This window comes from the organism of the source record quoted next, unplaced genomic scaffold (genome assembly GCF_019419815.1).
Source record: "Pyrus x bretschneideri cultivar Hongxiangsu unplaced genomic scaffold, Pyrus_bretschneideri_v1 Contig47, whole genome shotgun sequence".
Lineage (NCBI taxonomy): Eukaryota > Viridiplantae > Streptophyta > Magnoliopsida > Rosales > Rosaceae > Pyrus > Pyrus x bretschneideri.
Genome location: NW_025999784.1, coordinates 2,142,625 through 2,204,576, shown reverse-complemented (window position 1 = coordinate 2,204,576; position 61,952 = coordinate 2,142,625). Strand labels below are relative to the sequence as shown.

The 61,952-nt window shown below is 37.8% G+C and overlaps 5 protein-coding genes, 3 long non-coding RNA genes and 1 other non-coding gene across 14 annotated transcripts; 5 read left to right on the top strand and 4 right to left on the bottom strand.

Annotated features, from left to right (window-relative positions):
* Window positions 1-5,014: 5,014 nt before the first annotated feature.
* LOC125469920 lies at window positions 5,015-12,018 on the bottom strand. Of its 2 annotated transcripts, XR_007252216.1 has the most exons (3): window positions 11,877-12,018; window positions 11,418-11,495; window positions 5,015-5,989 (listed from the first exon to the last, which is right to left on the bottom strand). It is a non-coding gene; the product is annotated as an uncharacterized LOC125469920 (long non-coding RNA). The 2 variants fall into 2 exon arrangements; XR_007252215.1 differs by lacking the exon at window positions 5,015-5,989 and having other exon boundaries at window positions 11,264-11,495.
* LOC103955171 (DNA glycosylase/AP lyase ROS1) lies at window positions 9,873-20,510 on the top strand. The gene is made up of 20 exons (XM_009367047.3): window positions 9,873-10,257; window positions 10,361-10,857; window positions 11,917-13,566; window positions 13,645-14,052; window positions 14,310-14,400; window positions 14,488-15,835; window positions 15,937-16,016; window positions 16,199-16,283; window positions 16,357-16,448; window positions 16,528-16,596; window positions 16,728-16,764; window positions 16,847-16,929; window positions 17,335-17,856; window positions 18,184-18,220; window positions 18,334-18,397; window positions 18,742-18,881; window positions 19,009-19,074; window positions 19,171-19,285; window positions 19,371-19,409; window positions 20,039-20,510. Exons 2-20 carry the CDS (start codon window positions 10,494-10,496, stop codon window positions 20,152-20,154), a joined length of 5,406 nt encoding a protein of 1,801 aa, XP_009365322.1. The 5' UTR covers window positions 9,873-10,257; window positions 10,361-10,493; the 3' UTR covers window positions 20,155-20,510.
* LOC125469921 lies at window positions 17,762-22,286 on the bottom strand. Its single transcript, XR_007252217.1, has 3 exons — window positions 22,122-22,286; window positions 21,928-22,038; window positions 17,762-17,897 (listed from the first exon to the last, which is right to left on the bottom strand). It is a non-coding gene; the product is annotated as an uncharacterized LOC125469921 (long non-coding RNA).
* Window positions 22,287-25,377: 3,091 nt separating this feature from the next.
* On the top strand, window positions 25,378-33,176 carry LOC103955172 (serine/threonine-protein kinase CTR1). 3 transcript variants are annotated; one of them, XM_009367050.3, is made up of 17 exons: window positions 25,378-26,137; window positions 27,271-27,572; window positions 27,660-27,804; window positions 28,109-28,212; window positions 28,589-28,797; window positions 29,841-29,966; window positions 30,069-30,227; window positions 30,335-30,375; window positions 30,464-30,532; window positions 30,641-30,741; window positions 30,876-30,960; window positions 31,074-31,172; window positions 31,425-31,493; window positions 31,587-31,718; window positions 31,840-31,934; window positions 32,022-32,217; window positions 32,331-33,176. In XM_009367050.3, exons 1-16 carry the CDS (start codon window positions 25,553-25,555, stop codon window positions 32,128-32,130), a joined length of 2,430 nt encoding a protein of 809 aa, XP_009365325.1. In that variant the 5' UTR covers window positions 25,378-25,552; the 3' UTR covers window positions 32,131-32,217; window positions 32,331-33,176. The 3 variants fall into 3 exon arrangements, with proteins under 3 accessions (XP_009365325.1, XP_048423871.1, XP_009365324.1); XM_048567914.1 differs by having other exon boundaries at window positions 29,841-30,227; window positions 32,792-33,176; XM_009367049.3 differs by having other exon boundaries at window positions 29,841-30,227.
* Window positions 33,177-35,149: 1,973 nt separating this feature from the next.
* LOC103955174 (heat stress transcription factor A-3) lies at window positions 35,150-38,676 on the top strand. Of its 3 annotated transcripts, none has more exons than XM_048567911.1 (4): window positions 35,150-35,930; window positions 36,926-37,820; window positions 38,318-38,418; window positions 38,521-38,676. In XM_048567911.1, the coding sequence occupies exons 1-3, from the start codon at window positions 35,448-35,450 to the stop codon at window positions 38,413-38,415; spliced, it is 1,476 nt and encodes a 491-aa protein (XP_048423868.1). In that variant the 5' UTR covers window positions 35,150-35,447; the 3' UTR covers window positions 38,416-38,418; window positions 38,521-38,676. The 3 variants fall into 3 exon arrangements, with proteins under 3 accessions (XP_048423868.1, XP_048423870.1, XP_009365328.1); XM_048567913.1 differs by having other exon boundaries at window positions 38,318-38,431; XM_009367053.3 differs by lacking the exons at window positions 38,318-38,418; window positions 38,521-38,676 and having other exon boundaries at window positions 36,926-38,152.
* Window positions 38,677-38,814: 138 nt separating this feature from the next.
* Window positions 38,815-41,739, bottom strand: LOC103955175 (ribosome production factor 2 homolog). The gene is made up of 6 exons (XM_009367058.3): window positions 41,531-41,739; window positions 41,183-41,386; window positions 40,103-40,348; window positions 39,777-40,016; window positions 39,628-39,693; window positions 38,815-39,386 (listed from the first exon to the last, which is right to left on the bottom strand). The coding sequence occupies exons 1-6, from the start codon at window positions 41,654-41,656 to the stop codon at window positions 39,177-39,179; spliced, it is 1,092 nt and encodes a 363-aa protein (XP_009365333.1). The 5' UTR covers window positions 41,657-41,739; the 3' UTR covers window positions 38,815-39,176.
* A 670-nt stretch (window positions 41,740-42,409) lies between these two features.
* LOC103955176 (polyadenylation and cleavage factor homolog 4) lies at window positions 42,410-49,391 on the top strand. Its single transcript, XM_009367059.3, has 7 exons — window positions 42,410-43,229; window positions 44,892-44,993; window positions 45,316-45,573; window positions 46,009-46,137; window positions 46,224-46,631; window positions 46,976-48,889; window positions 49,013-49,391. The coding sequence occupies exons 1-7, from the start codon at window positions 42,870-42,872 to the stop codon at window positions 49,025-49,027; spliced, it is 3,186 nt and encodes a 1,061-aa protein (XP_009365334.2). The 5' UTR covers window positions 42,410-42,869; the 3' UTR covers window positions 49,028-49,391.
* Window positions 49,392-51,612: 2,221 nt separating this feature from the next.
* LOC103955179 lies at window positions 51,613-53,010 on the bottom strand. The gene is made up of 2 exons (XR_668329.3): window positions 52,045-53,010; window positions 51,613-51,913 (listed from the first exon to the last, which is right to left on the bottom strand). It is a non-coding gene; the product is annotated as an uncharacterized LOC103955179 (long non-coding RNA).
* Window positions 53,011-60,130: 7,120 nt separating this feature from the next.
* TRNAL-AAG lies at window positions 60,131-60,211 on the top strand. Its single transcript has one exon. It is a non-coding gene; the product is annotated as a tRNA-Leu (tRNA).
* The last annotated feature ends 1,741 nt before the right edge of the window (window positions 60,212-61,952 follow it).

Here is a 61,952-nt window from a genome sequence, read left to right as displayed (position 1 = left end):
GTCTGCAAACAACAGAACATCCTCCAAATAAAAGAAGGGAGAAGGAGGGATGCTTCTTTCTCTCAACCTCTTTTGGCTAACATTGTGCATTACAGAGGTGAAAGGGCTTGCATGTAAATTAGCAGCAAGAGGGGGATGATGAGGTAGGACTAAACGTTCAGGGTAATGCTAGGAATATTGAATTTGTGGATTAAATTTTTAAAATTAAAGGACATAAAAATCGATGATTGGTTTATTACTTTAATGTTAATAAACACGCTCATTTCTATTAATAACACATCATTTAGTTTGCAAATTTAGTTTTCCCAGTATTACCCAAACATTAAACAACCCGTGATGATGAAGGCATTTCATTCAAGAAGTGGTCCCCTTCAATAAAGCAAGGCAAAGACTCGGTCGATGCCTAATTATCCTTTCCTTCCAACCTACGCAAAGAGGAGGGAGAGAGAGAGAGAGAGAGAGAGAGAGAGAGAGAGAGAGAGTTGCTTACAGTTGTTGTTCATTAGTTTTTTGGAAAACTTGGAAATTGTAGATAAAAAGTCTGGGCATCTCTTCTCTAATCAACCCACATTTTGTAGCATGTTAATTAGCAACCGAGTGCAAGTAATTACGGTCTCGTTCGGAAGTGCTGTAATTTCTTCAAGAAAAATAACATGGGAGGTGTGTTATAAAATCATTAAAAAAAAACAGTTTAAGCGATTTTATATAAAAGCACATGAAGGTGCTTCTCTTCAGAAGTAATTATGACTCTTTCAAAATCACTTTCAAACGAGCCTTACATGACAACAATTCACCAAGCTACACTATTACAATATCTTGTACGAAAATTGTAGAATGAATTAATAATTATAGCATAGATTAATAAACTTATGAATGGTCAATGGGTACCTATTTAGTTTTGTGGAGGTCCATTTAAATGTAGATATGTGCTATTTGTGGTGGTGAGAGGCGATATTTGTGTTTGTGATGGTGATGATGGTGATATATGGGCACTTATTGACCATGCCTATGAATCATGATCCATAGTTGTTGATTCCTTACCTCAAAATTCACAAATCCTTATAATGAGCCGGTCCATACTATACAAACTCCATTCCTCTAACATAGGAAGCCAAAAAATCTTTTTATGTGGGTAGGTCCCACTCCACCTATTTTTTAGGTTGCCACTCCCACATTATGTCTTTCGTATTCAAGAATCTTTTATTAAAAGGAGAAATTCTTACGGCCGATCGTTAACCGTTAAAATACGAATCAACCTCAGAACAGATGGGCCCCTACTTGTAGTCCTCAATTTGGGCACACCTGCAGTGTGTTACCATATGTACAAACAATCGAATGCAAGAATTTCTCCTATTTCTATACGTCGAAAAGACGATTTGTGTTTCTCTTTCGACAATTACAACGACAAACCATGCATGATTAGGGTTTAGGGTTACCAATGTCTTTGACACAAAAGCAAGAAGGCATTCATATCATCATATTCAGAATGCATGATTCATCATCTGTAATTCCATAAAGGCTTTCCACCGATTCCACGCACATCACATGCAGATGACGATGCAGTTTGCAGAAGCAAGTAAACAAAACAAAACACTCACTTTTAGAAAGACGGACGTTTAAAGCATCTTCTTTTTATACAGTGCTCTTTCCAATTTGTATTTTGAAGGTTTGATCATCAAATTCGATGCAGATTAGTACCCTGATCTAATATTCAATACAAAATTAGTACCCAAATCAATCCAATTTGTTTTGGTTTTGAAGCTGGTAATTAAAAAAGTTCTTCACTGACAAGTGTACGTGCATGTGGACTTCTCGAATTTGCCTGGCTATATATTGATGTGCCACGAATCTTATTCTTTTTGTGAGTGAGACAGATCATATATATATATATATATATATGTTATTCTTAGCAGAGATTTCGTTCTAGTGTTCTTGGAGCGGGATGTCATAGTATCATCGTATTTTCCTTTCTGTTCCTCTTTGGCTCTACGATATAAGGCAACATATGGTCATTATACATGCAATGCAGAGATACTATATCAATCCCGCTCAATGAACAGTGGAGCGAAATCTCTCTTAAAACTTTAAAAGGAAAAGGAGAGAGAAAGGGAGAGGGCTGCTAAGCCAAAGGCAATGGTGATGAATCATGGTTAGGCAGGGGTACTTGTCAAACTTTTCGTTGCGTATGGTTAACTTGTTATTTGCCAACGCATATTCTTGTAAGCAATAAAGCCAGAAATTTTTCAATGCGCTGGAAATACGATTTCGTATATCAGTGTCATAATATAATTGGTTGAAATTTTTTTTTTTCAAATTATTAACTAATTATATTATTACACTTGATATACAAGTTATGTTACTGGCACATTAAAAAATCTCTCAAATAAAACAAGAGAGAAGCAGGTAGTTCCTTCACCATTCACAAACTTCTTTTATCTTTGTTTTCCTCGAGTTTGCATTCACTATTTTTCACCCTAATTTATTTGTAAATGGACGGTGGATGTGTTAACAATATCTAGAATAGGATCCTCTCTGAATCCTCTTTGTAAGAATCGAATGATCAATCAATCGTATCTGTTCATCGTACATCGTAGGACTTAAAATTATTTAAAATTAAATATAAATAATATATAATAAAAATTGACCATACAAAATTGATTGATCATCAGATTCCAAAAAAAATTCCAAAAAAAGAATCAGTGAAGACCCTTGTCCACAATATCTCACCAACCCAAAGCCAGGTGCACTGATGACCTAATAAATATGTGCAGAAATCGAGATAGGAAGAGAGAGAGAGAGAGAGGAGAAACATGAAAAGAAACGCAAATCGAGATGGAGAGTGGGAGGGACGCACCACTTAATTCACCTCGTCTTGCGGCGGTCAACGATGGCATTGAAATGAGTGGATGAATACTACTAAAGTCAAGGTATCGTTGGAATATTCTCCTACTCATTTCAAAGGCAAATTTCTAGTTGAGTGCCGCAACACGAGGTGAATAACCATAAAATGTTAAGAAGATTCTAAAATGTAGGAATTTCATGAATTATCTGTCACTTAAAATTTTTTATATAATATTTTATAATATTAGTAAAAAAATTAACGTTAAGCTATAAAATGATAAAAAATTTATAAAAAATCTCAATCTAAAAGAGTCGCACTCATGCATTGGAACATTTCATAAACACATAAAAGTACGAAGCCCAATGTACAATGCATACAAAAGTAGATAATCCTTGGGTACTCATTAGTGACTACTTACTTTCTTATTTTGTCCAATGATATTTTAATACATGTTTTAGTGTTTAAAAAAATAATGGACATGTTATTATTATTTTTTTCTTTAAAAAATAGAAAAGACGTGATGTTACTTTATTAAATCAAATTAGAAAATAAATATATAAGGCACTCACTAATGAATACCTAAATATTATCCTACAAAAGCTAAGCCATGAAAGTCTTAAATAAGTTCCCTATTTGTTTAAGAATTTGCTTTAGATAAAAAAAGCTGCATGATGGGCCATTCCAATGGGATCAACAATTTGCTTTAGGACAAAGTAAAGAAAAACTTCAAACACTCGTTGTCATACGAGTCAAATGTAAAATTTTTTACTTATAAACAAAATAAAAATACTAACAAACTGCAGTACTAATTAATAACTAAATTATAATTAAGCTGGGAATGATATTAATGTTGATTGGTAGAAAGCTTAACCATCTCCGATACTTGAGTCTTGACACAGTAACTTGGTCTTCCAAACATTTTCATTTCCTTAATAATATAATAGATAGAAAAAAAAAAGAAAAAAAAAGGACAAACATCTGAACTCAGAACAACCATATTTACAATCATTGTTTATTCAAAAACCTTAAATCACGTCACATCAAATTAAAGCACCTAAACATAATTTCAATAAAATTAGCGTACTAATTTGCCCTTTTAGTAGAAAAAGAGTATTCTTAATTCCAATGAAAAGATGAGAAATGTAAAAGAGTCTCTCACAAAAGTAGAACTCGTTGTAAATTCTTTATCAGCTCATACTTTTGATACAATAACAATATGACACAAAAATTAACGAAGTGACAAAAAATTCATTAGAAGTTCACTTTAACAAAATCATCTTAACATTCCTCAATAAATTTTCTCTAAGTATCCTCCCAACTGAAGGCCAACTAATGGATTTACTTTTGTCGGAATCTATATATTAGATAACAGATTAAATATCTCCACATTTTTTTTCAGTGCACTATACCTACCTATAGCATGTGTGAATTTACATGAAGGTGCATGCCTCGAAACTTTTACACTCAAATCATCATTTGACAGCCAAAAATACTTATAACTTTATATACGTTTAAATTTCCAGCGAATTTTTTTTCCAAAATGTTTAGATTTAGAGTTCACATCCCAAATGACTTCTTCCATGCTCTTTTAATTTTTTAATATTTTCTACACACCATTAACACTTGATAGAAATATATTAAAAAATTAAAAGGGTGAAATAATTTAGGGTGTGTGAATATAATCTCCCTAGATTTAAAGTTAAGAAACAAAACATATACAAAACTAAAATTGAACATAATAAAAATACAAAAATTCGTTATAATATAAATAAGTGTAGTAAATAAACATAAAAAATTAGAATATGTCATGACTTTTAGATTGAATTAAGTCTGGCAAAGAAAAAATTGGATCGAAAGTTTCCTCTGGGTACATCTAGATTTCCAGCCAATTTTCCCCTAATGTTTAGATTTTAGAACTTTTGAAATCGGGATATGATTTTTCAATTCAACTTGTACCCTAATTAGTCCCAAATATTTGGATGAGCATGTATGGTTTCACAAACATTTTAATATTGACAGAAAAACAGGTATAAAGTATAAATTTAAATAAAAAAGAAAATAATATCATTAGTATAAGATGTGTCTAATTATAAGTACGTGTACTATAAACAAACAATAATATTTTATGCTGCCACATATGTATCTAATGTGTTCTCATTGACGACAAAAGTTTTGACATAACGAGTGACGTAATTAGTAAAGTACGGAAAATTTTGTTTTACATAAAGATGAGTGTTGACTATACATATTTTAAATCGCGTTGACTATGATTATTTTTAAGATTTGTGTTGACAATGTATATTCAAACAATCATTGTAACTGTCATGTCAGAACGGCAGCGGTCTAAATCTAATGCCAGAAAGAAGGATTCCAAACCAATGAAATGTACACACATTTATTAAGTGTTAATCTTTTTGTGTAACACCATTTGAACTTCTATTCAAAATGGTTTTACGTAAAAAAAATAAGGGATGAAATTCTAACAGAGTTACTCAAACTATTTCTTGTTATGATTGAGAAGAAGAAAAAAAAAAAAAAAAAGAGGATTGGATTTTTACATAAAATTAAATAACTAGAATTTGAAGTTTTACAAAAGAGAGGAAAAGAAGAGGGGAATATAAAACATGAATCTTACTTTTCTGCAAAAATACATTGTGCAATACGACATTAGTAAATATGATACAAATAGTTTTATTTTTATTTAAAGATGTCCTACTTGCATGGATCCAATGTCAAATCCCGCATTGACGACAAATCTCTAATATCTTCGTACTGACAAAAATTCCAACACAATGAGTGACATGAACAATTTTATTTCATATAAAGGCGAATGTTGACGATACATATTTTCAATCAAGCTGACAATGATTATTTTAATAATTTATGTTGACAATGTATATTCAAACGATCATTGTAATCCATGTTAAAACGACCGCAGTCTAAATCTTGAGCCACCAAACAAAAAGAAGAACTCCAAACCAATGAAACAGTACAAACATTTATGTTGTATAACCCCACACCAATACTAGAAATTTAAGCACTAACCCTAGTAAAAAGTAGGGGAATCCTCCAAGGCTCCAACCAAGTTGCAGATTTTATTTTCTCTTTCTTGGGGCCTCTTCATTTTTGTTTGCTTCGCCCAATAACCTTACAATCATAATGAGCAACGTAATCAGTAAAGCAGAAACAGTTTTGTCCTATATAAAGACGAGTGTTGACGATACATATTTAAATTTTGCTGACAACGATTATGTTAATGATTCGTGTTGATGGTGTACATTCAAACAATTATTGTAATCGTCATGTTAAAACTATTGTGATCTTAATCTAGTGCCACCAAACAAAAAGAAGGATTTCTAACCAATAAAATGGTACACGTTTATGAAGTAACAATCTTTTTGTGCAACACCATTTGAACTTTTGCCCAAAATAGTTTCAAGTAAAAAATAAGGGACGAAAAGAAAATTGCAACAAAGTTACTCAAACTACTTCTTGTTATAATGGCGAAAAAAAAAAGGATTGGATTGTGTTTACATAACATTAAACATGTAGAAGTTGAAGTTTTACAAAAGAGAAAAAGGAGAAGGGAATACAAACCATGAATCTTACTTTGTGAAAAAAAAACAATTTACAATACGACATTAGTAAATATGATACAAATAGTTATGTTTTTATTTAAAGTTGTCCTACTTGCATGGACATCAATGTCAAATCCACATTGACGATAAAAGTTCCAACACAATTAGTGACGTAATCAATAAACTACAAACAATTTTGTTTTATGTAAAGGCGAGTGTTGGCGATACATATTTTCAATGAAGCCGACGACAATTAGTTTAGTAATTTATGTTAAGAGTATATACAAACAATCATTATAACCGTCATGTCAGAACGACCGCAGTCTAAAATCTTAAGCCACGAAACAAAAAGAATTCCAAACCAATGAAATGGTGCACACACTTAAATTGTCTAACCCCACACAAACACCAGATATTTAAGCACTAACCCTAGTATAAAGTAGGGGAATCCTCCAACCAAGTTGTAGATTTTATTTTCTCTTTTGGCCATGAGTGTTTGGATCGTTTTCTTGGGGGCCTCTTCATTTTTGTTTGCTTCCCCCAAAAACCTTACAAACACAAAGCACTAAAGCAACCACAAAGCACTAAAGCAACCAATGCATGCCACTTCTGCTGTTTTGTTCGGCCGGCATGGATGACACTTGCCCCTCAATGAAAAAAATAAAGAAACACCAAAACCCTAACCCTAACCCTAAGTTTCAGTTCCATATTTATCCTCGTCATTTTAGTACGTGGGCATTGCACTACAAATTAAAGTTGTCAACTACCAAGAATTAATATAACCAAACTCAGTGCGAAAAACGTAAATGACACTGGGAAAATACACATAAGCACAAATTGTTTGCGATGTTTAAAATTTCTTCAATATGGTTGATATTTTTGTGAAAGTATCGGACAAATCACATAAACATATGAAAAATGGATGAAGTTTAAATTTCACTCCATATCAGAAAAACTCTTAAATTTCATCTAAAGTCGATAAATTTCGTTGATATTTTCAACATATCAGTTAAATATCATAAAAACTCTTATATTTCGTAGCAGCGTATGACATTCCATAAAATTTCATTTTAAACTTTCATCAGTTTCATTAAAAAAAAAAAAAAACAATATCAATGTAATATTAATATATCCACCGATATTCTCACCTATATCGATATCTTAAAATCCTGACCGTCTGTAGCTGAATTGGTTACGACTAATCCATTATTACAGACCAATCTGGAGTTCGATTTCTCCATTCCCTCTAATCGCTTGAGTCAGAAAAATGAAGTGAACTGACCTGGCCGCCCTTAGACAGGTGTCACGAAATGAGGCATGTAGCAGGAACAGAAGGTGGTGCCATGGGTGAGCGTCGCAAGCGTTTTGCAACAGAAAACGTCAGAAGCAAACGGGAAAAGAGGGAGATAAGATTCTTTGAAATAGCTTTCGAGCCGTGAGTCACGAGCGGTGACCGACACATTTGCGTGTACGGTCAAGCAAAGCAAGGAGTGAGAAAGTAGAGCGAGAAACGGGCATGGGATCTGCTGGCGAAGAGCAAACCACCAAAATTATGTTCACACACCTCATCACTATTAAATATCGGTTTCGATAAAATTAAGGGTTTTTGGATCTTAGCTACCAAACCCTATCCCTTCCTCATCCAAACAAAAAGAAGTAAAAGAAATTCTTTTCCAATTAAATAAAAAAACCAACCAAAAATCTTTTGTTATTTTTAATATAATTGCCAAATCCAAAAATTTGTATTCCAGTTAACTACCACTTAAAAGTAGTTTCTAAAACAAATTGATACATGTCACTAACAGTAAGTTTAAAATTTAGCTCGTATATGTATTCTTCTTTACTAGTAAATAAAAAGTTTTAGATTTGAATCTAGTCAAATATTGAGTTGAATCATGTTACTGTAATCCATTATGAAACTTAACCCACTTTTCATCCCTTAGTATAAATAATATCATTTATTAAAATAATAATAATAATAATAATAATTTCAATACTTAATTATTATGAGATAATTATTGTGTGACTTAGATTCAAAAATTTTATAAACACAAACCACCTGATATATATATGTATGTGTATGTGTGCTTCTATGTGATGTGATAGTGCTAATGAAGATGTGTTCGGTTTGAAGATCCCAATAATATGTTGATAGTTAATGTAGTTGAAAGCAATTGACTTTTCATTTGTGTGAGTGAAAAAGCAGACACACTAAATAAAGTTAGTCTCTAAGAAAAGACGGCGTGCGTTCGCACGAAAGGATATAATAAATTTTTGAATAAAAGACGCATATGATTATTTAATTTGTTTATAATAGAAAAAAGAGCAGAACGGTCTTCCAATCATGAGACAGGTGAAATGAAAACAATACATATGTTTGACTTTTGTCTGGTAAAAAGTTGTTGAAATCTATCGATCATGTAGGACCCATTTAAGTTTCGATCGACCTTAAATTTCGCTACAACCTGTACGGCAAATCGTTACGAAAACAAACTCTGACACAACTACTTACAAAAAATGCATGAGCATGCAAATTCAAAATAGGGTAGCCCAATAGTATAGTAGGTTAACTAATACTTGATAAATCATGAATTATCGTCAATATTAAGCAGAAGAATTAGCACTAATCAAGATTATATATCACCACAAAATGACCCACCATGAAATGACCATCATGAATCAATGCCACATGCGCGCCAATTTCAATCAACACCTAAAACTTCCACCTAGAAAATTGTGCCCCATTTCCTTATCCACTGAGGGGACCACAAACGCCGTAACCGATGGCTCCGTTAGCTGGGATTTGCCGTGACGCTTAGGGGCGAAAAATAAACCAAAAGTACACCGCCTATTAGCATCGTAATAATCGCCCAATTTCTAACCGAACGACGCCGTATTCATGCTGAGCCGGACCCGTTATTGACTTTGGCCACGCCTGCACGTGCCAACCTCGCCCAGTAAAACCTCTATCGGTCAGGGCTTGAGCTTTACACGCCGTGGTCGTTGGCCTAAAACAAATTCACATATTTACCCCTGAGAGTATCCAGCAATTACACTACCCCCCATGTGTACGAATTACATTTTCCATTTCCTACCCTAAACTGTTACGCGTAAAGCAGAGGACTTGCAACTCAAGTAATATAAAGCATTTATAACTACACTCGCGGTCTTACGTTCAATCCCATGTTTTACTATCGCTTGTATTAAAAAAAAAACAATTAATATACAAAAAGCCTTTCAAGCTCAAGTTCGATTCATTTGAATAACGAAAATGATATATGTTTTTATAAAATAGTGTTTTTGTCTTTATTCAATCGGAAAATGTCTCAAATTTAACTTACCTAAAAAATAAAAACAATACATATTTTGAGTGAGTCTGATACTTAGTCGTGCATGCCATGAATGCATGGCTGTGTGAGTACATTATAAAGTTTTTGTTAATTAGTTTGCTATATAATATCAAATCGCTTACCGGGAAAGGGAGTCATCAGTTATATCTAACAGCTCTATGGGACTTTGTGTTGTTTGGCCTCTTTCTTTTCTGTTCAGATTTCTTTCACTCCCTTCCTGATTAACTTTTCACCATTTTTGATTCTTTCTGAGGGTTGAACGAGATCTGGGCAGTCACTCAAATTTTGGGTAGCTCTATAAATCCTCTCGGATTTTGCCAATATTTTTATCTCTCTGTGCAATAAATTCTACCAAACAGCTGAGAATAAAGTGGCATTATCCGTGGAGATTTCTGTTTTCCCCATCTTATTTAATTAAACTGAAAATTTTCGGTGATTGAGAGATCTGAATTTTATCAACCAGATGATGCTGGGTGTAATGTTTATGGTGAGCTGGGTAAACTCTCATGTTTTGTTGTGTTCTTAGCTCAAAGCTGGGTTTTTTTCAGCTGGAAATTCTCAAATTTTGCGGTTTTGTTTCTCTGTGGCAGGTGATTCAATAAAATGGGGAAGAGAAGGATCTCGAAATCGAAAATCCGCCTTGGAGGAACTGAATTGAGTGAGTGAGGAGAAATCTAAGAACTTAACAGGTGGGTGGATCCCTCTGAAGGCAGAGGGATCGGAATGGGTGAACAGGGAGGAGATCAAAGTTCTTGCTGTTGGATGCCACCAACTCCTTACAGGCCTATTCTCACCAGACCGGAGACCAAATTGCGGCCGGAAATTTCGACGTCCTCGAGACCATTGGGGGTAGAAGAAATTCAGGAGAATAGATTAGTTATAGACTTGGATCCGGATCCGGCGGAAGAGAGCGGATTTGTTTACCATGGAGATGGAGTTGGAGCCGGCAGCGGCGTTGAAACTTCAACGGACGCTTATTTCCGCCGCGTGGCACAGTGGAGAGATGTCCCTTGCAAAGAGCTCATGATCCTCGCGGTGGCCTCTGCAAATGATGGGAGCGGTAGTACTGTGCTGGGAGATACTCAGCGTAAGTGCAACCAATTGAGTTTTTAGTTATTTGTATCACATTTACTAAATCACAAAAATGCCAGCGCACGTGCGGACCCACGTGTATCTGACCCAGATCCACGTGGATCTGTGCGCTTGGACCCACGTGCGTCTGGCCTTCTAATCATTAAAAGAAGGTCGACGGCGGGACGCACGTGTTTTCATTTTTATTAGGAGAAATTCTTGCATACAAACTTCTGTATGCGGCACCACTCGCCGCAGCCTATAGGACGTCTATCTCTCTCCTTTTGTCTTGTCACGTGATGAGAGATAAAAACACATTGAAGTCGACCATAACTTTTCATGGAGTTGTTTAGTGACCAATAAATGGAGAGAGACTTACATGAATACTACTTTTTTTCTCTCACGTGAGGAGAGAATATGCATACGCAAAGGGTACTCGCCTGGTTGCAAGTTGAGTCCCATATATAGCTTTATACTTGATTTTTGCTATGAACTCTAATTTTTACTATCTTACACCACAAGCAAAGCATTTTAAACAAATTCATCAGTCTATTGAGAAGTGAAGAATATAGTTACCGTACAAGAAGTAAACTCGGCAGTCACCGAATTTAAGGGCTGGAGAGCCGCCTTAGTGTGGATAGTTTCGGTAAGTGTCTACAAACAGCATGAATGCGATAGTTGTCAGAACAAGTAAAAACATTCGAAATGAAAATACTGATAGCAGGCTACATAAGGGGTAGAGTGTTCAGGAATACGATATCTAGATGATAGTAATAACTGCTAAATACTTGCACTATGCATGATAGAACAAGTAATGAGACGGTTCTCACACACCTCATTTGTCATATATTCTGACTGCAATAATTGAGTTGTGTATTGATGTGTTGTATGAATTTCTGATTTTCGGTAAGAATTTTATCGTGGGGAGCAAATTCTCCTTGATTACTACTAGTTTTTTTACAAGATGTCGACTTATGTTAATTTTAAGTGCAACTCTACAAATCAACAACAAAGTTTGTAGTTTGTTTTTGTTACCTCTTTGATCAGTAGATGAACCAATATTTCTTCTATGCAGATGAATTTTCATTCCCTGACAACCATCCTTATGATCTGAATATTCCACCTCCGACTACAAATGGCCAATTTGCACCTATAACACCGGATAAGTCCATGAGAGTAGACAGTGAACAAATGTATCGAATTCCGAGCTCCAATGCTGACGATGGACAAGGCCAGGAGATAGAAGAGCAATGGGATGCTAATTCTGCGACAATTAATATCATTGATCTGGAAAACAATAAAGATATAGAAAAATCTGCTGTGGATTCCTCACAAGCTACTTTCTCCACGCAGCTCCAGGAACATTGCAGCCCTGACAAGGAGGTGAACATCAGTATCGACTTGAACAAGACACCACAACCGAAACAAAGAAGGAGAAAGCACAGGCCGAAGGTGATTATAGAAGGCAAGCCAAAAAGAAACACACAGCCTTCTGGTTCTATGGAAAATCCAAAACCCAAAAGAAAGTATGTGCGCAAGAGTACACTCGACAAAAGCACAACTGCTCCACTGCAGGAATCTACAGAGCATATTGATTCAAATAATCTGCAGCCTACGAAGAGATCTTGCAGAAAGGCTTTAAATTTTGACGCAGAAGAACCAAGAGATGGAAGTTCCTCAAGCAAGTCTTTACATGTGGGTTCACAATCACAGGAGATGAATGTTGGCACCAATGGAGTTCAAACAAATTCAACCGCACCACACAGAAATGAAGTTGAATTGGTGGCAGATAACACCCAAGCAGGCATAGCCCAAGATCTCATCCGTTCTACAAGCCGAATGCTGAAACATTACTTGTCATTGCCAGACCAACAACCTCCAAGCAAACCACAACAAACCAGAGGTTCTACTACATATGTTGAATCCCAAAAGGAGGCTGCAGAAGAAGTAGGACAAATGAGCACTGGTAGTGGATACACTGCACAAACCATGTTGGATCGGGACACTAGATCATCCCAACGAAGTGCAAATGATTCCACCCACAGCACAACTACGGTTCTGACAATAGAAGAACAAGCAAAAAGATCAAAGAGAAATTATTCGAGTGCTGTTGAGCAAGAAGATCCTAGGACCGGAAATTTATACGGGGCAAACTATAATAATTTGCCGGCATACTACAATGTGATGTCATGGGTGCATTTTCCATACATACACAAGAAGAAGAGGACTGATAAGGTGCAAAATTCTACCATACCAAGCACCTCGTATCATGTGAATATGGCAGAAAACATATGGAGACCATCGGCAGCTGGCTGCTTGACTCCTGGTCCTCAAGTAAATGCTGGTAATGTTTCAACTGCACTTGAAGTAGGAAATAACCCTCAGGATAGACCGCAAGGTGTTCACAGTTTCCTGCCCTTGTATCAGACAGAGAGGTCAACAAAGAGAAGATCTAGTTGCCCTACAAGGGTTCGCAACTTGGCTTCACTAACCAGAACACCAGAGCACATTCTGCACAGAACCTGTCTCGCCAATCAACCACCCACTGATGGCAATGGTCAAAGGGTGAATCAATTCGACAGATCTCAGACATGCATTAACGCCCTAGTCACAGATGTGGGTGCAACACTCGCAAAAAGGAAGAGGACAAAGAGAAATCCACTTTCCAGTTCACAACGAGGTCTTGTAATATATAAGAACCAGCCATATTTTGCCAAAGCATCAGGTATGTCAGTTTTCGTGTGCAGGTTGTTTCCAACTCCGCCAATCATCTTTGGTAATTTTACTTGATCTTCAATCGCAGGTGTTCCTCCACGAGTACCATTCGAACAACTGCTTTCTGCTATTACTGAGCACTTCAAATGTTTGGACATTAATAGAGAAAATAGCAGCAGATTTGCCTATCACGGGTATAATGTCATCTCATCTTACAAGGCAAAAGATCAAGAGCACAACGCACTGGTTCTTTATAGAAGAGATGGCACTGTTGTACCATTTGATGGTTCTTTTGATCCAATTAAGAAACGTAAAGCGCGACCTAAAGTTGACCTTGATCAAGAGACTGATAGAGTATGGAAGCTTCTGCTGGAAAATATAAACAGTGAAGGTATTAATGGCACAGACGAAGAGAAAGAAAAATGGTGGGAACAAGAGCGTAAAGTGTTCCGTGGACGTGCGGACAATTTTATTTCACGAATGCATCTTGTGCAAGGTACAAATTCTTCCATTTTCAGGGGAATTCATATTAAACAAGTCATTTCAAATCTTATGTCATGCAATACAGTTCTACATACTGCAAGCTACTCGAGGAAAAAGAATATACATTCTGTACGTTCATGTACTGACCATCATGCTAGTCTCAAGCACCTTGGGAACCCTTATGCATTTACATACAAATACAACGCTATTCTTCAATTTTAGATATAAGTTATAACTTCATATTCTAACAGTATAATATTACTTTAACAGGAGATAGACGCTTCTCTCCGTGGAAGGGATCAGTTGTGGACTCAGTGGTTGGAGTTTTCCTTACTCAAAATGTCTCAGACCACCTGTCTAGGTAAAGTACCGTTTCTATAAACAACTAGAGAATTTGACATTAGATAAATTACAAGTGAGAAATTCTCTAATATGTACCTCCTTACAGCTCTGCGTTCATGTCAATGGCTGCACATTTTCCCCTGAAGTCAAGGAGCAATGAAATATCATGCGATGAAGAAGTTGCGAGTTTGGTAGTAGATGAACCAGAAGTATGCATTAGTGAGAATTCAAACCAGCCAGGTTGTGACTGGAGTTCCCTAACGTTCCATGACGCTGAGCATAGTGAAGAAAAAGTTGTCAACGGACACGATAACTCTGGAAGCACTACTGAGGGTGTTATCTCAACAAATGAAGCACAATGCAAGCTTTCACATCCATCTGAACCTGGTCCAGGAATGTATCCTAACTCATTAATTAACAGGTCAACCACCAAGATCACAAGAACAGAATTGTACCTGCAGGAGGATATGAGAACGTACAATGGAGTTTCATCTCAAAATTCTGAGGATTCTTCAACTTCACAAACTGTGGAAAAGACAGGATCATGCGAGAGCAACTCGGAAACAGAGAATCCACCTAATAGATGTGAAAACAGCAGTTTAGATCACTCCACTTCGTTTGTGGAGCTTTTACAGAGGGCCGAATCAAGTATGCTGCATTACAGTCTCAGGAGCACCCGTATGTCCTCTCATGACGTATCAAACTGTGGAGGTTACCAACCTGCATGTGTGCAGCATAATGACCAAAGATGTGAGATAAACAGAGAAGCATCCCTTGAGCCTTCCAGTAACTGTTGTTTGAATCTAACCCCCAGCCCAGAATTACGGCAAGTTGAGTACTTTGATTTGTACGGAGAAGTAACCCAGTCTTCTTATGCATCCAAAAATAAATGTGAAGATAGTCCGAGTGAAAGAAGTGCACTAACAGCAGAATCTCCCAGTCAAGATACAATACATAATAAGCTGACAGCGAATGTTCAAGAAGCACCAAGATGTTCCGGAAATTCATGCAATAACATTCAGGTAGGCAATAATATGGCCCAGTCTCAACTCGGGTTGGCTGGGAGCTCAAATAATGTTGACTTACATTCCCAGAAGCAAAACAATAAGATACAGCAAAGTTGCTTGAACATTTCTGGAGGGACCACAGATGTTATGCAGAAGGCAGCAGAGTTGGGTTCAAATGAGCAGAGTAATTCAGTTAGCAAGGAGTTCAGTAGTACAAATGCTGCTACCTCCAAAACAAAAAACAGAAAAGCTGGAAAAGAGGAAAACGATCAGCAAGATTGGGACAAATTAAGGAAACAAGCAGAATTAAATGGAAAGAAAAGAGAAAAGACAGAAAATACAATGGATTCCTTGGACTGGGAAGCCGTAAGATGTGCAGATGTTAATGAGATTGCCCAAACCATCAAAGAGCGGGGGATGAATAATATGCTTGCAGAACGAATCAAGGTAAAAATAACATTAAATATAATTCTCAAATTTGTCAGTGTGCAAGCTAGACACAGAAAACCTTTTTAGATCAGCTAATGTTGATTGAGAAATTTGTGCAGGATTTCCTTAACCGACTGGTCAGAGAGCACGGTAGTGTTGATCTTGAATGGTTGAGGGACGTTCCACCTGACCAAGCAAAGTAAGCTTGCTGAACTATCCACCCCGTTTCTAATTATAAAAATTAAATTCCCAAAAACCAATCACTTGCCTCGCATGTCATATCAAAATGCTACGGCTGTGTTCTACTGTATACGAATATGATGTACTGAATATGAATATGCTTACGTGGTTTGCATTCCATAACTATGTGATATGTCACAGAGAGTATCTGCTGAGCTTTCGCGGATTGGGGTTGAAAAGCGTGGAATGTGTGCGGCTTTTGACACTGCACCATCTTGCTTTTCCAGTGAGTATATATTAAAAATATGACTGACCAGAATAGATGCAACACATCTCAATCTATAGTTGTATCTTTGAAGGTGGACACAAATGTTGGACGTATAGCTGTACGGCTTGGATGGGTACCCCTTCAGCCCCTGCCTGAGTCATTGCAGTTGCATCTTCTTGAACTGTGAGTTTTATGAGCCTCCATGTTACTTTTGCAAAGCATATCCAATCGGCATTGGAGCTGATCTTTCTGTCCTTTATAGGTACCCAGTGCTGGAATCCATACAAAAGTATTTGTGGCCACGACTGTGCAAGCTTGACCAAAGAACATTGTAAACACAAAATCAGATAAAATCTTCACATTAGTACACTATATTGTATTTATAAGCATGATTTTGGAAGAGTAGCTCTTCCATGAAACTGGATACTAATTGGACAAAAACATTTCAATATTTGTGAACAGGTACGAGCTGCATTACCAAATGATAACATTTGGAAAGGTATGTCATCTTATTATTTATGTGAAGTAATTTGTCTTCACATTCAGACTAAGAACGAATAAAATATCATCCTTTGACACAGGTCTTCTGCACGAAAAGCAAGCCGAATTGTAATGCATGCCCGCTGAGAACAGATTGTAGGCATTTTGCGAGTGCATTTGCGAGGTTTGCAGATCAATTGTTCCATCCTTTGCATCTAAAAGCCACAATCTCCATTATAGTTCCAATAAATAACATTCGTTTGTCCACCACCAATTAGATCCCTTTTGGATGTTAAGCCTGATAAGTAAAAGATATAGGCATAAGCAACTGTATAAATAAAAAATTCATTGTGACTCACTTGAGGCATAGTAACAGTTGTATTATCGATTTATCAACATAAGGAAACAATCTTAAGCATGCCTGTAGTTGGAACAACATGAAAGGTTTCATGAATCATATTATAATGTAATCAAAATTGTGAACAAGGAACATCAGATATCCTACTGCAAATCTGCCAATAACAATTCATAGAACGTACTTTACTGTAAGATTATCTGTTAAGTTACTTACAAAGAATGTTGGATGCAGTGCAAGGCTTGCCCTGCCGGGACCAGAGGAGCAAAGCATAGTGAGTGCAACTGAAGACAGAACTACCCATCCAAACCCTGCTGGTGTCAACAATATAATGCCCTTGCCCCTCCCTCAGGGAACATACCAGCAATTGGAAGCAAGCCAGAAATCAGAAGTAAAATCTACATTTGGTCATTGTGAACCTACAACATGCCAGCAATTGGAAGCAAGCCAGATATCTGAAGCAAAATCTGCAGTTGGTAATTGTGAACCTATTATTGAAGAACCAGCATCACCAGAGCCAGTGTGTACACAGATATCAGAAGACATTGAGGACTTCTGTGATGGTCCTGACGAAATTCCGACTATTAAACTTAACATTGAAGAGTTCACTCAGACTTTGCAAAATTATATGGAAAAAAACATGGAGCTTCAAGAAGGTGAAATGTCAAAAGCCTTAGTCTCTCTAACACCAGAAGCTGCATCATTACCAACTCCCAAGCTTAAGAATGTGAGCCGACTGCGAACTGAGCACCAAGTGTAAGTAGGAGCTTTCATCTCTCCAGTAATTCAAGAAATATCTAGCATGCAAGATTTTGGTATCACTAGGATAAAATGGATGTTTAAGTAAGCAATGGAAGATGAAAGATAAAAACATGGCCAGGTAAGGTACCCAATAAAAATCATGCATCGTGCTGTCAAAAATTATATTGATTGTGCATCCAAAAAACATATCATCTTCCGAAATGAAGGAAAACATTTGGAACAAAAGCCCTACAACTTTCAACATAATGATGATTTTCATATATATAATCACATAAAGCCAAACATCTTATATGCTACTGATTCTTGTTCTTCACAATGCAGCTATGAACTTCCTGACACGCACCCTCTTCTAGAAATGGTCAGTAATGTCTATGTATCTACCTAATAACAATGTTTAACAACCCCTTCTTTGGGTTTTTATGAGTCCAATAAGTACCTATCCCGAATTTAATATGTCTTTGCTTAATACAGTTGCATATGGATAAGCGAGAACCTGACGATCCATGCAATTACCTTCTGGCTATTTGGACTCCAGGTATGCAGATAACAATAAAAACCAACTAACAAAATAATTCTTAAATCTGGTTATCCAATTTTCCTCTTTCACCCCCAAGTTCTCAACCCTTTTTTGAGAGTTTAGTCTAGAACAATCTTCCAAAGTGGATGGCATAACCTTATGAAACTCAACAGTCCCCAATGTCACAGTGACTACTATTATCATTTGAACCACGAATAAAAACTGGTTTAAGATCAACACTAGAGACATGCATAGAGCATCTCTATGCTTCTTGGGTGGGGTACTGCCCACAGTTAATACATAGACTCTTTTTCTATATGTTTACTGGGCAATTCCACTAAATGCCTTGATGTTCATACCAGGTGAAACGCCAAATTCCATTCAACCACCAGAGAAAAGGTGTAGTTCTCAAGAACTTGGCAAATTGTGTGACGATATGGAATGTTTCTCATGCAACTGTGCACGGGAAGCAAATTCACAAACAGTCCGAGGGACTCTCTTGGTAAGAATATGCTAAACGACACTAGTATGAAAACCATGAATAACTGATAAAGCAAACTAAATGCTTGTCACACCAATAGAAGTAAAGACAACAATGATGAGTGGTTACTTGTTCTGATCATGAACAGATACCATGCCGAACAGCAATGAGAGGGAGCTTTCCACTTAACGGAACCTACTTTCAAGTTAATGAGGTGAGATACGGTTTCATTCAGCTCAAGGTCTTTCACATCCTTAAGGCATCTGTTTCACGTTCAGGTGATATTGATAACAAATACTGTCCAATGTAGGTATTTGCAGACCATGATTCGAGCATTAACCCAATTGATGTTCCAAGGGCTTGGTTGTGGAAGCTATACAGGAGAACCGTGTACTTCGGAACCTCAATACCAACAATATTTAAAGGCATAGATTGTGAAATATTATGCTTTGATCTGTTTTTAAATGTGTCTAAAAATAAAACTCAAAATACTCTTCTTCTTCTGGCCAGGGTTATCGACACCAGAAATTCAGCACTGCTTCTGGAGAGGTATGAGAAAATGTCATTTACGCATTCTATGTGATCCTAGCAGTCTTCAAATGGTTATATGTATGCACAAAGTGGCCATTAGGGTATTGTTGTTGAATTATACACCCATTCAAAACCTTATACTTGTAGGAAAGAAACATTAGGGCTACTTCCCTTCAACATTCCAACACCCATTGAAAACCTTATACTTGTAAGAAAGGGACATAAGATCTACTTCCCTTGGAATGTTGCTATTCTAACATCTTTACCCAAGGAGCTAAGGATATTGTAATATCTTCCTCCTGACAACTACCTAAGACACTTCATTAGCGTTCTGTTGGTTCGCACCAAGAATGTACTAGGACAAGCATGAACAGGATTATTTTGTACCTTACGTAAAACTAATTGCTTCTTAGTAGATTACACTTTCCTAACTTAAAATGACAAATGCTGAACTTGCCCAAGAAAGGGATCTACGGATACAAAGACTATGTTTACAACGAACTGGAACGTAAAGCATCTTATGGCTAAACTAATAGCAAAATCTGCTCCATTTCACTTTTCTATTTGACTTAATCTTGTGGCACTAACTGCCTCTAGGCAATTTCATAGCAATCTCTGTTTGTTCAAAAGTGCTGGTGTTTTTGCAGGATTTGTCTGCGTGAGGGGATTTGACCAAAAGACGCGGGCACCGCGTCCATTAATGGCACGACTGCACTTCCCAGCCAGCAAGTTGGTCAGAACAAAAGATAAGAGAGAGGAATAGCCATCCAGAAGTCTCAAAGCAAGTCTATAGAGCAGCACATAGCCCACATTGAGCCACCCAGAAGTTTCAAAGCAAGTCTATAGAACCGCACATACCCCGCATTGAGTGGCAAAGCATTCAAAAGTTGTAAATTGGCTCGTGTAGTAAAGAGTCGAGTTCTAGTTTAGTTGTTTGCTCAATTGACTCAGAGGGCATTTAGCCATTTGTGTAAGAACTGCCAGCATAACCAAACGATACCATGCGGCTTTATACACTAGCTAGTTTCTTGAGCAAATTTAGTTCAAGGTTGTGAGCTTAGTAGCCAAAGATAGATTAAAGATAGTTCAAGCTGGTGCAAAGTATTCCAATAGCTTTTATTCTTTGTGAGCAACAAAGTTTCGCTAAAATTGACACTCTGAACACACTAAACATACTAAAAAACGGAGGATAATATGTCCACTAAAATACCAAATCCAGCGAAGTAGCAAACATGACTAAACTGTTCAAACAACATAATCCAGCCCCCCAAATAAAAATATATAAAAAAAATGGAAACTCTTATAACTCTGTAGGGACAGAAGACCTAAATCTGATTTTATCTAACAGAACGTCCAACCCCTCCCCCTCATAACCAGCAAAAATCCTTCTATTTCTTTCCAATCACAGTACCCAAAACGTGACCAATACTCCACATCTCAATAGGACTTTCAACCTTTGCCCCGCCACCAATGCTTCTCAGCAAATACTACAGTACGGGAAAATAAAGAATAAAGGTGATGTGCACTTTCAGCTTCGCTCCTACGTATCATACACCAATGGCAAGAAAGAAAAACATTGGGTCCTGTTCTCTCAAGGAAATCACAAATATCCACCCAACGAGAGCAATATTTCATGAAAGAACGCGAAACCCAAACCGTGGGAGAAGCTTTAGCCTTCCAAACCACAAAATGGATGGGAAAAAAGGACTAGAGCTTTCAGCAGCTTCTATAGAAACCAGGTGTAATCAAAATGACATTTCCTAATGATGAAAGTGTACGAAGTTGAGGTTCCAATCATAAACCAATTAACATTGGAGAGATTCAACTCCTTATAAGCTCTTGCACGATTTCTTAACTTTCCGATGTAGGACAATTCTCGGCATCCTCACAGAAAGCTCTGATACTCAGCGAGAGTTCTACACAAGCCAAAACCTAAGCAATTTGGGCAAGAGTTTACTAATACTCACATTCCTCCCAAAACCTCTTTCTTTAGCCTTTTGTCTCCAAATGATTTTTTTTCTCTGAACACTACTAACTCCTCAAAATTTAATCCTAATTTTGCCTTCTTACTTCCCCCTTCTTCATTCAAACAGTTTTCTTCTTCTAACAAACTCATCCCCTCAATTCTCCTTCCACTCCATTTTCATCTTCTTACGTCAAAAACCTCATTCAAATCCCTGCCAACCTTGTTCTTCTCTATTTCCCCACCACTGGACAATTCCTGATACCTTGAAATTTCTCCTAGCTTAAAAAATGCATCAAATTTTCAATTCGAGAAGTTTCAGATCTATGAAACATTTCCTAAACTTCTGATGTTTAAAAATTACTCCTAGATTGAAATTTCCTCGAGTTTTAAAAGCTTCAAATCTATGATTTTTTTTCTCTCGAGATTATTCAGACAAACAGGCTACGCATTACTACCGGGCTCAAGTTCCAAATCTTCAACAGAGCGATCAAGATGCAGAGAAAGAAAAATGAAATCGAATGCAATTACAGAGAAAGAAAATTAACTACGATAAATCGAATCTAAGAGTACCTTTTGGATTTGAATCTACTTGCGAGCCGCGAGAGGTGGATCGTAGATTCGAAGACTGAATAGCTCTCTCTCTCTCTCTCTCTCTCTCTCTCTCTCTCTCTCTCTTTAACGCTGATTAAGATGCAGAACATATGAAATCGAATGTGATTGCAGAGAAAGGAAATCGACTTTGACAGTATCGAATCGAAGCATACCTTCGGATTTGTATCTGCTTGCGAACCGCGAAGAGATGGATCGTGGATTTGAAGACTGAAGAGCTTTCTCCCTCTCCCTCTTCAGTCGCAGACGCGAAGGGGTAGGGGATACGAAGGGGTGGGGGGAAGAGAAACGCTCATTTGCCGCCTTAGCGCCATTTTACTTTTCGGTTTCCCTCCCAAATTTCTCATCTTTCTTTCCTTTTGTGATTTTAAAGTGAGACGAGTTACGTGGCGAGCTGTGGTCTGCTGTGGATTTACTCCATTGAGATGTGTAAGGCTCGGGCACGCATATGTCGGATTATTTGATCTAGTAAATATTTATTAATTTTATTTTTTATTATAACATTATGTCTATATTTTTTAAACCTTGAAAGAAAATTGTTACATTAGAGAGAATTGAATTTTAAATTTGTTACATTTAATTCAGTATCACACTATTTTTTATATTTTTATAACATAAGTGAATTGGTAATATCACATTACGTTATGCACTAAAACAAAATATTTCGGATAATTTTTTAATTATATAGAGAATTTCATTTTCCTTCGGTTAGTTATCTTATTTTCTAATAATTATACAATAATTTCTCATAAACAATGCTTGCTTAGGCGAAGCCAAATTATTTAGAGCGTATTTATGTGTGTCTTCTATGTATTCAAGTTTAAATATTTACTCTTAATTTAAATTATTTTAAAGTAAAATGAGAAAAACTCCTAACTACTTTCAACTTATAACAAAGAGTTGTGAGTGTTAACTACGCTGTTGTGCATGGGATCATAAACGATGATTAATCCTAAAATGTTGATTTCAAATATAAATGGAATTATCAGAATTCAGTGAACGTCTATTCTTTAAAATAAAAATAAAATTAAAATTAAAAAAACTATTTAAGGATGATAATTAATGTGCGATCGATATTATCCCCAGTAAAACGTACTGACATGTTATTGATATACATTTCTTTTCTTTTCTCTTTTAAAAATGATACTACTGGTGGCGAACCATGGCCACGATCAACTTTGATGTTTCACCAAACTCTCATTCTCGTAAATTATTCGTGCCACTTCGAAAAAAAAATTCGTGAGCTTGTCAAGTATTTATATTATAACATTTAAATTAGCAACACCAATCACACAATATTACTATCACGACGGAGAATAAGAATGCTTAAATGCAATAAATGTAGTGAGTGATGAATTACACTAGTAATTAGGATATTCTTCTTCAACTCACTAAATCTTCAAGTTCAAACTCTCCTACCTCACTTTAGCATTGATTAGTGTATCAAAATATATATAATAAATATAAAAAGAATTGCATTAGATTGTGCAAATATTTTGACGTGAAAGTTGCAAGTGGCCATCGACATGATATATTTTTTTTAGTCACAATCGTCCCCGCAATCAAGTTGAGGCAAGTCAAACCACTATTTGATTTGCAATTGGTTGATCAACGTTTACCTTGGACGCAATACATGGTACAGGTTGTGCGATTCCAGGGTGTCCTTCGCTAGATTGAGCTTATGCAGGGTGGCAAGGGTTCACCACTCTCACATGAGTCACAATGTAACGTGTACTTATTTATTTATATTATACTCTAAGTTCATGAGATATTGATATTTTATTCACTCATTATACATTGGATTAGCAACACAAATTTTACGGTGTTATTATCACACTAAAGAATAAGAACGCTTTGAAGGGAAATAACGTAATGAGTTACATTAAATCATGCAAATATTTGGAGATAAAAAAGAAACGGCCGTATTGGTCTCGTAACTTACACTGCTGTCGTTTCTAGCAACCAAAGCGTTTATTTCAAGTATTTCTTTTCTAATATTTGTTGGGACGCTCACAATAATCTTGGACCCAATTCATTGGAATACTTAAGCACCGCTATTATCAGCTCTGCACTTGACTACTCAGCGTCTACTATAGACACAATACATAGTACCAATCTGTGCGGTTCCAGGCGTCGTCGTTCAATTGAGATATGCAAGGCTGCGAGGAATTCAACTGCCCTTTATCGAGTTTTAGCAAATTGAATCATTAAAAAAAAAAAAAACTAATTAGGCCATTAACAAATACTAAGCAAAGAATTGACTTAAACAATCCATAATAACAAGAGAAACTGCCAAAATAAAAAGAGGAAAGTGTTATTCTTATATTTATTTTTACTTCTCACATATCTTTGTTAATTTTTTGTTATTGATCTTCTTCAATTCATTCGATTCGAAGGTCAAAAGTTGAGAGAGATGTGTGAGAAGTAAAAATGGGCGCATGATAAATAAAAATGGATGTATAAATAACGCTACCCTATAAAAAATAAAAACACTTAAAAGGGAAATAATGTGAAGAATTATATTAAATCATGCAAAAATTTGGAGATAAAAAATAAATAGATAGCCACATAGGCCTAGTAACCTACGTTGTTGTCGTTTCTAGAAACCAACCCTTCACTATCACGTCTTTATTTTTCAAGATTTGTCGGGAAGCTCACAATGATAATGGACCCGATTCATTTGAATGCCTAAACACCACCACTATTTGCTCTGCACCTAGCTACTCAGCGTCTGCCGTAGGCACAATACTTATTACCAAATTATGCGGTTCCAAGTGTCATCGCTTGATTGAGATATGCAGTGTGGCGAGGACTTTGATCGCCTTTTATCGAGTTTTAACTAATTGAATCATAACCTAACTGGTTCATTAAGGAACACCAAGCAAAGATTTCTTTTTTTTAAAAAAAACCCATAATAACAAATGAAATTGTCAAAATAAAAGCAGGAAAGTGATATTCACACATGTATTTTTATTTCTCACACATTCTTATTAATTTTTATCATTAATATTTTTTAATTCATTTAATCAGACGATTGAAAAATAAGAAAAATGTGTGAGAAGTAAAACTAGATATATATATATATATATATGTAGCACTATCCTAAAAAGAAACAAGATGCAGTGAATTGAACCCCACCTTTCTAAATTATCATGTACCAAAATTAAAAAATAATGCATGTATCTCAACATAAAAAAGTTGATAAAATCACTAGATCCACTACCTAATTGTCCAAACTAAACCCAATAATTAATTACCCCAAAACCCAATTAAACAGTCTTAATCACGGACAGAAAGAAAGAGAAAAATTCTTCGAGCCCAGCGTGTGAAGGAAAACAAAACCTTTTAATTAAATTAAAAGAAAAAGAAAAGTTAAAAAATTAAATTAAAGAATAATTACGATTACACCACCGAATGAAACACCACCGCTTTCGCTTTTTCTCTCTCCGACAGTGGAAATTCTAGGGAGAGAAACTCAGACCTTCTCTGTGGAGTCCTCTGAGTCCTCAAACCTTCATTTTTTTCAAAGATGGCGGGTTTAAGAATTTCTAGGGTTTTGTGACGAACCGATTAGTCCCAAATCTCGATGGAAATGCCCGGTAGGAGATCCAACTACACGCTTCTGAGCCAAGTTCCCGACGACCAAGCGGCGGCGTTTCATGAGACGGAGAGCAAGAACAACAAGGGGAAAGTCGACAGAGGGTTCGATTGGGAAACCGGAGCCGATTTCCGGGCGAATCAGCAAGCGAATCGGGCCGGCAACCCGTACTCGTCTGCCGGGTTGCAGAGGCAGTCGAGCGGCAGCAGCTTTGCCGAGAGCTCGATTTCCGGCGAGTACTACCCTCCGACCCTATCCACCGCCGCGGTCAGTGAGATCGACGGGTTCGGGTACGTGCCGGACGATGTGTTCAAGGTTAGTGGTGGAGGGGGTGAATTTCGAATGAAAGGTGTGGATGGAGCTGTTACGGCCACTGGTGGCGGCGGTTGTTCTTCTTCAAGGAAGAGCTGGGCTCAGCAGACTGAGGAGAGTTATCAGCTGCAGCTGGCTTTGGCTCTTCGGCTTTCATCGGAGGCTACATGCGCCGATGATCCTAACTTCTTGGATCCAGTGCCGGATGAATCGGCTTCCAGGACGTCCGGCTCTGTTGATGCCGTTTCGCATCGGTTTTGGGTAAGGTTTATTCTGCTTTCTATGGCCAATCGATATTGTTGAGGTGCTATGTTTCATCAGTTGCATGGTTTGCTGCCTTGCTTTGTTAATTGAATCGGTCTATATATATATATATATATATATATGCTTATTTGAGCTGAGTTCTTAGCTTATTGTGTGGAAAATGTTGTAGACTGCTTAATTATCAACGGAATGGCTGGAGCGATTTTGGGTTTTTTGTGAAGACATTATGCATTGCTCAATGGCATTTGAATTCATAAGCTGCATTATCTCATTGGCCTTCCAAACACCGGGTTTGAATTTATGCACGCCATTTTTGTCCCCAATCCTATCTGAATCCTATTGAAGAACTAACCTTTATCTCAAATATCCAATTATTGCATTCTTTCACATGCTTCACACCAAACAAGAAAAGAATGTTTCCGATTGATTAGATTTTGTTTACAATATAACGTATTGGTTGAGCAAGCAATTGATAACTGAACTGTGTATGACCTCAGGTTAACCACGTGGGCAGTGCTTACATTGTATGATGTATTCTATTTCTAAAAAAAAAGTTGTTATGAAAACTGCTTGATCCTATGTCAGATTGCATCTCCGTTTATGAGAGAACATCACTAAAGCAAAACTGATCTACTAGAGTCACAAAACTGTTATGAAATAGAAGATAATTGGTAATGAATTTGGTAATATGCTGCATATTTTGGTCTGACCTTACAGTAACTAGGAAACTAATAAGTTCCTGTTGAGGCTGCCAATGAATCGGGATTCACACAGTAAAATCAGTTGTCATTGAAGTTAGGTTAATGTAATAGCTATAATTGTAGTATAGTAATATGTATACGTGTACATAGGTAGGGATGGAGGAGTTTTCTCTTGTAACTGTTGATTTTTCTTGAGAAGACTCTTGTAACTGTTGATTAAGGGAAATGATGTTATGAGAATATTACAATTTACATGTCAGATATCTAACAAGAGATAATTTATTCCATTTTCTTTCTTCCCAACCCAAAATTTTTCAGAAGGCTAATGGAGTTTAAGAATTGCTTTTAAACAACACTGTTCGTACAAATGGTTTGTGTTTTGTGGTGATAACTGTATTAATCCTTTCCTATTGATATGATGTGCAACAGGTGAATGGCTGTCTGTCATACTTTGACAAAGTGCCTGATGGATTTTACCTAATTCATGGGATAGATCAGTATGTATGGACTGTGTGCACTGATCTGCAAGAAAATGGTCGTATACCATCAATTGAATCATTAAGGTCTGTTGATCCTGGCATTGGTTCTAGCATTGAAGTGGTTTTAATTGATAAACGTAGTGATCCCAGTCTAAAGGAGCTTCAAAATAGGGTTTTAACCATTTCCTGTACTTGCATAAATACAAAAGAGATTGTAGATCAGCTGGCAAAGCTTGTGTGCAGTCGCATGGGGTAAGTCTTCTGAATCTTCTGTCCATTTCTTTCTAGGATATCTATGTCTTCCATTCATATGTAACTGAATTTTATTGCTATCACAAGGGGTTCCTCTTCCGTAGGAGAGGATGAAATTTTTTCCATATGGAGGGAGAGCAGCGATGATCTGAAAGATTGCTTAGGATCTGTAGTTGTTCCAATAGGCAGCCTTTCTGTTGGCTTATGTAGACATCGTGCCTTATTATTCAAAGTAAGGCTCCTATATAATTTGATGTATTTACTTTCCTTGAAAGAAGTGTATTTAGCTTGGTAATTGTTTATTTGATAATAAATAAACAAAATTTGTTGTATTTTCTTCTTGTTAGTAATATGAAGTATTCTGCTTCTGGTTTGAAGGCTTAGTTTGATAAAGAACACGGAAATTTAACCTTGACATATATACTAGTGGCAATCTTTGTCTGTTAACTACTGTTCTTCTGATCCATAAGTTAATATTATTCTTTGTTCATTTGAGAACAGTATTATACTAACAAGCTACATGTCTATCTTTGAAGGTTCTAGCTGACACAATTGATTTACCTTGTCGAATTGCCAAAGGCTGTCAATATTGTTCAAGGGATGATGCCTCCTCTTGTCTTGTCCGGTTTGGGTTGGACAGGTATGCTATTTTTTTATCTATTGTCTCTATCAATAGTTTGAATTAGCAACGCAGTTTACTTTTAGAACTGCCTGGTGCATAAGCAAAATTATTCAAGTTACGCTTCAGTAAAAAGTTATTCATCATATTTGTATCTGTTTGAATTTCTTTGTCTATGCCTTTAGTTTTCTGTCCTTCGTCAGCCGTTGCCACCTTCCTGAACAAGACCGAGCTTTTCCCCCTTTGTGTTCAAAAAATTATATAGGAAAACGAGCATGGTCAAATTAGAGTTAGAGAGAATATTTCTCTATTTGGAGAATCAAGTGTGTCCCAAATTTCATTTCCATGTTATCAAACTGGTGGAAACATCTGATATGGCGTATTTGTTTCACTTCAGGGAGTATTTAGTCGATTTGATTGGAATTCCAGGCTACTTGCACGACCCTGATTCCTTGCTCAATGGCCCATCATCCATCTCAATTTCTTCACCACTGCGCTTTCCAAGACTAAAACCAGTTGAACCTACCATTGATTTCAGGTTACTGGCTAAACAGTATTTCTCAGACTGTCAATCGCTTAATCTTGTGTTTGATGAAGCTCCTGCAGGTAATTCTTTGATTGTCAAAGCCATGATATATAGTATATATTTACAAAAAAAAAAAAAAAAAAACACAGAAATGCTGATAATGTATATAGAATTGGTGTTGTATGAACAATTTATTAATATGATCAATTGTTGATTTGTTTTATGACAATTTTTCTTGAATAAATACAATTAGATATAGACATAATTATAGGATGCAGGTACAGTATGGTGCAGAACTGAAGATACATTGATGCCTAAATCCTAAAAGAAAAGTTATGGTTGGATGCATTATTTATATTATGATTACAATTGGAGTACCTGTTATAAAATATGCAAATACACTTGTGTCCATCTCTATATCCATACACACATCCATTCACATTTTGAGACATACATTTAATAAATCTATGCTACAGGCTCTTACACAATAAATAATCTTATTTATTCTAAATTTTAGTTGCCTGAAAGTAATGCAAGGGCGCCTTCCCTAGAACTTGCTACATACAAGAACTTTGTATGACACCCTCTGCACTGAAGTAGTACATCAAAAGGATTAGTATGGTGGCTTCATTTAGTTTGACCTCTTTTAACTCTTTTTTACTGATTCTTTGGGGTTAGGATAGATGCATGTGAATGTCAGATAACTGCAGATGGTTTTGAGATTTTTAGAATGCAAAATTGAATGTTTATGATCTAGTAGCAAATTAAAGAGCTTTATTTTCTGTTATACCTTTGCACACGGTTCAAGTAATGGTTGTGCCGATTAGGCTTGCATTGGGGTCGTATAAATTGGCAGTTATCTATTAACGTGACTCCAAATTTCCTCGTCTGTTTACCCTTGGCATATAGAGTTCTAGCATTAACTATGTTGTGATTATGTTTACATTGAACTGTAAATAAGTATTCATCAACAGCTCTTTTGGACTTTCATTATCCCGTTAAGCCTGTAGCTATAATTCTAAGTTATAACTATTTTATGGTCTTGTCTATATTTTGTCATGTAAATTAGCATTCATCTGTCATGTTGATTGTAGTTCACCCATGGTGTTTTCTCTCATCACAGGAAGTGCTGTTGAAGAGGACAATATGTATCCTAAACACTTTGATAGGAAGAGTACAGAGGGGAAAAACCTAATTTCAAGTCTCAGTGGTGACACCTCTGCACATGCCAAAATTCCCCGGACAAGTGGTGATGATAGAAATCCCCAGTTGTTTAATCCTCTTCAAAATATTTTGCACACACCACCCGTGGTAAATGATCCAATCCCTCTAAAGTGTATGCCACATGTAGGGCATAGAGATGGTCCAAGGGTGGATACAATTACAGACTCAAGGTTTGTTGAGGGTGTTCAACTGGTTCCTAGTAAACCAAGTAGAGAGCTCGGGTTCGATATAGAGGATTTGGACATCCCATGGAGTGATCTCATTATAAAAGAGAGAATCGGTGCAGGTATAAGTAATATTATGAACATGAAGAGCTCATATGCCCTTGATGTACTTAATGCATTTCATAAAAGTTAGTTTGAGGCTGTAAAAAATAACATTGCACATTTGCAGGTTCTTTTGGAACTGTTCATCGCGCTGATTGGCATGGCTCTGTAAGTACCTAATCTATTTACACTCTGCCCTCATTACTTCTGAGATAACCATTTATTCATAATACTGATAAAACGTTGTACATTGAAGGATGTTGCTGTGAAGATTCTAATGGAACAAGATTTTCATGCCGAACGCTTTAAAGAATTTTTGAGTGAGGTACATGATGGCAGAACATTTGGACGCATTGAGATTTTTAAGTACATAATTTCCTTGTACTTTCTTTGTCTTGAATTTGAGATAAGCTTCACGTCTTTTGTCTGCTAGGTTACTATAATGAAGCGCCTGCGACATCCAAACATTGTTCTCTTTATGGGTGCAGTTACCAAACCTCCAAACTTGTCCATAGTCACAGAATATTTATCAAGGTTTTTGTAATGTCCTCTTTTTGCACCCCTGCCCACTCTGCCACCCCCACAAATAGGAACTTTCATATGTATTAGACATTTATACCATGTCAACAAATTGTTTAAAGATCTGAATTGTCGGCTGTTAATTGCAGAGGTAGCTTGTATAGGCTTTTGCATAAAGCTGGTGCAAAGGAGACATTGGATGAGAGGCGTCGCTTGAGTATGGCTTATGATGTGGTGAGTATATGAAGACTACCTGTTCTTCTGTCGCCTCTTATTCTTCTTTTTCAGTTTTTATATTTTAGTTTCTATTCATTGTGTTCTTGTACATGATCTGAAATTTTTCACAGGCAAAGGGAATGAATTATCTTCATAGACGCAAACCTCCCATTGTTCATCGTGATTTAAAATCTCCAAATCTGTTGGTGGACAAAAAATATACAGTGAAGGTGAGGATCCCCTACAGCATTTAGTTTGCTTATGCTTTGAGCGTTTGGAATGGACCATCAATTTTTATTTAATTGGTTTCTGAGCATGGTGAATGATCAAACTGCTGCATGATACAGGAGTTTAAGTTTTGCTGCCATGTGCTCGACTTTAAGCACTTTTATGCGTTTGAAAATGAACATGACTTAGTGCGCCAGCATTTGTTTACTTACTGCATCATTTATATCATTTTTCATGCCTGTTTTGTGGTTTAGGTTTGCGACTTTGGTCTTTCCCGTTTGAAGGCAAACACCTTCCTCTCCTCAAAATCAGCTGCCGGGACTGTAAGTTTTATTTTAAATTAGACAAACAACCTGGAAGTTACAATTTTATGGTGGCTTTGCTGGAAATTGAAAATTCTTCTCTATTTTCTTTAGCCTGAATGGATGGCACCAGAAGTCCTGCGTGATGAACCATCAAATGAGAAGTCAGATGTTTACAGTTTTGGTGTAATATTGTGGGAACTCGCAACAATGCAACAGCCATGGGGTAATTTAAACCCAGCACAGGTTTGTGTTATGGTGATTATGCTCTTGTGGGTTAGTAAAATGGAAATAGGGATTATCTTTAGACCTGACGACTGTGAAAATGTCATGATGATATATAGCCTTTCTATTCTATGTTGCGTAGGTTGTCGCAGCTGTTGGGTTTAAAAACAAAAGGCTTGAGATTCCACGTGATTTGAATCCTAATGTGGCAGCTATAATTGAGGCTTGTTGGGCCAAGTGAGTTTGAGACACTAATTCAATATTTTAAACTGAGTTCTGTATACAAATTTCCCCGTTTTCTCTAATAACAAATTCATGCTGCAGCGAACCCTGGAAACGGCCTTCATTTGCTAGTATCATGGATTCTTTGACGCCGTTGATCAAAGCTCCCGTCACTCAACCTAGTCGTGCGGATATGCCATTACTTACCTGAATGGGAACGAGTCTTATTCATGCACATAATACAGCATTCGTTAGAGAATTGATGTGTGGCGTGGATGCATGCTGTTCATAGTCTCGGGTATGGCCATTACCTTCAATATGTATTCTTAGTTTTGGTTTGTGGTCAATTTCCTGTACATTGAACTTGTATGCATAAATGTCTGATGCGTGTTCTATATCAACCGGTTGCAGAGCCATTGTACATTTCTTCTCTTATCGCCAATTAAGCATTTTGATTCGTTAACCTAATGAAGGAAACTATGAGTGCCAACAGTGTCTGCATTGCCGTCTCTTCTCTTCTCACAGAAGTCTACCAAAAACCGTTCTGTCTCCTCGTCTCGGGAAAGTTGTATAATTTCTATTTCGTAATTTTGTAAAAGAGCGTTACTAGAATCGACTACATCCTTCCCAGCATGGTTTGTCCTTGCCTTTACAAAATGTGAAAGCTAGTCATTCAGTTAGAAGCTGGTTTCTGCTGTTGCCCCACTAGTGAAATTGAAGAAAACGAAATTACAAAGTGCCCCAAGTGCACAAATCTGTTAGGAGGCACGCCTCTGTAGCGATCCAGTCGTCGACAAATTACTATCTTTTTTTCCCTCCTCTTCTCAATGTTTTAATGTTTCGGTCACCCTTGTGTTACATTTGGATTGCAGATCTTGTTCTTATGTCAAAGTTAACCGATAAGAGATGGGTATCGGAAAGCCGGCAAGTTTTAGAGAGATTTTCCGGTATGGTAATGCCGCCGATGATGACAAGCAGAGAAATCGGCAGCAAAGCTTTTCTTCTGTAATTTGCATTCCGAACCAATAAACATCATGCGATGCGTTTTTAATTCTTTTTTAGCTTTGATTAGACTTAAAGCAGACCAAAAAAGTCTGCAAATGGAATCCACTTGGTCAATTTATTAATTAAATGTAGGGTGTTACATTATTATGTTTAAGCTTCCTTTGCTTTTGCTTGTTGAATTATGTGATGTATTCGATGTACCTGACCAAAGTATTATTATGAAATTCGACCCCCCTTTTGTCTTTTTGTAAATTAAATTTTAGTCAATTGAATTTACCATTTTAACCAGCTTGTAAGTTTCAGCCTGAGCTGCCTTTGCATGTAGAGGTGACAAATTAAACCATTGAGTTGTATGGAGACATATTTAGCTTAATTTTACTTCTTACGTGGACCACAAAAAATTTTGTTTCTTCTTTTAAGAAATGGTGACTTATCTATTTAAACTCAATCTTATATCCAGGCCAGGCCCTACTTTTTAAATTGATCAAGTGTATTAGCATTTCTAAATAGTCATAATGTGTTGTATGATTATTACGGTTTAAGTGATATTTCTCTTTACTTATAAGTAGAAAATCTTTGGTTCGAATTTTGTAAATAACAAGTCTCATAATAATTATTATCTCTCATTCTTGTATTAGTAAAAAAAAGGTTTTATATCCTCACTCCCTTTACTATATAAAAAGAGGTGTTTTATGTAAAAAACAATATTAAGCAAAAAATATTTTGAAAGCTCTAGTTAGTTAACCACATGACTCCCAAACTCTTAACCAAAAAAAAAAAAAAAAAAGACTCCCAAACTAATTACATTAAAATAAGTAACTTACACCCATTTATTGGTCAAATACCTATGAGTGGTGCTATCTATACATCTCTCTCAATTTTTAAACGTTGGATTGAATTAAGGAATCAAAGGAAGGAAATTAACATAATTTGTTTCCTCTACAAGTCTTTTTTTTTTTTTTTTAATTTGTTTTCTTGGTCACTTAGTATTAGGGTTATTAATATTCCTCTTCACTTGTAACCGAGAAGTTGTTGTAGGTTGATTTTCGCTAAACGTGAATTTGAACTACATTATTATGATTATCACAGTATGAAGCTTAGGTCCCAAACCTTAGATAATATTGTTTGTTTAAAAAAAATTATTTGTTTTGTTTACAAACATGGTGACGAAGCATAAATAGTCTCCGTGTCTTTAAATCAATCAATAGGACGTCGAAACGCTATCACTCGTAGGGGTGGAAAAAATTCCCGAAAATCCCGAACCGAACCGAAAAAATCCCGATCCCAAACCAAAAATTTCCCAAACCGAAATTCCCGAAATTTTCGGGATGCTATCCCGAACCAATCCCAAAATTTTGGTATGGGATTTGGGATTGGCTTCTCGATATTTCGGGAATCCCATACCAAACCGAAAATATATAATATTAATTATTATATATATATTTATACATATATATATTATTCTTTTATAATTGATGCTAGTAGTTTCTAATTCATGCTCAGCAACCTAGAATGCCCTACACCTTGCATATTTTTCATGTTCTGTTTGATATTCATGTGGATTTTATTATTGCTGCTGCCATGGCTGATGATTTCAGAAGGCTTGATTCTTTTGTCTCTCAACAGATTGCAAAAAGAGTTTAATTAATTTGAATTTTGACTATGATAAAAAGAGTCAAGCATGCCAGTGTTCAATTAAATGGTAGTGTGAATGAAATGAAATTCCTAGTTCATAAATGTGTTCTTGAATTATATATTTGAAGAACAATTCATAATTTCATATTTCAATTTGGGATTCCCGATTTGTCCCAAAATCCCGAAAATATTTCGGGATTCCCGAAAATTTGGTTTGGGATTGGTCTTCAAATTCCCGTCCCGAAAAATTTCGGTTTGGGATTCGGGATACTAGTTTCGGTATGGTATCCCATACCGAACCACCCCTCACTCGTCTCGCAAATCTAACCCTGATCAAATCCCGCATCCTGATTGGTCCTCCCCGCTCCCTTCATCCCCAAGTATTACACAGCGACCCACCATATCATTTTCAAAAATATATACCAAACCCCACCAAAGATGCACGCACGCGGCACGCGGTCCGGACAAAATATCTCAAGCCCACTGGGCCCCCTCTGGAACAGAACGTCCATAACTGATTTTCAAAACAAGCGTTGCTCCCCGGAAACTTCCTCCCCCACCCCCCTTCCCTTTCTCTCCCCCTCTCTCTCTCACTAGGTCGGTGCTGAAACGCTCTCAAATTGCAGGGAGCCCCACATGGATCGGAGGTGGGATGACCGAGAAGATGACTGCGACAGTAAAAAAACCTCCACCGCCTTTGACCGCTCTCTCAGGAATTTTACCGAACACCTAGTCGGCGTAACTATTCGACCCCCTTATATGCCCACTCCCACGCTCCCCGAACCCCCCATTTTCACCCACTCACCAGAACCCACCTCTCTCTCTCTCTCTCTCTCTCTCTCTCTCACCCAGTTCACTGCCATTGACAAAGAGTGAGAATTTCGTTCCATGGACCCAAAAGACGAGAGCCACCCAAATTCTCCGCCAATTTCAGTTGGATTCGACCCGGAATCAATTGGGTTGTCGGCATTTCGATCGGAAATGCCGGAATCGTTAATGGGTTCTCAGTTGATTCCTTCGTCCACTTCTCCTCTGATGGAATTCGAAGCCTTCTGTTCTGTAAACCCATTGGGTGCTTTCGACTTCACTGAAAGTGTTTCAATTCCGACGTCGTCTATGGGCGGCGGCGATGCGGAGGACGTGGTTGCTCCGCCGCGGCCTCTGGAATGTCTGCAGGGCACTCCGGTGCCTCCGTTTCTGTCCAAGACTTTCGATTTGGTAGAGGACCCATCGCTCGACCCGATCATATCGTGGGGCTCCAGCGGCGGCAGCTTCGTGGTGTGGGACCCATTGGAGTTTTCCAGGCTCATCTTGCCGAGGAACTTCAAGCACAACAATTTCTCAAGTTTTGTGCGGCAGCTTAATACTTATGTGGGTATCTTGCAGTAGCACAACCTGTATTGGCTGCTATGATCTGTCTGTAAATTTTTTGTTTGTTTTTTGTTCTTTAATTCTTTTGTTTTTTTTTTCTCTGTGTTTAAATCTGTTGTTTGTTGTCTGAATTGGGTTTGATGAGGTTAATTTTGTATAGCTGTAACCGAGGCGATTAGTATTTGTATTAAGCTCGCGATGTAAGACTCTGTAGGAGTTGGTGTTGTATTCTTAACTCCCAATTTGTTGTATGTGTAGAGATTCTTATGTAATTTACCAAAATGAAATAATAAAAGGATTCATTCCATGGAATTCTTGACGATTTTATTATCGTTTTCCAATAGTTTACGCAGGTGAGTGAAAGAATGAATTACTGCTTTTATTGTTCTTGATGATGGTGATGATGGTTGATGATGATTGTTTATGATGATGATGATTATGATGATGGTTTAGGATAATGGTGATGATGTTGTTGTTGTTGATAATGATAATGGTTTCTGTGGTTCTACCTTAACCGGCATGTAATCATCTCTCGGGATAGTATAACATGCTTGTAAGGATTGTCTTTATCATGAAACTTAGTATAGTGAAGGTAATGGAAATGGTAGAGGTGTTTATGCTAGAGGGCGTTTTTTTATTGATTTTGTAGTTAGGATCGTCCTCCGAGAAAAACATCTTCCCCTCTGACTATGTACTGGAGAGGGGAGTTCATCTTCTGCAGGTAGACGTCAGGTTCCTTTTGAAACATGTTACTGCAAAAGATTTTAAGATCTCCATATGTTATCATCTCAACTGTTCCCCTTCCCCTACCACTGCTTGTTAATGCGGATTGTATTGCGAGGTTCAGCTGTTCATATGCATGAAAGTTGATGGCTTTCCATTTTCTTCTGTGATAATTTGTTTACTACTTAAATAATCATATCTGTCTTTTGAATTTGATTTCTGTACCGTTGCTTTCCCATTCATTCTTGAATTATTTTGGGTATTGTATTCAGGGGTTTCGCAAGGTTGACCCAGATAAGTGGGAGTTTGCGAACGAAGCTTTTCAGAGGGGCCAAAGACATTTGTTGAAGAGGATCCAGAGACGCAAGTCACCTCAGTCTCTCCAAATCGGGAGCTTTATCGGGCCTTCCGCGGAAGAAGGAAAATCTGGAGTGGAAGGTGAGATAGAGATGTTGCGGAAGGAGAGGAGTGTGTTAATGCAGGAGTTGGTTGAATTGCAGCAGCAGCACCGGGGCACAGTTGACCATATGAAGGTAGTGAATCAGAGGCTTCAGTCAGCAGAGAAGAGACAGAAGCAGATGTTTTCTTTCTTGGCCAAGATGCTTCAGAACCCGGCATTCGTAGCCCAACTTCAAATAAAAACGGGAAAGGAAGATATAGGCCCTTCAAGGGTAAGGCGGAAATTTGTTAAGCATCAGCAGCATGAACTCGGTAAATCAGATGCCGATATGGAAGGCCAGATTGTGAAGTACCAGCCTGCTTGGAGAAACCGAACCACATCCTCCACAGCCCTGGATTCGAATCCAGTTCCTTTTGAACAATCTCCTGATCATCTTTCACAAGTTATGACAGGAAAACTGGATTTAGGTTCAGTAAGCACGCCATTCCAATTTGCGGATCCTGCACTAGATGAATTAGCAGCAACACAAGGATTTCTCAAAACACCAGAGCAAGAGGGTGAAGGGGCATCAAGCATGGCAACTGAAGATCCTTTTTTCAAAGGGAAGAGTGTTCTGAGCCCACAACAAGAGGCTAATCCGGAGTGTTATGTCTCTTTCCAGGAGGATTTGGCGAATGAAAGGACTTTTCTGGAACTCTTTTCTCCAGGGATGGAGAGCATGATCAAACAAGAAGACATATGGAGCATGGGTTTTGGTGTCAGTGCTGGTATGTCAAGTTCTAGCCATGAGTTATGGGGTAATCCGGTCAACTATGATGTGCCAGAGATGGGAGTCACGGGCGGATTGTTAGATGTCTGGGATATCGGTCCCCTGCAAGAAGCAGGAGGCTCAGGCATTGATAAGTCTCCAGCCCATGATTCTGCATTTGATGAGCCCGAGAGTTCAGCTGGCCAGCCGAAAGAAGATGCATCTAAAACTACTGATCCATAGGGCTGCATTAGCTGCCCTTTCGGATCCTAGTCATTCTCAGTTGCAGGGGTCTATTATATGGACAATTATGAATGATTATATTAATTTGATATCAAAGTTTCATTCTTTCTTTATTATCCGCTTTTATTTCTTAATCTTCGATTTCCACTGTGACATTTGGTTGTTTTCGTAACTGTACTCGTTCATTTCATAAGTTGCATTCCTTCTAGTTCTACGCTACATTGATCTCGTAGTTCTGTCGCTAACAGATAACTTTGAGCCATGAAAATGCAGGTCTTTATCCTCTCGAAGCGCAGCTCACTTCTATCGGAACGTGGCATGAGTATCGGATTGCCCATTCGAGCTCGTGGAAGTCCAGAAAGAAGTTTTAACAGGTACAGAAATTAGGTCAGTCTCTTAAATTTATTCTTTTTGTTGGTCTGACAACTTTTAGCGGCACAAATTTGACTTCAATCTTTTCGACTTCATTTCTCCAGTTGGGGGTATGAATATAAGTACCGAAGAAGCATTGTGGTGTGCGTCAGTGAAGAGGTGCTTTGAACTGCTAGCCTTTCTGAACTTACCTTCTACCTTTCGTACACCGATTTGGAGCCAACCGATTTGGAGCCAACCGATTTGGAGCGCGCATGGCTCCGACTGCCGTTGTTTATTATTTCGAGGAAAGCCGACCGTTCAAACTTGAAGCCGGTGAAATGTGTTAAGATTAGTGTAGATCGAAGATTCGGATGTCCAATGTCACCATAACAAGTACATTATTTATGTGCTATCACTTGAACAACTGAATAATTCATATTTAGTTAAATGTAGAAAGCAAACATTCCTGAAATATAACTAGAAAGGGGAAATATTACATAACATAGTGCCAATCTAACATTGGAGGGTCGAATAACGCAATCTTTCGAGTCAAAAATGCTGTTGCAGTAACTAATTTAAACTCGCGGGATGGAAGCGACAATGGAAAGCAGAATGATTACAACAGATATAACTCCTGCTAGGCATGCAACTTATATAATTAGCTGAATCTATGAGATATGGGAAGAAGAAAAATCCCAAGCCCTTCGGATCCATTACACCTTCTGACTTTAATCCTTGCAAGCATTGGCCGAAAAGCTGTCTGCTTGTCCAAAGAGAATCACTCGGCATCCTCAGTAGCTGTAGGATCACGGCGCTCCCTTTTAAGTTTTTTTGTTTTCTTGGGCTCAAGCATGTCTTGAACCTTTGGTGCACGCTCATTACCTTCGTGTTTCATTCTAGCTTCACGGCGCTCCCTTTTAACTCCCTTTGTTTTGCTCGGCACAAATGTATCACCAACCTTTGTGTGATAATACACCGTATCTCCAATCTAAAAACAAGGAATTTGTCAAACAATTAACAAATGTCAGATATAAGTGCTCAAAAGTTAATGCCATGCAAGAATCAACCTATGTCTAGTTAAACATGCTTAAAATCAGCGTACTGGGGCAAAATGTATGGTAGAAAACGACGCAAAACAGAGAAGAAATGGTTCAGGTCACATAAACTAAAGCTCGCCCTCTAGACCACAAAACAACAGCTAAAGGAAATAATCAATTTTCTCCGTTTACCTTTTGATCCGGGATGTTGATTTTCCCAACCTTGCCCCGCAGTAGGTCTTGTTTAATATTCTTGTCCTGGAAGTAGTAAGAGGAATTGTGTTAGACATGTCACATGCAAAAGAAACACGAGAAATCAAGAGGAGATTTAATAATTCAACCTTCTTGGGCTGATTTTTGCCTTCTCTCATTGCTTCTTTCCTAAGGCTTTCATTAGGAAGACGATGCCGACGAACTACTAAATCCATGGAGGGGCCAACTTCAACTAGTTCCATCCGTGGAACTACTGTGCCAGATTTTTTCAGTCGCAATGCACACTGAGTAAGAACCACTTTCTTAGGAGATATAGCTGTACATATATATACACGGTCTAAACCAGCAAGATTTAATTTCTCTACAACCTGCACATATCATTTTTATGTATATATTAATATCCCTCTTAAATTCAAACACGAGTAATATCAACAAAATGGCAGCAGAGATAAACCTCTCCTCGCAACATATCAAGCAAAACTTCCTTCAAATGTTGCAGTTCTCCGGCGCTTTCAAATCCTTCTCCAATAAAGCAAACGAAAGGTTTCGTGCCCACGCGTGGTGCTAGTTTCTTGTCATATGTAAATGATTCCAATGGTTTATAGTTTTCAACCCCAACCTCTATGAGATCATATATATGGTGATCATAAGTTCTCCCTATGACAAGATTGTCAGGCCGCTTCTTTGAGTGAGAGCCAAACTGCAATAAAAGCAATTAAAAGCTTAAAAGTTACATTAAAGAAATCGGGAAAATAAACACAAGCATGAGATACAGTGCCTGATCGTACTTAGGCAACACAGGGTCTCAGCATTCTAAAGAGGGCGAGTCAAGAACTCGGTTCAGGAAATGGGAAAAACATCGACCACCATGCATATATTTTGAAAAATGAGTATATGTAGTTGGAACCCATAAAATTCAAGATATAGGCTGAAGCGTTCAAGGTAAAGTCCAAATCACAACTAAAACGGTAAAATGGAACTAACAAGTGGGTGACAAGCAATGGGATTCCAAAATCAAGGATGATAGGTAGAAATAGTATACAAATACAAATATTATCATTGATTGAGAGCCGCTTTTAGTTATACTGTATTACGAATTCAGCGTCTGCAATGTCCAAACATCTGCCTAAAAACAGTTTGTTCGCCTACCAGATCCATTGCAAATGTCACAAGAGGATCAATGAGGCAGGTCCATTGTAGAAACATAAACTGAAAAATCAACGATTTCCAGAACTCTGAAAGAATATTAACAAATAGAAACCAAAGATTTCTATCAGAAATGCATTCGTTTTAATGGGCAGCTCAAAGAAATAACAGAAAACAACCAAACATTCATCAATGCTAGCAATTAAACATGTAAAACTAAGCAAATACTGCAACACTATCGAAATCCAAATAACCTTTCAAACCCCAAACAGAAAACAATTGCATTATACAGGCGCGCGCACACACGCACACACATATGTACACATACCAAGCTCACATGAAATTAAATTACAGGAGGAGCAAAATGCTGAGGTAGTTTTGTACTTACGACGAAAATGCTGCAATCGGTTTTATGAGAGAAGAACTCAAGGGAAGTATCACCTCCACTTTCAAAAGGGCTAATATCTTCATTCCTGCGGCTGAATTTCACAGCACTGTCCTTCTTCAAATGGTAAAGGTCCGATAACACAGAATTAATCACACTGCTCGTCTTCCTACCGTGAAGAATCAACGTCTTCTTCCCGGTCTCAACCTTCAAAATTATACAAAACCCACTTGAAAATCAATACAAAAATCGAAAAAAACCAATACCAAGTTGAAAATATCTGAAATTTTGCTTTTGGACACGGGAAAATACGTAATTTTCCCGAGAAACAAACAGATGAGAGGAACTTACGATCTTGGGGGCACGTTTCTCTAGCTCTCTTCTGGCCTTTCCAGTCTTGGGAGTTCTCACTTGCAACAAGGTTGGCTGCAAACCCTCTGGCTCTCTTGTAGCCCTTCCTTTCTGGGGTTGCAACATGGTTGGCTGCAAAATGTAAAACCCTCTGAGAAATACAGTTGCAGGACTTCGGGGGGGGAAGCTAGGGTTTTATTCCAAAACGACGGTGACGACTATGGACTCTGATCTGATGACATTAGGGTTTTGTGGGCTCGTTAAGCTGCTTTGCTCGGCCTTCTTCGGCCCATCAATCTTTTCTTTTGTGACCCATCTTAAGCCCAATCTTTTTTTATTTCTTCGGCGCACCTAATGTTTAATATATTGATATCGATTTAAATAATAATAAACAAATACAGATAGATATAATGATATCGATACCAATAATAGTTATTTTTCTAAAAATTTGAAATAGAAAAAATTAAAAAGAAATTTAAAAAATATTATAGAACAATTTATCGACATTCTAAAAATATTAACAAAATTTGTTGATGTTAAACAAAATTTAAAAAGTTTGTCAAAGAAATTTCAAACAGCGCATGACTTATTTGGATGTACTTTTAAAAAACTGAAATTGCTTTGAAATAAAATGATTTTGGATTTCAAAAACACTTTAAGTGTTATCTACAAGAAACATCAATTATGTGCTTATTTTAAAAATCACTTTTAATGTTTTTCAAATATTTACTAACGTTTTTACTAAGAATTATTTTTAAAAATATTTTCATCAAAATTATTTTCAATTATTTTAAAATCATATTCAAACAAGCTTGAAGAAAGGAAATAAAAAAAAACCTTTTTTCCTTTCTCTATTCATGAAAGCTCCTGTTTTTCTCTCCAAAAAAAAAAAACAAAAAAAGAACTCCTTTTCCTTTTTCATCGTTTTAATTTTAATTCTTTATTTATTTTTGTTGTCTTAAGAGGACCTTCCCGGCTTCCCCCGATATGTATCTCCCTCACACGCAGATGCACTCTTCTTCTTCATCGCCTTGTTCTTAATCTAACCTAATTCCCAATTCCCCAATCGTCAATCTCGGCTCCGATTTTTCAATTTTGTTTTTGTTTTATTCAATTTAATTTGTATTCCTGTAAGAAGAATCAGTTCTTGTATTGATAATCATCCATGTACTTAGGGTTTTCTTATTAATTATCGTGTCGATAACTAGGCCTTTTGCTGTTAGCAGTATATTTTGAATTGATTTTTTTTTTGTTATTTTAATTGATGGCCTTTGGCTGAACTGTAATCGAAGATTAGGGATTTAGGGTTAGGGTTTTGATTTCTGAGACTGTGATGGAAATGGAGAGCTCGCGTAGGCCGTTTAGCAGATCGAATGAACCAGGCCTGAAGAAGCCCCGATTGGCCGAAAACCCGAATGGCCGAGCTTTTGGGCAGAGACCCGTTGGTGGAGCTAATCCAGTGCTGTCAAGGTTCAGAGTGAGTGATAGAAACGTGGGGAGCGATGATCCGAATCGCGGTGGTGGGGGCTATGTGCCGCAGCCACTGCAGCATCAGGAGCTTGTGAGCCAGTACAAGACGGCGTTGGCGGAGCTTACCTTCAATTCAAAGCCAATTATTACCAATTTGACGATAATTGCCGGCGAGAATGTCCACGCCGCGAAGTCGGTGGCGGCAACTGTATGCGGCAACATTATTGAGGTGAAACTAAGCTTTACATTGTGTATGTAGCTGTGTTTTTGTTTAATATTTGGTTATAATGCCAGTTGTTTTGGTTCGATTTGTAAAATGAAAAAGAAAGGGATGGAGTTGGCAAATGAGAATTAAAATGTGTTAGTGCTCATGTCTTGTCTTATGCCGATAATTTAGTGAACAAAGTTCTGTTCCGAAAGTTTGCCCCGTTAAATGTTTGTTTAATTTCTCAATGCAAATAACAAAGCTTTGTGCTGTGTGGTTGTCTAGTGTTGACTGTGAGTGGGAATGTTTGTATTCGCCAATGAGCCCGTCAAAGTAATAAACATTCAATCTTACATTTCCAGTATGATATTGAGTTGAGGCTTTGGCTGCAGTTAACATTGGTCGGGCTTTGTACGTGTAATCAATTATGTTTTCCTGATATTCTCCCAGGTTTAACAGGTTCCAGTCCATCGTTTTCTGGCAGCCTGTGTAGAATTTGTTTAATCCATTGCTCACAAATGAGGCTGTATATAATTACACGAGAGAATACTTTCGACATTCTGCGATTATACGGGTTTTGTGGAATGAGCTGTTGCAGGTTTCGAAACCAAATAAATAAATCTTATCCTTATGGCTATGGCTTTACACAGGAAATCTCTGCATATAGCCTTTTTTTTTCTTTTTACAACAACATTGCAGCATTTGAAAGGGGAGGAAAACCACTTTCATAGCCTAACAGATGCCGCTATGTTTAGAAAATCAGCATTATATGTTGTGGTTGCATATAAGAACCTTATTTTACTAGAGTTTTGGGGATTTTTTTTTTAGACCTGATGGTAATGCCCTGCAAGACTTCGATAGCTGACTCTCTGCAGGTGCATGATCTCATATGGTTTTACTCACCGTTATTTATCTTGCTGAGCACCAAAACAGAGAGTGCATACAAACCTCAGGTTTTGTTAGAGCACTAAAGTTATAGTGCCTATTTCATTGACATCCTTACATTTGAAAGATGGAGGGCATATTTGACCTAGTGTGATTACCACCAAAATATATGTTGTGCATTACATTTATATACACTTGTATACGTCTAATAGGTTTAGATGTTCAGTCCGTTATTTGTTCTTAGTCTTGAATTTCTCTCCTTTAGGCTTCTGATTCCTGTTCTAGCTGAGCGTATTTTCTGATTATCTGGTGCGTGGAGATTTTGTTTAGATGTTACATTATCTATGAGTGGCAGATTGCAGGATGTCTTGTTAGTTAGTTTTCAATGTTCTCGCAAGGCAGTGACTTGAATCCTTGTGAGACAGAAATTGGAATGAGAAAGCCAAGTCTTTTGAGGACGCATGAGAAAACAAGTCATAAAATGTGACCATAAAAATAAACAATGAAATAAATATTACTCGCATTATTTAGTTACTGTATTTCTCCTAACGGTCCTAAGTTTGCTGCCACTGGGATAGTTTAGAAGTGATAATTCGTGCAGTTGTGTTGCTTTTGATATCTTTTAAATGTGTTTGAAGAGTCTAAACTTTGAGGAGTCTAAACTGACACAAATTCTCCTTCCCCCTTCCACACTCCTGGAAAACATTGGTTCCAGGCCTTTGGTGTGTTAATCGCTTATTTGTCTAAATAATATTGGCTGCATCTAATGTATAGTACCTAATTCTAGATAGTAATTTGCAGGTTCCCAGTGAGCAGAAGTTACCATCACTTTATCTTTTGGACAGTATTGTAAAGAATATTGGAAGGGATTATATCAAATATTTTGCTGCCAGACTCCCTGAGGTTAGATTTCCTGCTTGATTCTCATCATGCTTTTTCTAGTTAGTGCAAAGCATTTGTTTTTTACTTTTGACATGTAAGAATGTGTTGATGAACATTCAATATGAAACTGTATTAAATTTGAGCAACAACTTGTTGCCATTAGGATACAACTGTCTTTGGTACCCCTGGTGTTCAATGCTAACCCATTACCTGGTATCTTTCAAATAAAAAAGATGTTTGTCTGCACACTAAGTCCTTGCTACCTGTATTTGTCAAAACCCACGGTAGACTTGACCCTTTATTTTTTACTTTGCCAATTCTTTGCCTTTTTTTGAACTTATAGGTGTTCTGCAAGGCATATAGGCAGGTTGAACCTCCTATACATCAAAGCATGCGGCATCTTTTTGGAACATGGAAAGGAGTGTTTCCTGCTCAGACGCTTCAGATGATTGAGAAAGAACTCGGATTTTCTTCTACAGCAAATGGTTCATCCTCTGGAGCAGCAACATCAAGACCAGATTCACAGTCACAACGACCAGCACATAGCATTCATGTGAATCCCAAATATTTGGAAAGGCAACGGCTTCAGCAGCCAGCAAGGGTAAGTAGTTCTGAAGTCCGTGGTCTATGTGGATTGTGTCCTGACCTCCTAGGATTGATGTTCCACGATTTGGTGGTGGATTGTTAAAGTTATGCACAAATAAATAATATCATCTGAAAACTATACTCTGATGAGCTTTTTTAACACTGGAGACTACAGCCAAATTTTAGAATTCTTATATCAGGTTGTAAAACTTCTATGTTGCTCTTTGTAGATGGTCAGAGAGTTCATTCGTAGAAATTGATCTTATAGTTTAGAATTTATTTTATATTTTCCAGCAGTATCTTATTTCTTTACCAGATGACTTAATATCTGAGAGTGTATATTTCTTTGCTTGACTCGTTTTCTTTGTACAACCTTGATTTTACCATCATGTTCATTATGAAAAGATAAGTGCTTTTACTTATTTCTTTTATGCCGGTTTTTGGTATGAAGGCAAAAGGAAATGCTAGCGACTTTTCTGGGGTTACGGCAAACTCAATTGATGATGATGCAGAGATGCCAGCCAGAGCAGCAAGTATCAGTGCTGGACGACCATGGGTTGATCCTGCTGTTAATTTGCATGTATGTAAAGTAAAATTTGATATTATGTGTGTATTATTGTCCCTTTTTTTCCTCAGTTTGATATGTAACATTTGCACAATTTGCAGCGTTCCAATACAGATGCACTAAGTGCTCGTGTTCATGAGGAGAACATTGGTGCCGAATATGGAGAATACGAATATGGTTCAGATCTTCACAGGAATTCAAACCCGGGAATGGGAAGAATTGGTGGGAAGATTACAGAAACACTGCCCACCCAAAGAAATGGTTTTAATATCAAGCATGGACTTACAAATTACTCGGCACCTAAATCTACTAATGCTGATCCTCGCTTAAAGACAGCACCAGGCATTGCAACTAGAAACAGTGGTGGCCTGTCTAGTAGCTGGAAGAATTCTGAGGAAGAGGAGTTCATGTGGGATGATATGAACTCAAGATTAACAGATCATGGCCCTCCAGATATTTCTAGTAACTCAAGAAAAGATCACTGGGCTTCTGATGATTCAGAGAAATTGGTAAGCTCCGATTATTTGTACTGATTGAAAATTGGGACCCTGAAGGTTGATTACCCTACTGGTTCATGTTAATTTCTCAGCCACAAAGTGTGGAGGCAGATACAGGAACCATTTTTTTTGTGCTTCAGTTTTTATAGATAGCTGGCTAATTCGCATAAGAGTTCACAGTTTACATGATACTGACATAGTTACTGTGCTGATCCCTGTTGGGACTGATACAATGCTTTTTACTTTCAACACTTAGTGTTACCCGTTATGATGCACAAACTCACACCGCCTGTTACATTACATTATTAAGGATACTTTTTTTTTTAAATCTTAATTGGAATTGCTCATATTCTCAGGGCTTTGGAGGTCAGTTGCGTAAACCAAAAGGTGTAAATGATTATGCATCAACAGCTGATCTGGATACCTCTGCTGATCCTACTGAACAGAAAGACCTATCTGCTCTTGGTCAGCGAATGTCATCACCTTGGACATTGCAGGACTCTATCGGTGTTGACAGGCTGACCCCTTCTGGTACTCCTGTCATTAGTTCGGTTCATTCAGAGCGTTATGCTTCAAGTTTAAGTGGGCTATCGACAAGTGGAGATTCTTCTGTGGCCAGGATCGGAAGTAGAGCACAAGTAGCGTCTTCTCGAATCGGAACGTCATGTCTAGGGTTTAATGCAGCAGCGGGGCCTACTGGAGCTTTAGGGAAACAACAGCTTCAGTCTGTGAGAGCTGCATCACCATCTGAACAGTCATCGATGCACCAATATTCTCCTTCACCTACATCTGCAGTACATCCCCGTCATCACTCGCAAAGTTTAGCTGACCAAGACTTTGCTGAGGACCCTTTGCCAATTCCGACTCCCAATGTTCGATTGGGCAGCAAAGCAAAAACACAGCCTCAAGATATATCTTCGTCAATTCCTGACATCCAATCAAGTCACAAATACCCCTTTCGACAACAACCAGACAGTATAGAGTCTGAATCCTTCGGTCGCATTAAGAAGCCTCATGTGCCACAGGTCTCTACTTTTTCAACTCCCTCAACTGTTGGAGATTCTATACCAGGTCTTTCAAATGTCCTTGCTGCAGAATCCTCAGGACAGTTGAGCACAAGTAGTTTGTTGGCTGCTGTTATGAAGACTGGAATACTCTCTGACAAATCAATTACTTGTAGCCTGCCCAATTTGAATCGTCGGGACATGGGACATATTCCATCAGAGTCTGGTGTTCAGCCTCCCTTGCAAAGTGGACCCTCCCCTACCCTTGCACTCCCAGGGCCCAAGGTTGCATCAGCACCTTCATCAGGTCACCTTTCTGGTGAGAACTCGCCAGCTTCCTCAAATGTATCACAGAAGAAGGTAGCACATCTGCCAATTCCACCTAGCCAACCTCCTTCCTCTCTTGATGGCAGTGCGTCAGAAAGTTCAACTGTGGTGAATAATGCCTCAGATCCAATTTCAAACCTTTTAAGCTCCTTAGTTGCAAAGGGTTTGATATCTGCATCAAAGTCGGAGTCACCCACTCCCGTGCCATCCCAAAAGCTGACTGAACCGCACAACAAGAGCCTAGGTGCACCTGCCTCCAAATCAGTGACAGTATCTCCAGTTTCAGTTTCAGTCTCTCCAAGTCGTCCTGTTACATCCCAAACTGATGATGCATCTCTCCCAGAGCCTGTAGCTAAAACATCTGCTGCCTTACCTCAATCTACCAAGACGGAAATAAGAAACCTCATAGGCGTTGCCTTTAAGCCAGATAAAATCCGAGAATTTCATCCAGCTGTGATAGATGAACTTTTTAATGACCTTCCACATACGTGTAGCATATGTGGCCTTAGGCTCAAACTTAAAGAACGACTTGAGAGACATTTGGAATGGCATGCTTCGAAAAATCCCGAAGGTAATGGTTCAGTTATGGCATCAAGGAAGTGGTATCCAGATTTAACCAGCTGGGTTGCTGGAAGGACAGGACCCCCTTTGGTACTGGAGGCCATCAATTCAATAGACGAGCCTAACGAGATGATGGATAGTGATGAGCCCATAGTTCCAGCAGATGAAAACCAATGTGTATGTGTTATATGTGGTGGTATTTTTGAAGATTTTTACTGTCAAGAGAGGGATGAATGGATGTTCAAAGGAGCTTCGTACATGAGTATTCCATCTGGGGCCGGTGAGATGGAAACCACAGAGGAGAGTGTTTTGAAAGGTCCCATTGTGCATGCAAATTGTACAGTGGAAAGTTCACTCTCTGATAGCCATGTTAAATTGGTATGCTGTTGTTAATTAGCATGTGGGAAAAATAATTGTCAATTTTTGGGCCCTTCTTTTATTAATCTTCTACCTTCAATTTTCGACTTTAGATGCTAAGATCTTACCTCTTACTTTTGGCAGGAACCGGATGCTTAGTGCTTGAAGCTCGAAGCTGAAGAGACAAACTCCATGCATTCCGAACTTATGAGGGAAATCCAGGTTTATATAAACGTGTTTTTAGATGTGAATCTTCAATGCCCTTTTTTCTTGTGCCACAAAATAGTGGTGAGAGCTTTCGACTAGCTTCTCCTCTACAATTTTCCTTTTGTTTAAGTCATAGTTTGAGAGAAGAAGAAATACATCCGTTTGCGAGATAGTTTCCATCTCAATGATCTTTCTTATGTGGTTGATGTTTTGCTATATTTGTTACGTTTTTTTACCTCTCTGAAGCGGTTTTGCGCTTGATAGATGCATTTGTGGAGATCTTTCATCATAATTTAGTGCCATTTTTTTTGGCTTCTGTAGTGTTTGTTTATGATCCGTCGTGGATTGAATTGGAATGGATAAACTACTAATTGAAGGAATCTCGAAGTACTAAAAAAATTGTTTCCAACTCGAAGGTTGAGGGCGGAACGCTTGTTAGGGAAAGCTTAATCTGTTGCAAAGCCCCCCCAAAGTGGGAGGGTTAGAAGGGATTAGTTTCTTTTATGTCTGATCCCGTTCTAATCCCTCTCAAAATGAAAAATTAGTATCATCTATTTGAAAGATTTCATCCATTACAATTCAATCTTAGACAGCAAACGAGGCTTAATTGTTCCGCGAAAGTATTATGTTTTGCAAGAATTTTGTTACGGTGGTTACATGGCATATGTGTGGAGCCTACATATCCAATCGTATGGTGCCACCAGATGCATGAATGATGAAAACATTTTTCTTATTTGCACAAGCCAATATTTCTTACAAGGATGCCCTTTCTTAGATCTCTCATCCCACTTTGAAAGATTACTCTCTCAAATCTTAGTCTTTCTTTCTTGCGCTCAATAATTCAGTATTATTCCCTGCTCAATTTAACTTCATGAATTCAACCTTTTTCTGAGAATATATTCTAAATCAATCATAAGAAAGGTTCAATGTCTAAGTGAAAGTTATAGGATGGTACTTGTCAAACTAGGGTGAATCGGTTCCAATTTAAAAATCCAATCCAATTTTCAATTTAATTTCCAGTTCTCAAATTAAATTCACATTCACATCACATATCAAACTATCATACTCATATGCAACTAAAACGATAAATAAAAAGTGCACAAGGATGTAGGATTTAACGAAGCAAAACCCACCACTGGGAAAATCCTCGGGCTCCTAAGCTAGGACAAACACTAAGAGAAATGAGTACAAAATGACTTACAAAACTCATCAACTAGACACGCATACTAGTAGGCAGTTTTGTCTCCGCGCTTTACTACTCGATCTCTCTTCAGCCTTTGAGTGGAAGTGGCACGACACCAAAGCGGCCGTCAATCACTGTGTCCACGAACTTTGCAAGATACTAACGTGATTATGCAAAATATATGAAATGAAATGATTTTTGGAAATCAATCAATTATGAAAATCACAAGGCACATTTTCATAATTGATTTTGATTAAAGCACAATGCAAAATTAGTGAACAAAACTAAATTTTTCTTTAAAAGAAAAAATACGTGAATACAAACTGATTTTTCTACCATAAACCTCACGGGAAAAATATGAATTTTCTTTTTAAAACACAGGTTGCTGACCGACATGGAAAACAAACTTTCTGCTGTTATATGAATGACGATGCTTTCAGTGCATGGTGCTGTGCATCAAATGCAAACTACAATACATACCTTCAGAGCATGCAGCAATATATAAGAATATATATGTATTCTAAAACATGCAGCAAGTAATGGATCTATACAATGCATGTAGTTGTTGTAGACTATCATATATTTATGACTTAAACAATGAAAGTGCAGCAGCAATCCAAGACTAAAAAAACTTATTCTCATATAGCAACAGCATCCTTTTCACCTTCACGAAAACGCAATGGCAGCAACCACAACTCCTTTTTAACACAGACCCCTATATCAATAACATGCGGCAACAGCAAAACGAAACCCTAATGTAATCCCATCTATATATAAGCTGCAGTAGGAGACTTCAAAATGACTTAAAACTCTAAATAGATGAGATAAAAATAAAAACAAAAACATTTGAAGGTGTTAAGTAATAAGGCATAAAACTAAATTATCAAGTGACTAATCCGGATGTATATGCTAAGGTTTTGTTCACACTTGAAAGTCATGGGCTTTGATTAAATCCTAGCTATCATGTAAATAAACCCAAGTATACTCTTTTCTCTCTAGACATATCACCGTAACAATAATCATGCCAAATTGATCTAATATATTGTATAGTTAATCCTAACTACATGAATGCATATGCATGACAAACTTACTTGAATGAATGTCTTTGAAACATTTGTTATTTTAGTGATCGAGAGCATGAGAGACAAATTTAGACTAAAATAATTATAACGGAACACATGTACTAATTTAAGATATTACAGACTTAAGCATTTTGTTTGGGAATAACCAATTTTACCCCTACACTAAGAATTTCTCCCAAAACAATGGCTTTTCGTTCGGATTATGACCCTCCAACGACATTTTCGCACTCTGTTTTCACCTTCTACGCTAAAAAAATAGGAAGAGATGCATGTAAGAAAAAGAAAGTGTGAAAATCACTTTCTGACACAAAAATTCATCTCAATAATGGAGGAGGAATCAGTAATCGGCAACGTTGATACTTGATACTATATTTTCTTACTTAATATGCTTTTGCTTGCACCAAAAAAGAAAAACAAACAATTATTTATTATTTCTTATACAACTTATATACGAAAATCCGAAGTCTATGGCTTATGGTTTTGGGTGTAAATATAATCCAAGTGAGCTTCAGCAATCATCCTTCTCTGCAGACACTCTTCATCTTTCTCATCGCATTCTTCTGATCCCATCAGCTGTGAAGAAAATTACCACAAAAACCCAACAAATAATTAATCGAAGAAGAACATTCAAATATAATAATTAATTGACGAACACGCACATAAGATAAATTAAAATGGAGGAGGGCGGGATATATATATCTTACATTTACGGGATCATTGCTTCCAGTTAGTGAAGCTTTGTTTTGCTGCTGAAGACGAGCACGAGCAGATGATGGGTTGGAGAGAAGAAGAAAAATAAAGATAGAAAATATGAGAAAGTTTTGGTAATTCTTCATCTGCTTCATTGTTTCTCTTCTCTATTAGCTTCTGGATTTTGGCTTGTGGGTGGTGAGTGTGTGTGTTCTGAATAAAAAACGGAAGGAGAAGCAAAGCAGTGTATAAATAAGATGAATATAACTAACAAGGGTTTCACTCATAAGGAAGGCCAAGCACACAGTCACAAGCGGTGCAGTTTGTGGGGTCTACTCACTTCCTTCTCTTTATTTGTTTATGCCAAGAAATATAATTTAGGAATCTTAATACTATGGGCAAGGGTGCCAGAGAAAGGTAATTAAAGTTATACTAACCCTCGTGAGGACAAGAGGGATTGAGAATGTAAGCAACTACTAACCTGTAATTCAGTTTAAGACATGCTTACTTATTTAGAACGAAAATTATCGTATTGAAATTATTAGATAATAGAGCATTTGTTATTATATTTTGCTACCGATCTCTCTTATCAGATGATTAGAGGAAGATAAATAAAGAAATTACATAAATTGTTTCATATAAGTGTTTCTCTTGCTATGATCAAAGTACTTAAATAAGATATTTAGATGTAGGCGTCTCATCTTCCTACTTCATAAACCAAATAATATATACTGTTTCATATAAGTGTTTCTTTTGCTCTGATCAACAAATTTATGAAAAAGAAAAAGAAAAAAGGCATTTAGATGTTAGGCGCCTTATCTCCCTACTTCCTAACCAAACAATATATACACACTGTATGGTAGGAGTGGGTGAGATAAAGAATTTCATGGTTTACTAGTTACATGTTTATCATTGTCATGGCCATTGAGGTCCCCAAAAAAAAACAGTAAGCAAAAACAAAATGATGCAGAAAAAGGAGATATAAAGAATCCCCACGACTCAATGTTGATGCTTCTCCTTTCTCTTTAGAGGCATAGAAAGAATTAAAGAAAGAAAGAAAATAGCATATGTCTTCCCACCAAAGACAAAGTCACCGTCAACCATGTCAACTTTTGGAATTCCATCCTTGACATGCACGTATGCCCTAGACAGCTGTTTTCCATTTGACAATTTTTTTTTTAAATTCCAGACACGTACTTGATCAAGTATTTTCTAATATTGGAAGATATTCGATTCTTAATATATACGACGTCGATAGTACTGCAGATGAGTGTTCTTTCTCATTAGCTCTGAAAAACTGATCAAATCAATAACTTTCAATATGTTGAATCATATCTTTACGTTTCACTCTAACGCGTCGTGTCTCTATATCTCATCTTAACCCGTCAAATCTTTTGTATTTTGTTTGTCTATGTAGAAAAAGGTATGTAGGCTAAAAAATATATTTGTTATTGATACGTGAATGTAGAAAAATGGAAGAGAAGTGAATGTGGAAAAATGGAGGAGAATGCTTTTTTTTTCATTATTTTTCTCTACAAGATTACAAAGATATATATACATGATACAAGTGTGTAGGTAGGACAAGGTAGCCGTCCTAGTGTGTAGGTAGGACAAGGTAGGACGGCTGTAGGACGACTTGACGGCTGTAGGACGGCTAGTGTGTAGGTAGGACAAGGTAGGACGGCTGTAGGACGACTTGACGGCTGTAGGACGGCTAGTGTGTAATATTATATACAATTACACAAGGACTCCAACCATATTCCTTATTTGTCTAACACTCCCCCTCAAGTTGGAGAGTGGATGTCAAGAACTCCCAACTTGCGTAACATACCCGAAAACTTTTCTTTCCCAAGAAGTTTGGTAAACAAGTTTGCCAACTGTTGTGCCGTACCCACATGCTTGGTCTCTATTGTGCCATCTACAATCTTATTTCGTATAAAGTGACAATCCATCTCAATGTGACGAGTTCGTTCATGAAAAACAGGATTGGCAGCTATATGTAACGCTGCTTGATTATCACAAAATAAAATGGAAGGACCATCCAAAGGAATGTTCAAATCCTTCAACAAAAAACGAAGCCAAACTATCTCGCAACAAGCACCTGCCATGGCCCTATATTCCGCCTTTGCTGAAGAGAGCGAAACGGTTTTCTGTCGTTTCGTCCGCCAAGAAATCAAAGAACCGCCCAAGAATACACAATACCCAGTAGTCGAACGGCGAGTGATAAGGCAACCTGCCCAATCAGAATCACAAAACGCAGTTAACTTGGTCTGGTTGTCAGAACGAAATAATAAACCTTGACCTGGAGTAGCCTTCAAATAACGAACAATACGAAGCGCAGCATCCATATGAGATATCTTTGGCTCGTGCATAAAACGGCTTAGAACATGCACAGAATAGGTGATATCCGGCCGAGTGATAGTGAGATATATTAACCGACCTACTAATCGTCGATACTTTTCAGGATCCTTGAGAAGTTCTCCTTTATCAGATAATTTTGTGTCATCCATAGGAAAGCAATGGGTCGTGCTCCCAAAAAACCATAGTCCTTGAGAATCTTTAATGCATACTTGCGTTGAGAAATATAAATCCCTTGTTTGGAACGAGAAACCTCAATACCCAAAAAATATTTTAAATCACCAAGGTCTTTTATCCGAAAATGATCACGGAGAAAAGACTTCAGAGAATTAATGGCACTAGCATCATTGCCTGTAATCACAATATCATCCACATAAATGAGCAAGGCTGTGAAAGAAATACCAGACTTTTTAGTGAACAATGAATAGTCAGCTTTGGATTGTTGAAAACCGGCAGAAATGATGGCACTAGTGAATTTGGCAAACCATTGGCGAGAAGCCTGCTTAAGACCATAAAGTGACTTGTGAAGGCGACACAAGATTCTCCCCCTGTCGCCGAAGACCAGGAAGAGGAGACATATAGATTTCTTCATGTAAGTCACCATGTAAGAAAGCATTATTAACATCAAGCTGATGAAGAGACCAAGACTGACTAGCAGCAAAAGCAAGAAGACAACGCACCGTAATCATCGTAGCAGTAGGAGAAAAAGTGTCATGATAATCAATACCTTCAGCCTGAGTGAAGCCTTTAGCAACCAAACGAGCTTTGTAGCGGTCAATACAGCCGTCGAAATTGTGCTTGAGTTTGTACACCCACTTACAACCAATGGGAATTTTGCCAGGGGGCAAGGAAGTTAAAGTCCAAGTACCATTAGCATGTAAAGCTTGAAGCTCCTCAGTCATAGCACGTTGCCAATTGGGGTCAGTGGCAGCCTCGGCAAAGGAGGAAGGCTCCACAGTCCGACTGACAGAGTTAATGTAAGAAAAATGCCTGGGAGAGTAACGGTGATAAGAGAGAAAATTACAAAGTGGATATCGCGTACCTTGTGTAGAACCGGGTTGCGAAGTCGAAGATGGGTGGGATGGCAGAATCACCTACGAGCAAATGTAGTCTTTTAAATAGGATGAAGGTTTATGGGCACGGGAAGAGGTGCGGGGAAGGGGAGGATTGGTAGGTAGTGGGGGGGTAGGGATGTCCGTGGGTAAAGGGGCATGGGGAGGAACGGGTAATGGGGCAGCAAGGGAATCTGTGGGAGGCGTGGAAGGGGAGGAAGGTGGAGGAGGGTGAGGCGTCGGGGCAGGAAGGGGTGGGTTATATGTAAAGTCCAGAGGGGGTGGGATGGGTAGGGTAGGGGAAGAGGATGGGATAGGAGGGTGAGAAACGACATAAGGGAAAGTAGTTTCGTGAAAGATGACGTCTCGACTAGTGAAAATGCGGTGATTGTCGAGATCGTAAAGGGTATAGGCCTTTTGTCCATGAGGATAACTGAGAAAAATGCAACGATGAGCCCGAGGGGAAAATTTGGTGGTGGGAGTGACAGAGGTGGCATATGCCAGACAACCAAAGACGCGGAAGTGGTCATAAGATGGGGTTTTCGAAAAGAGAACCTCAAATGGGGATTTATGATGGAGAAGACGGGTAGGGAGACGATTGATGAGATAAGTAGCGGTAAGAACACATTCCCCCCAAAACTTGATAGGAAGATGGGATTGAAAACGAAGGGCGCGAGCGGTTTCAAGAAGATGACGATGTTTTCTTTCAACAACGCCATTTTGTTGGGGGTATAAACACAAGAAGTTTGTAAAAGCACCCCATGATCAGAGAAAAAACTACGAAGAGATAAAAATTCACCACCATTGTCAGTACGAATGCATTGGATGGTAGTGCGGAACTGGGTAGTGACATAAGCAAAAAAATCCTTAATTAATTGTTGAGTGTCGGATTTATGTTTCATGAGGAAGACCCACATAAAGCGAGAAAAATCATCCACAATGGTTAAGAAATAATGAGCACCAGAAAAAGAAGATTGACGATTCGGGCCCCAAATATCACAATGAATTAAAGCAAAAGGGAAAGTTGATGAAATTGAACTCAAAAGAAAAGGTTGACGAGTTTGTTTTGCCAACGGACAAACATCACAAATATGACTAGAATCAAAAGTACAATTAAGAGAGTTAGATGCTAAAGCTTGCAAACGAGTGGAGGAGGGGTGACCAAGACGCCTATGCCAGAGGCAGAAGGGGATGGTAATGATGTTGCAGAGAGGTTGACGGGTGGGGAGAGAAGAGGTAAGGGCCACAAGGTAATACAGATCGCCACGTCGCTTACCCACACCAATCATCGCCTTCGAAACCAAGTCTTGCAAAACACACCAAGAAGGAAAGAAGGTTATGGAACACGATAATCCATCTGTAAGTTTACCAACCGATAAAAGGTCCACTCGGAAATTAGGGACACATAAAACATCCTTCAAAGTAACTGATGAATTTAAAGGAAGAGTGCTGGTAAAAGTAATGGGAGCGGAAACACCATTAGGCAAAGAAACAGGCGGCAAATGTGAAGGAGAACGATTAACCAAACATGAGGCGGAAGAAGTAATATGATCCGTAGCACCACTGTCAAGAATCCATTGACCATGACGAGAGGTGACAGGTAACAAACCTTGGGCAAAATCAGTAGTGAGCACGGCATTGGCCTGAGGAGGGGTGATGGTGTCACGTAGAGCAGCTAGAACACGGGAGTGCTGCTCGGCAGAGAGGTCATGCATGGCAAGCTGCAAGTCATGCAAAGTGGGCTGGGCCCCTTGCACTTAGTGCGTCGCTGGAGTAGAAGAGGAGGCGGGGGCCTGGGTGCCTTGCACGTGATGGGCCTGGATGAAATTATGGGGCCGGGAAGCAGAAAACAGTGGCTGCCGGGGAGGACTGGAAGGTGCATAGCTGCAGGAAGAACTGGAAGCAGTGGCACCGCGCGGTGGTCGCCACGGTTGGCCATGTAGGGGATGGCCAACGGGATAGCCATGAAGTTTATGGCAGGTGTCTTGGGTATGATAATCAAAATTGCAGTAGGTGCAGTGGAGGGGAGGACGAGCAGAGGAGGGACGGGACGGGCCACGAACAGCCATGGCAGCAGGTTGATCGACAGAGCGGAGGACGCCCAAGGAGCGTTGTTTTTCAGCTTGAGACACCGAGGAACAGGCCTGACGAACAGTGGGAAGGGGATTCATTAAAAGAATCTGGTCACGAACAGCAGCAAAGGATTCGTTGAGGCCCATTAAAAATTGCATGAGTTGTTGACGGTCATGCTTGGCGTTGCAAGAGCACGTGCAGCCATCATTATAAGAAGCAAGCTCATCCCAGAGAGCTTTTAGGCGAGTAAAATAGGTGGAGATAGAAGAAGAACCTTGAGAAATTGTAGCAAGTTCCCGGTTGAGTTGGAAGATGCGTGGAGCATTACTCTGAGAGAAGCGTTCGCGAAGATCATCTCATACAGCTTGGACAGAGGTGGAAAAAAGCACAGATTCTTGAAGGTCAGGTTCCAAGGAATGCAGAAGCCAAGAGAGAATCATGTCATTGCAACGACGCCAAGCCGCGTGAGCATCAGGGTCGTCGGAGGAAGAAGGTTCTTGGATATCGCCAGTGATGAAACCAAGTTTATTCTTGGCACTCAAGGAAAGCTACATGCCACGGGCCCAGGATGTGTAGTTATCACCATTCAACTTCTTGGTTACAAGGACAAGATTCGGGTGGTCGGAATGATGAAGGGAAAAAACACCATCGAAAGAAGAAGAGTCAGCCATGGGAACGGCAGAGAAAGCTGCCGAAAAAAAAATTAGAGCTAGGGTTATAAACCTGCCCTGTATACCGTGTAGAAAAAGGTATGTAGGCTAAAAAATATATTTGTTATTGATACGTGAATGTGGAAAAATGGAAGAGAAGTGAATGTGGAAAAATGGAGGAGAATGCTTTTTTTTTCATTATTTTTCTCTACAAGATTACAAGGATATATATACATGATACAAGTGTGTAGGTAGGACAAGGTAGCCGTCCTAGTGTGTAGGTAGGACAAGGTAGGACGGCTGTAGGACGACTTGACGGCTGTAGGACGGCTAGTGTGTAGGTAGGACAAGGTAGGACGGCTGTAGGACGACTTGACGGCTGTAGGACGGCTAGTGTGTAATATTATATACAATTACACAAGGACTCCAACCATATTCCTTATTTGTCTAACAGTCTCACTGTCAAGTCCGTGGCCCCGTTCTAGCGCAATTGGTGATTTGCTTTTTTGTTGTATCTTGATACTTTGTGATCAAAAGATTATGAGTTCAAATCGTGGAAACAGTCTATTTGCAAAATAAGAATAAAATTGCGTACGATAAATGTTTCTTCTAACTCTCGCAAAGAGAAAAGCCTTATTAACTCGGAGTTGTCCTTTTTAGGTCCCAACAATATCGAACCAGGAGCTATATGAACACAAATAAACCCTACAGCTCAACTCAATACTGAACTCGTGACACTGACTCGTAGATGCCTGTTTTCCTAATTGAAGAGGAAGATGCCAATAGAAAACAAGAATTTTCTAGCCTTAAAAAAGTTGTCTTCATCACATCTAATTGTGCTCCCATTAATTAACCAAGCTAGCTTTGTCTTTGTCATCCTCCTGTGGCCACTGCCTCTTAAGCATATTCTTACTGTGATATGTTTTTTTAATCTTGTCAAATGACGTGATGCTAATCCAACATGTTTATTAATTAATACTTTTGTGTTGTGTTTCACTTCATCCACCACATACTATTTGTAGAGGAGGACGCACTAAGGGGCAATAGGAATTAGCTAATAATCTAAATTCTTATAGATAACTTGGATGATGCGAAGGTTGAAGTTGACTTTCATACGTGTTCTCTAACTATTTGATAATCTTAGTAGTTAAAGCATTCCTCTTCAAGCTATCACGTGTCAATCGGCTTCAAATCTTATGTTTTCCCTTAATATAGGTTAATATAGAATATTACTTGTAATTAAACAAAGAGTTTACAGTATTTCTACTGTAAAATTATGTAGTACATACAACTTTTAAGATGTCATCCCTAACACAGACCAATTCACGAGTTATATGGAAGATTGACTACTCAACATTTTCTAGATGCTTACCAAAAATTAAGATGTCAGATCAAAACTAGAAAACAAAAACTAATGCTGGAACTGTTAGTCTGTATCTTTATAACTTTGTAACTTGAGCGTTACATAATTTTGAAAAATCTAGACAATAATCTGTCATGATATGATCACTTTTCTAGACTTTTTACAGTTCATTGAATTGGTACAAAGAGGTGCTTCGATATTACAACATTAGAGTCCGGAGAGCTTTTCTTTCCAGATTTGAGAAAAAAAATAGCTTGAACGTTGCAATATTAATTATAACACATGTGATTGTACAAATCACTAGTAAAATGTAATTAGGATACTAGAATATCCTATTCCTTTATGATTGTATTACTTGCAAAGTAAGAAATCCTATCAATTCTACTATAAATAAAAGCACTATACATAAGAAATAACGCGAACTTCCTCAAACCCTTCTTCATCCCCCTCTGCCACTCTCTCCCTTCAGTAAAACAGGCCATAACATTGAATAGAACTTTGGCATTGTAAATGAAATATATCCACCATTTTTTATTGGGATGTAATTTGCCTATGGAAACATAATTTAAAATATTTTATTATGCTTTCGACAATTGACAACAAAGTTGAGATGGCCGAGTTGGTCTAAGGCGCCAGATTAAGGTTCTGGTCCGAAAGGGCGTGGGTTCAAATCCCACTCTCAACATTCAATTTTTTTTTTTTTTTTTCAAAAAATTTGTATCTGTTTTGGGCCCAACTCGTTACGGATATTTAATTATAAAAGGTCCAATACAATTTGCATTTTGTCTGGGGAATGAAGAAATCTCTTTAGGAAACTGAATAAAAAAATCAAGGAGCTCAAACTCTCTATCATCTTGTAGTTTTCTGTTCTTTAATCAAATTATATTTCATCTTGGACTTTTATTTGTCTAAGGTTTGGCATAGTTCTTGGCTTTGGATGGTCGACACTTTGTCGCACAATTTAAGGAAATAATTCTTCTTTACACACAAGGAATGTTTTGTTTTCAGAATTCAATGGTTTTAAATCTGAATTGGTTGCATGCGATGTTTTTGTCTGCATTTGTGGAAATGAATTGGTTTTTTCTTCTGAAAAATTCTGTTCTTGGATTCTGGATTGCAATTCATGAGTTATAGAATCGGTTGCTAACAAGTTAAAATTGAGTGATTTGCTAACTTAACACCTGAAACGAGTGATCTTTTAGTTTAACATGTTAACTTGAGTGATTTGTTAACTTACCAAGTTAGATTTAAGTGACCTATTTACTTAAATAGTTGTTTTGAAACCGACCTAAATCCAAAAAAACTGACCCGATGTATATCTAGAAGCTTCTCTCTTTAAGAATAAAATACGGATCGATTTAGTCCCAATTGAGACACAGAATTGAAGGAACACAGAAAAGCCATGACCATGCCAGCTATATGCATGCAGATCCAAGTTGATATATGTACGTATGTGTGTACGTATGTCTGCTGGTTTTATAAACGTAAATATTCACAGTTTTGTGAAATTTTTAATATATTTGCAGAACCCGTGAATGTTTTGTAACAAATAGATTAGTAATATGGTGTGTGTGTGTGTATCTCTGTGTGTGTGTTTATTTATGTCTGCTGGTTTTATAACAAATAGATTAGTAATATTAGGTAAAAGTGTTACTGTTCATATAATATGATCGACTATTTAATCTAACTGATCGACTGAGCTCTCTCTTTCTGGACAGGGCAGTGTTCAGATGCTGCGCAAGTGTGCAAATACTTTCAGTGCAGCAGCTGTTTGCCTTGCCGACATACATGAATACCAACGGCTGCTTCACAGAAACTGCTAAATATCATGATTTATTAGTCAAATGAAATATAGTTTAAAACTCTAAACCGTCAATGTTCTTGTCTTCTTCTTACCAAAAAATCTTACGCATGCAGAATAAAATCTTACTTGGTTTTCCCTTTAGCATATTCATTGTACTCGTGTTTTCTCTAATCGAGGCATGCTAATATCTAATTATGCATGTCAAATTACGAATGTAAATCGAGGTATTATATATTTTCATCTTTCATCGAGTTTTAGTTTGTCCATTAATTTAATTTTTATACATACAAATACACAAAAGCGCTGAAGCTTTAATCAATTGTTAAAGTTAACATGATACTAACCACTCGTTTGAGTCTCCATACTACAACAATTGATAAAGGAGATGCTAGTAACATTCTCACTTGTACCTTATCGGTTCTCCTTCTCATTATGCAAGTCTTTCTCGATGATTGGAACTATCTACTTTTTAAATCACCTTTCAAAATCAACCCTGCAAAAAATCCACCAAATCAGAAATTATTTAACTATTCGGTTAACATTATCAAAATTTAAGTGTATAAGTCAGAAACTTATTTGATCCATTTATTGGATAACTGATGAGTCGATTTTATATTGTATA

Bases quoted from the DNA above. Each gene is read 5' to 3' on its own strand.
- LOC103955171 (XM_009367047.3), top strand. From the start codon at position 10,494: ATGGGTGAACAGGGAGGAGATCAAAGTTCTTGCTGTTGGATGCCACCA. The intron at 16,449-16,527 runs GTGAGTTTTATG...TGTCCTTTATAG, and splicing joins CAGTTGCATCTTCTTGAACT to GTACCCAGTGCTGGAATCCA. The intron at 19,075-19,170 runs GTGAGATACGGT...TGTCCAATGTAG, and splicing joins CCTACTTTCAAGTTAATGAG to GTATTTGCAGACCATGATTC.
- LOC103955172 (XM_048567914.1), top strand. From the start codon at position 25,553: ATGGAAATGCCCGGTAGGAGATCCAACTACACGCTTCTGAGCCAAGTT. The intron at 27,573-27,659 runs GTAAGTCTTCTG...TGCTATCACAAG, and splicing joins CTTGTGTGCAGTCGCATGGG to GGGTTCCTCTTCCGTAGGAG. The intron at 30,376-30,463 runs GTAAGTACCTAA...TGTACATTGAAG, and splicing joins GCGCTGATTGGCATGGCTCT to GATGTTGCTGTGAAGATTCT.
- LOC103955174 (XM_009367053.3), top strand. From the start codon at position 35,448: ATGGACCCAAAAGACGAGAGCCACCCAAATTCTCCGCCAATTTCAGTT. The intron at 35,931-36,925 runs GTGGGTATCTTG...TATTGTATTCAG, and splicing joins TGCGGCAGCTTAATACTTAT to GGGTTTCGCAAGGTTGACCC.
- LOC103955175 (XM_009367058.3), bottom strand. From the start codon at position 41,656: ATGTTGCAACCCCAGAAAGGAAGGGCTACAAGAGAGCCAGAGGGTTTG. The intron at 39,694-39,776 runs GTTGAATTATTA...TACTACTTCCAG, and splicing joins GCAAAAATCAGCCCAAGAAG to GACAAGAATATTAAACAAGA. The intron at 39,387-39,627 runs GTAAACGGAGAA...CCTTGTTTTTAG, and splicing joins TCAACATCCCGGATCAAAAG to ATTGGAGATACGGTGTATTA.
- LOC103955176 (XM_009367059.3), top strand. From the start codon at position 42,870: ATGGAGAGCTCGCGTAGGCCGTTTAGCAGATCGAATGAACCAGGCCTG. The intron at 45,574-46,008 runs GTAAGTAGTTCT...TTTGGTATGAAG, and splicing joins GGCTTCAGCAGCCAGCAAGG to GCAAAAGGAAATGCTAGCGA. The intron at 46,632-46,975 runs GTAAGCTCCGAT...TCATATTCTCAG, and splicing joins CTGATGATTCAGAGAAATTG to GGCTTTGGAGGTCAGTTGCG.